We start from the raw sequence: 72,089 nt of genomic DNA, 5'->3' as shown, positions 1-72,089 counted from the left end.
TGTCATTATCCTGTACCCCGAGTGTCAGTGTCATTATCCTGTACCCCCAGTGTCATTATCCTGTACCCCAAGTGTCATTATCCTGTACCCCCAGTGTCATTATCCTGTACCCCGAGTGTCATTATCCTGTACCCCCAGTGTCATATCCTGTACCCCAAGTGTCATTATCCTGTACCCCGAGTGTCATTATCCTGTACCCCGAGTGTCAGTGTCATTATCCTGTACCCCAGTGTCATTATCCTGTACCCCGAGTGTCAGTGTCATTATCCTGTACCCCAGTGTCATTATCCTGTACCCCGAGTGTCATTATCCTGTACCCCCAGTGTCATTATCCTGTACCCCCAGTGTCAGTGTCATTATCCTGTACCCCAAGTGTCATTATCCTGTACCCCCAGTGTCAGGGTCATAATACTGTACCCCCAGTGTCATTATCCTGTACCCCCAGTGTCATTGTCCTGTACCCCCAGTGTCATTATCCTGTACCCCCAGTGTCATTATCATGTACCCCGAGTGTCATTATCCTGTACCCCGAGTGTCATTATCCTGTACCCCCAGTGTCATTGTCCTGTACCCCCAGTGTCATTATCCTGTACCTCCAGTGTCAGTGTCCTTATCCTGTATCCCCAGTGTCAGTGTCCTTATCCTGTACCCCCAGTGTCATTATCCTGTACCCCCAGTGTCCTTATCCTGTACCCCAAGTGTCAGTGTCATTATCCTGTACCCCAAGTGTCATTATCCTGTTCCCCCAGTGTCATTATCCTGTACCCCAAGTGTCATTATCCTGTACCCCTAGTGTCAGTGTCATTATCCTGTACCCCCAGTGTCATTATCCTGTACCTCAAGTGTCATTATCCTGTACCCCCAGTATCAGTGTCATTATCCTGTACCCCCAGTGTCATTATCCTGTACCTCAAGTGTCATTATCCTGTACCCCCAGTGTCATTATCCTGTACCCCTAGTGTCATTATCCTGTACCCCCAGTGTCATTATCCTGTACCCCTAGTGTCAGTGTCATTATACTGTACCCCGAGTGTCATTATCCTGTACCCCCAGTGTCATTATCCTGTACCCCTAGTGTCAGTGTCATTATCCTGTACCCCAAGTGTCATTATCCTGTACTCCCAGTGTAAGTGTCATCATCCTGTACCCCAAGTGTCAGTGTCATTATCCTGTACCCCGAGTGTCAGTGTCATTATCCTGTACCCCGAGTGTCAGTGTCATCATCCTGTACCCCAAGTGTCAGTGTCATTATCCTGTACCCCAAGTGTCATTATCCTGTACCCCCAGTGTCATTATCCTGTACCCCTAGTGTCAGTGTCATTATCCTGTACCCCTAGTGTCAGTGTCATTATCCTGTACCCCCAGTGTCATTATCCTGTACCCCCAGTGTCAATGTCATTATCCTGTACCCCCAGTGTCAGTGTCATTACCCTGTACCCCGAGTGTCAGTGTCATTATCCTGTACCCCCAGTGTCATTATCCTGTACCCCAAGTGTCATTATCCTGTACCCCGAGTGTCATTATCCTGTACCCCAAGTGTCATTATCCTGTACCCCCAGTGTCATTATCCTGTACCCCCAGTGTCATTATCCTGTACCCCCAGCGTCAGTGTCATTATCCTGTACCCCCAGTGTCAATGTCATTATCCTGTACCCCCAGTGTCATTATCCTGTACCCCCAGTGTCATTATTCTGTACCCCAAGTGTCAGTGTCATTATCCTGTACCCCCAGTGTCATTATCCTGTACCCCCAGTGTAAGTGTCATCATCCTGTACCCCAAGTGTCAGTGTCATTATCCTGTACCCCCAGTGTCAATGTCATTATCCTGTACCCCCAGTGTCAGTGTCATTACCCTGTACCCCGAGTGTCAGTGTCATTATCCTGTACCCCCAGTGTCATTATCCTGTACCCCAAGTGTCATTATCCTGTACCCCGAGTGTCATTATCCTGTACCCCAAGTGTCATTATCCTGTACCCCCAGTGTCATTATCCTGTACCCCCAGTGTCATTATCCTGTACCCCCAGCGTCAGTGTCATTATCCTGTACCCCCAGTGTCAATGTCATTATCCTGTACCCCCAGTGTCATTATCCTGTACCCCGAGTGTCATTATCCTGTACCCCAAGTGTCAGTGTCATTATCCTGTACCCCCAGTGTCATTATCCTGTACCCCCAGTGTCAGTGTCATTATCCTGTACCCCCAGTGTCAGTGTCATTATCCTGTACCCCCAGTGTCAGTGTCATTATCCTGTACCCCCAGTATCAGTGTCATTATCCTGTACCCCTAGTGTCAGTGTCATTATCATGTACCCCCAGTGTCATTATCCTGTACCCCCAGTGTCATTATCCTGTACCCCCAGTGTCATTATCCTGTACCCCAAGTGTCATTATCCTGTACCCCCAGTGTCATTATCCTGTACCCCCAGTATCAGTGTCATTATCCTGTACCCCCAGTGTCAGTGTCATTATCCTGTACCCCAAGTGTCAGTGTCATTATCCTGTACCCCAAGTGTCATTATCCTGTACCCCCAGTGTCATCCTGTACCCCCAGTATCAGTGTCATTATCCTGTACCCCCAGTGTCATTATCCTGTACCCCCAGTGTCAGTGTCATCATCCTGTACCCCAAGTGTCAGTGTCATTATCCTGTACCCCGAGTGTCAGTGTCATTATCCTGTACCCGCAGTGTCAGTGTCATTATCCTGTACCCCGAGTGTCAGTGTCATTATCCTGTACCCCGAGTGTCATTATCCTGTACCCCGAGTGTCATTATCCTGTACCCCGAGTGTCAGTGTCATTATCCTGTACCCCGAGTGTCATTATCCTGTACCCCCAGTGTCATTATCCTGTACCCCGAGTGTCAGTGTCATTATCCTGTACCCCGAGTGTCAGTGTCATTATCCTGTACCCCCTTTTTCATGGTTCTGTACCTCCCTTTTTTTTTTATCTTGCAGGTTATGCTTTTTGTGGGGGTCTCCTGTGATGGTCGGGGCGCCCTCTGGAGGTGAGATGTGGCGGTTGCTGTAACCTGGAGGTGGGCCGCTGACTGTCTGCACTGATGGGACATGTTCACACCCGTATGTTGTGCGTCCGGCTAAGCTCAGATTTCTGCTCTGGAGGCTGTGTGTGGGGCTCACCCTCAGGTATGAGCACATACTACTGATATCTGCTGCAGATTTTCATTAATGGGGGGGGGGGGCACCAAAATACTGCGCCGCAAATTCCGACTATATGTGAATGGGTTTCAAAAACCTGTATCCCACCCGACAGGTGTGAGCCCACCCTGAGACCGGACAGCGCGGCCGCCTCCGTATGGCGGGGAAGGCTGACATCTTACATTATTGCCAGTGAGTATTCTCGTACCAGCCGCGATGGATTAGACGCCTGAGATTCGCCGGGTATTTACAGCTTTATCAGTCACTTCCACGGCGACATAATGGACAAGACAAGGAGCACAAACCCTGCGCTCACAGCCTCCGAGGCAGCGCCAATCGCCGGCCGCCTCCATTATCTTTAATTAAACCGCAGGAAAACAGGGTATAGAAAAGAGCAAGTGGGGGAGGGGAGCGCGGCACGAGCGGAACGACAGAGGAGAGCAGGTACCTCCTGAATGCCATGGAAGATGAACGCCCCTCCCCCAGTCATTTAAAGGGGAGCTCCATCCGTCAGGTGTGAGGGTGGGGGGCCATGAGCCAGGTTGCTGCCCGGCTTTCACCACATTCCTGGCAGGGGAGGATGATGGGAGTCTTGGGTTCATGGGCTCTAGGTCAGGGGGCGTAGGGGTCGCATCCTTAAAGGAGTCCTCCTTACAAACCTGCGCCGCCATCATGTCCTGAAGATGAGAGGAAACCATCACCGCCGGGCCCCTGCAGCCTGAGGGCCCACAGTCCAGCCTGGGACATAAAAAAGTAACAGGGATACACGAAGGTGGAGCAGTAATGTTGTCATAGTGGGCGGAGCAAGGACCACGGAGAGCGATGATGTCATCAGAGGTCGGCTGTAGGCTGAAGCTGTATCACACAGGGTGGGCTTAGATACACAGGGTCAGGATGAGGAATGTAGGGATCTTTGGCTCTGTTTGACAGTATCACACATGACTGGCTTAGATACGCATGATGGGAAATACAGTGCTCTTCAGTTCTTTGTGACTAGATCACACATGACTGGCTTAGATACACTGGCTCTACACTACATAATGGGGAATGTAGCAGTACTCGGTTCTTTCAGGCTGTATCACACATGACTGGCTTAGATACACTGGCTCTACACTACATAATGGGGAATATAGCAGTACTCGGGTCTTTCAGGCTGTATCACACATGACTGGCTTAGATACACTGGCTCTACACTACATAATGGGGAATGTAGCAGTACTCGGTTCTTTCAGGCTGTATCACACATGACTGGCTTAGATACACTGGCTCTACACTACATAATGGGGAATGTAGCAGTACTCGGTTCTTTCAGGCTGTATCACACATGACTGGCTTAGATACACTGGCTCTACACTACATAATGGGGAATATAGCAGTACTCGGGTCTTTCAGGCTGTATCACACATGACTTGCTTAGATACACTGGCTCTACACTACATAATGGGGAATATAGCAGTACTCGGTTCTTTCAGGCTGTATCACACATGACTGGCTTAGATACACTGGCTCTACACTACATAATGGGGAATGTAGCAGTACTCGGTTCTTTCAGGCTGTATCACACATGACTGGCTTAGATACACTGGCTCTACACTACATAATGGGGAATATAGCAGTACTCGGGTCTTTCAGGCTGTATCACACATGACTGGCTTAGATACACTGGCTCTACACTACATAATGGGGAATGTAGCAGTACTCGGTTCTTTCAGGCTGTATCACACATGACTGGCTTAGATACACTGGCTCTACACTACATAATGGGGAATGTAGCAGTACTCGGTTCTTTCAGGCTGTATCACACATGACTGGCTTAGATACACTGGCTCTACACTACATAATGGGGAATGTAGCAGTACTCGGTTCTTTCAGGCTGTATCACACATGACTGGCTTAGATACACTGGCTCTACACTACATAATGGGGAATGTAGCAGTACTCGGTTCTTTCAGGCTGTATCACACATGACTGGCTTAGATACACTGGCTCTACACTACATAATGGGGAATGTAGCAGTACTCGGTTCTTTCAGGCTGTATCACACATGACTGGCTTAGATACACTGGCTCTACACTACATAATGGGGAATGTAGCAGTACTCGGTTCTTTCAGGCTGTATCACACATGACTGGCTTAGATACACTGGCTCTACACTACATAATGGGGAATGTAGCAGTACTCGGTTCTTTCAGGCTGTATCACACGCAGTTGGCTTAGATACACTGGCTCTACAGTATGCAATGGGGCAATATAGTGTTCTTTAGTTCTTTGAGACTGTATCACACATGATTGGCTTAGATACACTGGCTCTGGAGTTAATTATGAGGAGTGCCGTGCTGTTCACTTTAAGACTGTATCACACATGACTAGTTTAGATACACTGGACTATAGTACATGCTGTTTCGTACTCTGGCCCTGTATCACACATGTTTAGCTTAGATACCCCAGCTCTCCAATATATTTTGGGACTTGAGGTGAAGTTCACTCTAAGACTGTGCCTCACATGCTTGGCTTAGATACACTGGCTCCACATTACATGATGGCTTATGTAGTACTGTGCACTCTAAGACTGTATCACATGGCTTAGATACACCATACGTAGCACTAGAACTATTCCTGCTGGCCGCTGCCTCTCCTTAGAAGACATTATATCTCCAGCACGGGGACACGACCCCATATAATATGCACCCCCCAGAGAATGAACTGCCAAGCCCCATCCCCTGATATCTTGAATTCCATAACTTTATCCGCACTGTTGACCAGGTTACATTGCTTGGCCCAGTGATACGTTGTGATGGATCCTAGAGGTCTCCCATGCTGTAGCTGCCATCCTTTCTTTCCATGGCGGTGCCCACAGCTGTAGAGCCTTCACCCTGGGCAGGCAGCCGTGGCTGTATCTCCGGTGAACGCCTGTTATCAATCAGCAGGTCAGAGGGCAGCATCCATGGAGCTCTGCCTGACAGATGAGAGGAGACAGCTTCTCTGTTCTATTGCACAACACCGGGGAGGGGATCTCTCTCGCCAAAAACCATCTGCCTGGATCACTGGAGCTCAGTAACACTTCATCTGCCGGAACGTGGACACATGGATCAGCATAGCGGGGTGACGACTGTGCCTACAGTGTGGCGGGGTGTGGGCTGTAACTACAGTGTGGCGGGGTGTGGGCTGTAACTACAGTGTGGCAAGGTGGGGACTGTAACTACAGTGTGGCAAGGTGTGGACTGTAACTACAGTGTGGCAAGGTGTGGACTGTAACTACAGTGTGGCAAGGTGTGGACTGTGTCTACAGTGTGGCAAGGGGTGGACTGTAACTACAGTGTGGCAAGGGATGGACTGTAACTACAGTGTGGCAAGGGGTGGACTGTAACTACAGTGTGGCGGGGTGTGGACTGTAACTACAGTGTGGCGGGGTGGGGACTGTAACTACAGTGTGGCAAGGTGTGGACTGTAACTACAGTGTGGCAAGGTGTGGACTGTAACTACAGTGTGGCAAGGGGTGGACTGTAACTACAGTGTGGCAAGGGGTGGACTGTAACTACAGTGTGGCAAGGTGTGGACTGTGTCTACAGTGTGGCAAGGGGTGGACTGTAACTACCGTGTGGCGGGGTGTGGACTGTAACTACAGTGTGGCGGGGTGTGGACTGTAACTACAGTGTGGCAAGGTGTGGACTGTAACTACAGTGTGGCAAGGTGTGGACTGTAACTACAGTGTGGCAAGGTGTGGACTGTGTCTACAGTGTGGCAAGGTGTGGACTGTAACTACAGTGTGGCAAGGGGTGGACTGTAACTACAGTGTGGCAAGGGGTGGACTGTAACTACAGTGTGGCGGGGTGTGGGCTGTAACTACAGTGTGGCAAGGTGTGGACTGTAACTACAGTGTGGCAAGGTGTGGACTGTAACTCTAGTGTGGCAAGGTGTGGACTGTGTCTACAGTGTGGCAAGGTGTGGACTGTAACTACAGTGTGGCAAGGGGTGGACTGTAACTACAGTGTGGCAAGGGGTGGACTGTAACTACAGTGTGGCAAGGGGTGGACTGTAACTACAGTGTGGCAAGGGGTGGACTGTAACTACAGTGTGGCAAGGGGTGGACTGTAACTACAGTGTGGCAAGGGGTGGACTGTAACTACAGTGTGGCAAGGTGGGGACTGTAACTACAGTGTGGCAAGGTGTGGACTGTAACTACAGTGTGGCAAGGTGTGGACTGTAACTACAGTGTGGCAAGGTGTGGACTGTGTCTACAGTGTGGCAAGGGGTGGACTGTAACTACAGTGTGGCAAGGGATGGACTGTAACTACAGTGTGGCAAGGGGTGGACTGTAACTACAGTGTGGCGGGGTGTGGACTGTAACTACAGTGTGGCGGGGTGGGGACTGTAACTACAGTGTGGCAAGGTGTGGACTGTAACTACAGTGTGGCAAGGTGTGGACTGTAACTACAGTGTGGCAAGGGGTGGACTGTAACTACAGTGTGGCAAGGGGTGGACTGTAACTACAGTGTGGCAAGGTGTGGACTGTGTCTACAGTGTGGCAAGGGGTGGACTGTAACTACCGTGTGGCGGGGTGTGGACTGTAACTACAGTGTGGCGGGGTGTGGACTGTAACTACAGTGTGGCAAGGTGTGGACTGTAACTACAGTGTGGCAAGGTGTGGACTGTAACTACAGTGTGGCAAGGTGTGGACTGTGTCTACAGTGTGGCAAGGTGTGGACTGTAACTACAGTGTGGCAAGGGGTGGACTGTAACTACAGTGTGGCAAGGGGTGGACTGTAACTACAGTGTGGCGGGGTGTGGGCTGTAACTACAGTGTGGCAAGGTGTGGACTGTAACTACAGTGTGGCAAGGTGTGGACTGTAACTCTAGTGTGGCAAGGTGTGGACTGTGTCTACAGTGTGGCAAGGTGTGGACTGTAACTACAGTGTGGCAAGGGGTGGACTGTAACTACAGTGTGGCAAGGGGTGGACTGTAACTACAGTGTGGCAAGGGGTGGACTGTAACTACAGTGTGGCAAGGGGTGGACTGTAACTACAGTGTGGCAAGGGGTGGACTGTAACTACAGTGTGGCAAGGGGTGGACTGTAACTACAGTGTGGCAAGGGGTGGACTGTAACTACAGTGTGGCAAGGGGTGGACTGTGTCTAAAGTGTGGCAAGGTGTGGACTGTGTCTACAGTGTGGCGGGGTGTGGGCTGTTACTACAGTGTGGTGGGGGTGTGGGCTGTTACTACAGTGTGGTGGGGGTGTGGACTGTGCCTACAGTGTGGCGGGGTGTGGGCTGTAACTACAGCGGCTTGTAGGCTGTAACTACAGTGTGGCGAGGTGTGGGCTGTAACTACAGTGTGGTGCGGCGTGTGCTGTAACTACAGTGTGGTGCAGCGTGTGCTGTAACTACAGCGTGGCACGGTGTGGGCTGTAACTACAGTGTGGCGGGTGTGGGCTGTAAGTACAGTGTGGCAAGGTGTGGACTGTAACTACAGTGTGGCGGGGTGTGGACTGTAACTACAGTGTGGTGAGGGTGTGGACTGTGTCTACAGTGTGGTGGGGGTGTGGACTGTGCCTACAGTGTGGTGGGGTTGTGGACTGTGCCTACAGTGTGGCGGGGTGTGAGCTGTAACTATAGTGTGGCAGGGTGTGGGCTGTAACTACAGTGTGGCGGAGTGTGGGCTGTAACTACAGTGTGGCAAGGTGTGGACTGTGTCTACAGTGTGGCAAGGTGTGGACTGTGTCTACAGTGTGGCAAGGTGTGGACTGTGCCTACAGTATGTCGGGGTGCGGACTGTGCCTACAGTATGTCGGGGTGCGGACTGTGCCTACAGTGTGGTGGGGGTGTGGACTGTGCCTACAGTGTGGCAGGGTGTGGGCTGTAACTACAGTGTGGCGGGGTGTGGTCTGTAACTACAGTGTGGCGGAGTGTGGGCTGTAACTACAGTGTGGCAAGGTGTGGACTGTAACTACAGTGTGGACTGTGTCTCCAGTGTGGCAGGGTGTGGTCTGTAACTACAGCGTGGCAGGGTGTGGTCTGTAAAAACAGCGTGGCGGGGTGTGGGCTGTAACTATAGTGTGGCGGGGTGTAGGCTGTAACTACAGTGTGGCAGTGTGTGGGCTGTAACTACAGTGTGGCAGGGTGTGGTCTGTAACTACAGTGTGGCGGGGTGTGTGCTGTAACTACAGTATGGTGGGGTGTGGGCTGTAACTACAGTGTGGCGGGGTGTGGGCTGTAACTACATTGTGGAGGGGTGTGGTCTGTAACTACAGTGTGGCGGGGTGTGGTCTGTAACTACAGTGTGGCGGGGTGTGGGCTGTAACTACAGTGTGGCGGGGTGTGGGCTATAACTACAGTGTGGCGGGGTGTGGGCTGTAACTACAGTGTGGCGGTGTGTGGGCTGTAACTACTGTGTGGCAAGGTGTGGACTGTAACTACAGTGTGGTGAGGGTGTGGACTGTGTCTACAGTGTGGTGGGGGTGTGGACTGTGCCTACAGTGTGGCGGGGTGTAGACTGTGCCTACAGTGTGGTGGGGGTGTGGACTGTGCCTACAGTGTGGTGGGGGTGTGGACTGTGCCTACAGTGTGGTGGGGTGTGGACTGTGGCCTACAGTGTGGTGGGGGTGTGGACTGTGCCTACAGTGTGGTGGGGGTGTGGACTGTGCCTACAGTGTGGCGGGGTGTGGACTGTGTCTACAGTGTGGTGAGGGTGTGGACTGTGTCTACAGTGTGGTGGGGGTGTGGACTGTGCCTACAGTGTGGCGGGGTGTAGACTGTGCCTACAGTGTGGTGGGGGTGTGGACTGTGCCTACAGTGTGATGGGGGTGTAGACTTTGTCTACAGTGTGGTGGGGGTGTGGACTGTGCCTACAGTGTGGCGGGGTGTGGACTGTGCCTACAGTGTGGTGGGGGTGTGGACTGTGCCTACAGTGTGGTGGGGGTGTGGACTGTGCCTACAGTGTGGTGGGGGTGTGGACTGTGCCTACAGTGTGGTGGGGGTGTGGACTGTGCCTACAGTGTGGCGGGGTGTGGGCTGTAACTACAGTGTGGCGGGGTGTGGTCTGTAACTACAGTGTGGCAGAGTGTGGGCTGTAACTACAGTGTGGCAAGGTGTGGACTGTGTCTACAGTGTGGCGGGGTGTGGGCTGTAACTACAGTGTGGCGGAGTGTGGGCTGTAACTGCAGTGTGGCTAGGTGTGGACTGTGTCTACAGTGTGGCAAGGTGTGGGCTGTAACTACAGTGTGGCAAGGTGTGGACTGTAACTACAGTGTGGCAAGGTGTGGACTGTGCCTACAGTGTGGGCTGTAACTACAGTGTGGCGGGGCGTGGGCTGTAACTACAGTGTGGAAGGGTGTGGGCTGTAACTACAGCGTGGCGGGGTGTGGGCTGTAACTACAGCGTGGCGGTGTGTGGGCTGTAACAACAGCGTGGCTGGGTGTGGGTTGTAACTACAGTGTGGCGTGGTGTGGGCTGTAACTACAGTGTGGCAGGGTGTGGACTGTAACTACAGTGTGGCGGAATGTGGACTGTGTCTACAGTGTGGTGGGGGTGTGGACTGTGTCTACAGTGTGGTGGGGGTGTGGACTGTGCCTACAGTGTGGCGGGGGTGTGGACTGTAACTACAGTGTGGCGAAGTGTGGGCTGTAACTACAGTGTGGCAGGGTGTGGACTGTGCCTACAGTGTGGCGGCATGTTGGCTGTAACTACTGTGTGGCAAGGTGTGGACTGTGTCTACAGTGTGGCGGGGTGTGGGCTGTAACTACAGTGTGGCGGAATGTGGGCTGTGCCTACAGTGTGGCGCAGCGTGGGCTGTAACTAGAGTGTGACACGGAGTGGGCTGTGACTACAGTGTGGCAGGGTGTGGGTTGTAACTACAGCGTGGCAGGGTGTGGGCTGTAACTACAGTGTGGCGGAGTGTGGGCTGTAACTACAGTGTGGCGGAGTGTGGGCTGTGCCTACAGTGTGACGCGGCGTGGGCTGTAACTAGAGTGTGGCGCAGTGTGGGCTGTAACTACAGTGTGGCAGGGTGTGGGCTGTAACTACAGCGTGGCAGGGTGTGGGCTGTAACTACAGCGGCTTATGGGCTGTAACTACCGTGTGGCAGGGTGTGAGCTGTAACTACAGTGTGGCGGGGTGTGGGCTGTAACTACAGTGTGGCGCGGCATGGGCTGTAACTACAGCGTGGCAGGGTGTGGTCTGTAACTACAGTGTGGCAGGGTGTGGTCTGTAACTACAGTGTGGCAGGGTGTGGTCTGTAAAAACAGTGTGGCAGGGTGGAGGCTGTAACTACAGTGTGGCAGGGTGGAGGCTGTAACTAAAGTGTGGCACGGTGTGGGCTGTAACTACAGCGTGGCAGGGTGTGGTCTGTAACTACAGTGTGGCAGGGTGTGGTCTGTAAAAACAGTGTGGCAGGGTGGAGGCTGTAACTACAGTGTGGCGAGGTGTGGGCTGTAACTAAAGTGTGCCACGGTGTGGTCTGTAACTACAGTGTGGCAGGGTGGAGGCTGTAACTACAGTGTGGCGAGGTGTGGGCTGTAACTAAAGTGTGCCACGGTGTGGGCTGTAACTACAGCGTGGCAGGGTGTGGTCTGTAACTACAGTGTGGCGGGGTGTGGTCTGTAACTACAGTGTGGCGGGGTGTGGGCAGTAACTACAGTGTGGCGGGGTGTGGGCTGTAACTACAGTGTGGCGGGTGTGGGCTGTAACTACAGTGTGGCGGAGTGTGGTCTGTCACAACTTCCATTATTTTTGGGTCCTCGTGTTATTGAACTGTGTGTCCTGAGCTCGGGGGGGAGTTCTCTTTAAAAAAAATGGCGCACATTGAGAAAATTACAGGAATGACCCCCTCCCCCGCATCGTTAAAACCTATGACACTATTACAATGTTGGAAGAGTTCACCAAGGCCCCTGGAAGAGTTCACAGAGGTTCCCGCCTCCGGGATCAGGAGCCCCCTTCTCCCTGGGGGTGTGGGGCTTTTTTTGGGAAATCTTTCTTCCAATAGATTAGAAATTGCGTAAGAGGTGTAATATCGACTGCCCCCTGGAAGACGTCACCTTGTGTCACATCAATAACGGATATCACTGCGAGACAATCAGCTTTTCATGAACGGGATATAATACTCCCTCTTCTCCCTCTCTAATGCAGCAGTGGGTCCCTCTTTAACCAAGGAGTGCAGGAGGAGGACGTGGGCCTAGTGAAGATACATGGTGGGACGATTCCATGAACTGAAGTAACGCACCCACACCGAAATCCTCAGTGGGAAAGATTGTGCTCTTTTCAAAGCGACACCAGCCAGCTGCCGATATGCCTGACCTTACTAGTCCAAGCAAAGGGCGGCTGCAATCAACCCCGGGGGGCTTTTCCTTCCTCATGATCTCCTACGTGGCCCCCAGGATTGAAGGACCCATGAGAAAGTTAAGGTTAAAAGCCACCATCACACTGGTACTAAGAGGAGTATTTCTTACAGAGGATGAATGCTAGAGGTTTACTCAGGGGACACCACCACCTCACAGTCAACACAACCTCATAGGCACCGCCACCTCACAGTTACCACCACCTCATAGGCACCGCCACCTCACAGTCAACACAACCTCACAGTTACCACCACCTCATAGGCACCGCCACCTCACAGTCAACACAACCTCATAGGCACCACTACCTCACAGTTACCAACACCTCATAGGCATCACCACCTCACCAGTATCACCACCTGTCCCACACTGTCACCAGAGCCTCACAGGCACCACCATCTCACAAGCACCACCACCTCACAGATGGCAACACATCACAGGCACCACCACCTCATGAAACCACCACTTCACAGGCACCACCACTTCATGATACCACCACTTCACAGGCACTACCACCTCATGAAACCACCACTTCACAGGCACCACCACCTCATGAAACCACCACTTCACAGCCACCACCACCTCATGATACCACCACTTCACAGGCACTACCACCTCATGAAACCACCACTTCACAGGCACTACCACCTCATGATACCACCACTTCACAGGCACCACCACCTCATGATACCACCACTTCACAGGCATCACCACCTCATGATACCACCACTTCACAGGCACTACCACCTCATGACACCACCATATTACAAGGCACCACCACATCAAAGGCTCTACCACCCAATGGTATCACTACATTACAAGGCACCACCACTTCACAGGCACCACCACCTCATGGCACCATCACTTCACAGTTACCACCTCATGGTACCACCATCATGTGGCACCACCACATCACAGGCTCTACCACCTACTGGTATCACTACATTACAAGGCACCACCACTTCACAGGCACCACCACCTCATGGTACCATGACTTAACAGGTACCACCACCTCATGGCACCATCACTTCACAGTTACCACCTCATGGTACCACCATCATGTGGCACCACCACATCACAGGCTCTACCACCTACTGGTATCACTACATTACAAGGCACCACCACTTCACAGGCACCACCACCTCATGGTACCATGACTTAACAGGTACCACCACCTCATGGCACCATCACTTCACAGTTACCACCTCATGGTACCACCATCATGTGGCACCACCACATCACAGGCTCTACCACCTACTGGTATCACTACATTACAAGGCACCACCATCTCACTGACACTTCTTCATGAAAATCAAGTCTATGCTGTGTGAGACACATGAGAAGAGCGCCAGTAACGTGACATTCATTACAGCGGGGGCGTTCCGATGCCCAGATGTTTTGGATCTCGCTGCCCCTCCCATTTCATCATGGATTACTGGTCTGTGCCTAATGAGTTTTGAAACTTTGAGCATATATCTATGTTCTTTGGAAGCGGAGCATTGTGTTTATGTAAATAGGTAAGACGCACACAAGGCGGAGAGCCCTGTCACATGACCCAGAATTACCTGGATCTTACTTGGGTAGCCTGCATTTGGTGGACGTAGTCACGTCTGCACAGACAGAGGCGACCACTAGACTGGAGGACGACTCAAGGACTTATACCTTATGTGAAAATTCACATTTCCATCACATTCATACATGGATGGTCCAAGACGGTTCTGGAGAGACAGCCAAGCAGAGCAGACATCACATAGAGACGAGACTGTAATGAGCAGGGGGCTGTCACAGACGGGATGTGCCTGCTCTGTTCCCTCACATTGCTCTTATTTCCGCAGTAGAAAACATCAGAACAAATTGTCCAATTTCCCTGTTTCTCATTCACTTAATCATCCAAAACAGCTCGCTAATAACATGGAGGGGACCTGCCGGCAGCCTTAAAGAGACACAGCACATTCACGCCGGTCTGCAGGCACACGACTTCTGACTGACATGATCCTCATGTTCCATGCAGGTGCGGGTTATGGTCATATATGCGTAGTGGTCCCTTTTCACGTAAGACAGCAGTCACACAATATGGCCAACAGCATACTCCTGTCTGTCGAAAATGTGATTGTCCAGGCTGTGAAATTTCAGACTAATTTGGCTCATCATTTGCTGCTTTCCCAAGACGCAAGGGCTCAGAATTACGGTCGATCATTATCTTACGTGTATGGCAAGATGTACAAGCTACATCTTTGGTGGGACAGAGTGGAGGTCTACCTGTAGGAACAATCGTTCTCTCACCATACTTTCACACTTTTCCTTTAATATTCACCGAAAAAACTAAAGAATTTAGAAATATTTATAGCAGAAAAACAAGAGCGTCCATTTCACATTTGTAGCCCATTCACAGGGAGTCCTATGAGGGCATCGTAGGTGGCAAGTCACACTTTCCTTTCAGTCCAGTGACCTTCTGTCATGAAGCTCCTGCGGGCAGGCTTCTGGAGTCTCTTTGTATCGTGATTTTGGTCCATTTTATACATTTACAAAGCTCAAGATTTTCCAAGAACATCTAAGGCTTAAATATCTTAAAGCCATTTCATAACCTTCAAGTGCTTAGACAAGCCAGCAGCTTAGCAGAGAAACTCGTCTTCTCAATGTCAATGTCAAGTCTGCTAAAGGGAATTAGGGTAGACTTTGGTGTTTATTGGGAACTGTACAATCTGACAGAATATCTGACGGTGATTTAAGCCTTAATCTTGTAATGTCAGAGATGGCTTCGTAAAGCTGCCCATAGTCATCTGCCACACTAAAAGCTGACTGTTGGGTAAAACTGTAAAACAAATGATCATTCCGAAGTCTGACACCCGCCAGGTTTGATTTTTTTGGTCTTGCATCTTTCAGTATCTACTGACTTTGCAGCCAAACGACTGGTCATAAAACAATCATCAGCACATGGCGTGGGTGAATGTTAACCGCAGTGAGAACTTTTCGTAAGGACTGATAAATTTATGGAATGGTATTTGAGCCAAACATGGTGGATTACGATAGCAGATACCTAACTGATCTGGTCCGCTAAGAACTAGGACATCTATTGACGATGTTCAGCAGAAGCTACAGAGAGTAAGATCATATGACCGGGTTGGGACAGATGATAATAGGATGTTTGCTGTCGATCTCCACAGTCTCCGCTGATTTTTGGTCAACACTTGGCCTGAGGTGGTTGCTCAGATGAATACATTGAGTTGATAGTCTCATGGACAATGTACAGTACATTCTGTTTGGTCCACATTTTGGAAGTTATGCCACGTCCCTGGTTAATTTAAGGGTCCTTGATTCGTGAGGTGGAAACATCAGTTCACTGTATCCAAAAGGTACAAACATGAAGGCTGAGAGTACCCTGAGTCTTATCCACTATCGATGAGGTACGAGGTGTCAACCATGGGTGCTGCTGCTTCTTTCTCCTAATAACCAGTATGTCCGCACTTTTCCTTTACCCTGAGGGAAGGATTTAATAGGATTTCAGGAACAAGGAAAGGAATGAAATCAACACTCTTTAAATGATTAATGGTGAAAATATGAAACGTGCGTTACCTTCATCTCTATATCTCCTCGCAAGCCCAGATGGAAGCAGTTAAATTCCTCCAAAACAATCCGTGTGTCTGTGGAGACGTGAATCTTTAGTGCTGCAAGACACAAGGAGATTGCCGTGATTAGGGAGAGGAAGACTGTGACAAGAAACCACTATGACTTCAAATCAAGAGAAATCCAAATGATCATTACCAACAATATAGCACAATGCAGGAAGACAATCCTCACAGACCTACTGAAGGGCAGATCCATGAAGTGCAAGGTTTGGCACCGAAACATGACAATTGACACTTTTCTCTAATTAATCTCATCCATGAAATTGCATTAAGCCTTGTCTAATTGAAACCTCACCTTCCCCATTAGACTCCATTCTTGAAGCTGTGTTCACAGTGTCCCCAAACAGACAATACCGTGGCATCTTCAGGCCAACAACTCCAGCGCAGACAGGACCTTGGGGAGGTACAAGGTTATTTGTGTGATTCTCAACTAAAGATGGGATGGGAGAGAGAACATCACTTAGATCCTTTCTTTCGACTCACCTGTATGGATTCCAATGCGAAGCCTCAGCTGCTGTTCTGGGCGATGGCGAATTTTAAAAGTCTTGACAGCATCCAATAAAGCGAGAGACATCCGGGCAATCTCACGGGCATGGAGTTTCCCGTTACGAACTGGCAGCCCAGATACCACCATGTAAGCGTCTCCTATCGTCTCCACCTGAAAGGTAGGAAGACAGTGCAATGATGATGGTCTATTGACTGCCCGTCATTCCTTAAGAAAACACAGGCTGCCTATCCCACCTTGTAGACATCAAAGTTGTCTATTATGGCATCGAAGCAGGTGTAAAGATCATTTAGGAGAGTGACAACCTGCGAGAAGAGTAGACGACATTGTCAGAAAGTCATTGCATTTGGTAGACGGCAGTAAACTTGGGTTGGGTTATAATCTCTGAGGTGGGCTGATCAGCGTGTGGTAGAGAAGTGAAGGCTGTAGCCCTGACACAAAGTAACAAAGAACCAGCTATGGTGAAGATTTGTCCAACTAAATGTTGGGTACCTGCATTGGAGTGCTCTCTGCAGACAGAGCCGTGAATCCCACTATGTCACTGAAGTAAATGGTGACGCTATCAAAGGCTTCTGCCTGAACGGTTTCCCCTCTTTTCAGCTGTTCGGCAACAGAGCTGAATAATGGAGAGAAGAACTTGTGAGTAAGGTACGCAGGGAAGACATTAAAATCCATTCCAGCAGATCTTATGTGTACGCCACCATTACTGAGGCAACGAGAGAAGTAAATCTGGTGGATACCTCTGATACTTACTGAGGCAACGAGAGAAGTAAATCTGGTGGATACCTCTGATACTTACTGAGGCAACGAGAGAAGTAAATCTGGTGGATACCTCTGATACTTACTGAGGCAACGAGAGAAGTAAATCTGGTGGATACCACTAATACTTACTGAGGCAACGAGAGAAGTAAATCTGGTGGATACCTCTGATACTTACTGAGGCAACGAGAGAAGTAAATATGGTGGATACCTCTGATACTTACTGAGGCAACGAGAGAAGTAAATATGGTGGATACCTCTGATACTTACTGAGGCAACGAGAGAAGTAAATCTGGTGGATACCTCTGATACTTACTGAGGCAACGAGAGAAGTAAATCTGGTGGATACCTCTGATACTTACTGAGGCAACGAGAGAAGTAAATCTGGTGGATACCTCTGATACTTACTGAGGCAACAAGAGAAGTAAATCTGGTGGATACCTCTAATACTTACTGAGGCAACGAGAGAAGTAAATCTGGTCGATACCTCTGATACTTACTGAGGTAATAAATGATATAAATCTAGTGGTTACCTCTGATACTTACTGAAGTAATAAAAGATGTAAATCTGGTGGATACCTCTGATACTTACTGAGGTAATAAAAGATGTAAATCTGGTGGATATCTCTAATACTTACTGAGGTAATAAATTATGTAAATTTAGTGGATACCTCTGATACTTACTGAGGTAATAAATGATGTAAATCTGGTGGATACCTCTAATACTTACTGAGGTAATAAATTATGTAAATCTGGTGGATACCTCTGATACTTTCTGAGGTAATAAATGATGTAAATCTGGTGGATACCTCTGATACTTACTGAGGTAATAAATGATGTAAATCTGGTGGATACCTCTGATACTTACTGAGGTAATAAATGATGTAAATCTAGTGGATACCTCAGATACTTTCTGAGGTAATAAATTATGTAAATCTGGTGGATACCTCTAATAATTACTGAGGTAATAAATGATGTAAATCTTGTGGATACCTCTGATACTTTCTGAGGTAATAAATTATGTAAATCTGGTGGATACCTCTGATACTTACTGAGGTAATAAATTATGTAAATCTGGTGGATACCTCTGATACTTTCTGAGGTAATAAATGATGTAAATCTGGTGGATACCTCTAATACTTACTGAGGTAATAAATGATGTAAATCTGGTGGATATCTCTGATACTTACTGAGGTAATATCTGGTACAGGAGGGCCTCTGCCTTACGTTTCTCCTCCAAGTATGCCTGTGTCCTGTCTTCTACAAGCTCTTCCAAGTTATTAGCGTACTGCTCCATACGAGAGAGCAGATTGTCCAGGATGTTACTGCTGTTTTCTCTACAGGACACAAACAAGAAGAACAACGTTGTAATGAAAGTTTATATCTGAGCAACTAAAATGTAGGAAAAAATGGAATTGTCTGACCATGTCAACCCATGGCTCCCTTCCTGACTACGCTACTACTGCATCAACGCTACCCTCTCCAGTCGATAACTATTCTGGGGACTGCGACCAAGGGATCCTCCTTCAACAAAATCCATATCTCCTTGTGGAGATTAATGGGAAAAACCAGGGAAACCCTTAGACTTCAAACCTCGTCTAGCCTGTGCCAAGCAGATTACGGCCTAGAGAATCCACATCTCCATTATGTGACAGTAGCAGTTCAGAATACAAAATCAGAGATCCAAGAATATGCTTGGGGATTCTTTAGGACAAGGATGATGTTTCACCTGTTGAACTTGCGTAGTAGAACTTTGATCTGGTTGAAGTCTGGTCTGTCCAATGGGTCCTCTGCCCAGCATCGTTGCATAAGGATCCCTAGCTCCTGGATATGGCAGTAAAGGTTGGTAGATGGCCTGAAATATGGCTTCTCTCTGCTTTTTACTCTTTCTATGATTTCTGGTGGAAAAGGAAAAAGAGATGAAGATGGTGAGGAAGAAAGAGCAACATGACCATGGCTTCAATGTTGGATGTACCTTTAGGACTATAGTCGCTGCTATCCATGTAGAATACCCCATTCCTCAGTGCAATCTCTTGCAGTATGATGCCGAAGCTGTAAACATCTCCTTTCTGACTGCCCTGTGGATCGGGAGACTCAAGGCGCAGAAGCTCTGGTGATGTCCATAGTTTCTCTATAGCAAACATGAATTGTGATGAGTATTTCATATCCGAAAATGTACAATAAAGGTGATGAACAGTCTTTTAGGTCTTTTTAAGCCTTATGTTTACTGACCACAGTCCTCACGACCACTGTCTCCCCTAACTGCATGCTCACTAATCACCAACCTATATTGACATTGACCACTTGGTTTGCTCAGGCTATGCCATCTGTGTGTGCCATCGTCGCCTTATGCTGCTGCCTGCCTCCCTCCTCTTCTGGAGAACATCTGTCTGACGTTAGTGGCCTTGTTTTACCCTCCTTTCCCCAGGACGAGTGACTTGTTCAATAGCGAGCAATACATGCAGCCGAAGATACAACAAAAATGCAATTTTAGCGACCAAGGATGACATTCCCATTGGTGCCAATGCACAAGCTTACTCACTAAAAGTAGAAGAGAGCTGTGGAACTGATTCTCGGAAATCCAACAACTTGACTTACTAGCAAAATAAGCATGAGAGTCCTCTGAGTCGACCACACTGCGGAAACTGGCCAGTCCATAGTCAGTGATCTTCAGCACGAACCGACTGTCCACCACACAGTTGGACGACTTCAGGTTACCATGGGACACAATGACGCTGTTGTGGAGGAAGAGCATCCCCTGGAGGGAAGAGAATAAATATAACAGTCCCCCGGCATTGCAGTGGAGGCAAAATTCTTCTTTATATTGGTTTTTGCTGAACCCGCCAAGACAGAAAGCTTATGGAAAATCCTTATTGGAGGTCCTATGATGAGACATTCACCTCATAGAATAGTGGCATCTAGGGCTTTACATGGATTGCCTCCTCCATAGTTATGACCCACCTTGACAATATCGTTGATTAGTGAATATCTGAACATCCAGTCCAGGGTGATGCTCTCATTTTCCAGAATATCCTGGCAAAACAAATGAGAAACGGTCAGGACATCTTCCCACATCTTCTGCAGTTCTCTAGGGAGGTGAAGAGGACGCATAAGTCCTACAAGGCATGGATTCCTTTCCTACCTGCAGGCTGCCTCTAGGACAGTACTCCGTCAGGATACATATATTTGGAGGGTCGGTACAGGCCCCCACAAAGCGGGTGAGGTGTTCATTCTGCACATCCCTCATCTGGAAGACACACAGCAGAAACACTAAAAAAAATCCCATGTGATGGACTGTATGATCACGTCACAGAATGCGCCTATATTGTCCCATGATCGTGGTGCATTTTGGAGTAATGGTGAGACAGCCATGAAACACTTTTGGGGTTGTTCAGATTCCTTCAAGAGATACAATATAGACCTGAAGTGCTGGTACATTCGCCTTAGGGTGAGAATTCTTGAATACAGGATAGCCTTGTCTGGGTTTAGGCTGAACCTCTACTGTGTAATACCTAAGCTTGAGGGTTAACGCTACACTTCTCTGATATGCAGCACATGGCGGTACTACTGCCTCACATACATATGGATTGCCGGTGGGGTCTCATCTGCTCAAGTGATGGATGCTAGGCATTAAATGCTGAGATAATTCCTGATTTAAGCATCCACAGATCGAGGGAGGGAGGCAGGCGGAGGAGAGCTGCTCAGACTAAAGATTGCAAATATTACTGAAATGTCAGCGCTGGGTCTGATTAATATTGGGACAGAGAGAATAACGTTATCTGGAGGTTTTAAGAAGCCGAGGGAGAGAGGACACAGTAAACTCTAAGGACAAGGGCAGAAAAAAGGAGACCGACAATAGAGTGCAAACAATTCATTTCATGGCAGAGCAATGGGAGAGGGCTTGTGCGGAGTCCGTGGCTTCCGCTTATCTGGATATCGTGTTCCAATTCAGCCCTCTCCAGACAAGAGCCGCTATTGTCACCACTTTACCGCCTAACAAGTGACAAGCGTACAGATTAGCAGGCTGCAGCAGTCTCTTTTTTGAGGACTAGTTGGATGCGAGAGAAAAGCCGTGACCGCCTAACTCAGGTTAAGTGGAGGAGAGCAGAAGGCTACGGCCAGAGCTCACAATAAAAATGACAACAAATGAGCTGTTTATGTTCTACAAGAACCATTTCTGCGTTGTCAGCAGCAGTTCCCGAGACCGGGAGCCAAGGATGTGTCGGAACATAGATGGCTCGCAGATGCCAGAGCTGAGAGGACCTTGGGATGACAGGAGAGGAGGCATTGCACCAAATAACTGGACATTAAATGGTGGTCAGCAGAGGGACGACATAGATGCAGAACTTACATGCTTCAGTTCAAACAGCACTTTGCGGGTCAGTTCGATGCGTTTCCGGTTGATGTACTTAACTGCGACAATATTACCCTGCAAAGGAGGAGAGGTTAAAGCCAACGAAAATGCAGTAAGATCCAGTCAAGGCGTAGGTAATAACTCATTCAAGATTGCTCCCTGGGGACCCATCTAGGGAAGGCTCTCGAGAGCCAAGATATCAGGTTGTTTAAAGAGGTATTCCGGTCACATTAAATAAGCTTCAGTCATCTCATTCTAAAAGTTAAAGTTATCAGTTTGACGTTATGAAAGGTCTTCAAAAATCTATATCATGTGTGGACACAACGCTGGTGGTTTTCTTCTCGTTTCCAAGGGCATCGTACTGTATGCTGTTCACAAAGCCTGGTCGAGCTTGCGCAGTAGATCACAAAGCCTGGTCGAGCTTGCGCAGTAGATCACAAAGCCTGGTCGAGCTTGCGCAGTAGATCACAAAGCCTGGTCGAGCTTGCGCAGTAGATCACAAAGCCGCCTCGAAGACTGTATAGTATGAGTCGTGAACATATAATGGCCTGCGCTTATGCATTTCCAATCTCTACCTTTATTCACAAAGCCTGGTCGAGTATCTGCAGGAGATCACAAAGCCACCTCAAAGATTGTATAGTATGAGTTGTGAAATGGCCTGCGCATGTGCGTTCTCCTTATACTACAGCTTCAGGAACCCAGATGCATGTGTGCATCAAGCTGCTGAGAAATGAGCCAGAGATTGGGGGCACTCATAAAAAAGACCGCCGCAGCGAAATCTTTGACTTCCGGTGGACGGCTTAGGACTTAAACTTGCCTCACTCTTTGCTACTGTAATGATCAGAGGAGGATAAAAATTGATAATGAACAGGTAAAGAAAAAAAACCATGTAGAGAGGTTTATTTAAAATCGACTAAAAGACTTCATTACGAAACTGGAATACCCCTTTAAGAGGTGCATTATAGTACCTTGTAATATGCCGTCTTGGCAAAGATCTGGAACTGGCCTTCGGTGGTGAGCAGGGATCCGTAATTTGAGCCTCTCTAGAGTGAAAACAAAATTAACAGCAACCATAAGTATACAAAGCATGTCCACACGACAGCAATAATATAAGTAATATGTGCAAGGGTTAATGGAAAGGAATCATCAGATGGAAGTGAGATGATACATAGAAGTTCAAGGAGATGTGCAGATGCCGAGGAGGTGGGTGATGAGTGATATTCTGGGTGACTGTCAGTGGGTTGGCCTCGGACATGGATTGATATGTGTGGTCTCTTACACATTTTAATTAGACCATCCAACACCAGGCAAAAAGAATGAAATACATCCTCCGAGTCTCTAGATAATGGACTCCTTAGTGAATATTTTTGGAAACTGCAGCCAACTTAGATGGGGTTGCGATATTATCTGCGCATGTTGACGTACATCGTAGATTACGGCATAAAAATAGTATGAGAACAGCTGAGTAAAAGGCTGTTTTAGTTTACGACAAGTTGTGATGGAAAAGTGTAACTTGGAATGGTACGAGACAGGAATGTGACAACGATGGCCGGTAGATATGTAGATGACAAGATAAAGACTTGGCGGTGACTGGATTTGGAAGATCAAGGCAAAGACAAAGAATTTAGAGATAGCGAATGAGTAAAAAGTGGCTGAAGCAGGAGGGACGTGTACATTTGAGTACATTCCTTGCAATGGATAAACGTGAATAAAGGAAATAACGGAGGACAAACATGGGTCACTTGTCTTGTTGACATGAAGATGAAGGCCGGAGGCTCAAACCATTATGATAGAAGATTAGATCCAACAAAAGCACCGTAAAATAATCTCAGCTTTTGCCGCTAGTGGTTCTTGATAGTGTATTTGCTTAATAACTTTGTTTTGCACTTCCCAGTTACATAAAAATGATTTATTAGAACCAAGTCAATCACAAGGTGAAACCACCGCGACGTCTGATCTCTGCCTATGCTAGATAGAAGTCCATTTTCATAAATGGCACACTTATGTTTTTGTATTTGAGGGTTGTCAACACCTCAGTAAGTAACCAATTGCTCCCAAAGTTGTTTTTCTCCCAAATAAAACAACTAAGCATACAATGTCGACAAAGTCTGTAATATCTCCCATAAGTTGTAGGAGGCGAAAACTTTATATAATGACAGTAAAACCTAATAATGGAAAATCCAGGCAAAGGCATAAAGGTGGCCATACCCCACCCATAGCTGTTAGGTCCTCTAGACCTCCCCATACACATGTACACCAGGTTCACTTGAGAGAGCATGTGTTCTCAGTGGCCAGAGGGGAATAAGCCACCACTGAACATTGGTGGCATCTTGTTTTTCTTCAGAACAAAGGATTAGATTCTGAAATTCAATATACTAGATCAATTTTGTGCCCCAGTATCTGCCAAACAAACCATCTTTGATGGTCAACCAATTGGACGATCGTAATCTAATACATATGGCCACCTAATGATGTCATGCAAGCAGATGAACAGATTTCAAGGACTGCAGCCTCCCTTGGGTGCTACGCTATGTTTTATTTGGGGGACACCTCCTAATTCGAAGGTAGGTGAGACCAAATCGTTGACGTGGAAAATGAACCATACAAACTCTAGAACGTAAAAAGTTAAAGAACAGATTTCAGCCACAGAGATTCCATTGCGGAGTGGTTGGTGAATTCTCTTCAATATTCACTGACTTGGGTCTAATCTCAACACCATCCATAATCATCTCATCATTTTTGAGCAATCAACACAAATTTGCATCTGATTTAGTGACTTGAGCAGTAGAAAAGGCAAGCCCAGTCGTTCTGAGTGTCACAATGGTAATGTTTATTTGAGGGCTCACAGAATGGAGACAGGTAATACAAACAGGACTCAACCAAGCCTTGTCAATTCACAGTGCAAACCTGTCCCGAGGAGATCGCTGGATCAACAGCTGGTCATACGTGTAAGCTAACGGTCAGCCTGAAACTCCTCATACATATTAAGCTGGGCATACACATTCAATAGTTGTCGGTTGAACAATCTGTTCAGGCTCCCTAACATCTTCCCAATGCACATACATGTTCAGCTCAGCCAAACATGTCTGTGTATTTTATAGGGAGAGCATCGAAAGCCACTACCAGACATTTCTGGTGACGGCATATCTGCTTGGAGAACAAAAGGATTGGGAGAAAATATTTATTTCACCCAATCACTCTCTCGGGAGTTGGGAGCTCTTCATAGACATTAGGGTGTCGGCTGAACTCGCCATCCTCGGCTGGTTCAGGTGACAATGTCCAAATGTATATGAAGGCCATTAGACTATTGTTGGTCAGACCTGCTGTTTTCGGGGGGATGAAAAAGATTAGGTGCTTTGAATTTCAATGTCCAAACCTTTTGTTCTCCTGGGAATTGTCACCTACCAGAGCAGCGGCTTTCTCCTCCCCCCTGCCCCATTGAAAAACATGCATGCTTTCAGCCAAACTGAATGTGTATGGGGGAGTCACGATAGATAGCTATTGACCTATCGAGCATTTGGCTAACAGCTATTGAAGTTCTATAGGCCTCGATTGTGTGCCACCCATCTCTCCTGATCCCGCTATACACACACATGCTTGACTAAAATGGAGAGAGGAGAGAAAGCAACGGCTAGACACCTCCGGTAGGTGGCTTACTTCCCTGAGAGCAAAAGGATCAGAAACGTAGAAATCCAACGTGCCCATCTGTTCTCTCCTCCAACATCTGCCATTGGTGGAGTCAGGAGGCCCACAGCCGTTTCATGTGTATGGGGGCCTTGTGACTCTCCACCGTCTCCCATGCATGTTTCCTGGTTTTGATTAATTTTGTGTTGGCTTACAGCATGGGCAGATGTCTTATCGCCCGTCAAGTTAGGTACAACCTCATGCATAACTCCTTCACGTTTATGGTCTCTATCTCTAACGTCTGACTCTACACTACTTTCCTGTGGATTTGCTGTATATGACTTCAACGTAAAGAAAGTTTGTCCATCAAAACCTACACAAACCCTGCCCTGTCTATTCGTAGCATGATGAATTTTACTTCATGCCACACCAGATGCCAACCTACCTACAGGCAACTACAACCCCTCAGTATCTTCTTGGACACTGAGCTGAGTCTGTGTATGCTCAACATGACTATGAGATATCACACACTACTGATTAATGAGCAGAATGATTTCAATACTACATATATGACAGAAGGAGGGTAACACAGTCTTCCCATGACCCCCACCCCCCATGAAAAAAACGGAAAGACTCGTTGGTTCTAGGTGCTGATCCCCATACTGTGACCAGGTTGGCAGGCAGTCATGCAGGATGCTTCCGCTTCAGTTACCAGTGATAGCGTGAGCTTGCTGCCTGCCCTACGGAGGTTTTTCTCCATGTTGCTTGTCTGAATGTCCTCCCATCGTACTTTCCACAGCTCTGCGGCCAACTCTTTCTCCAAACGCAGCTTCCTAGGGAGAGAGAGGTAGACGTTCATGGAAATCACACAATCGTATGTTTTTTTGTAATGAACCGCATACTGGTCACCGAGCTCTGGCATCTGATATCCTTGGGTGATATCGCTCTCATCTTCATCAAAGTAAATGTGAGGAGCATGTTTAATGTAATTTATCATCTAAGGCCAAGGCTTAATGACATCAAAGACAAGAGCTTGTGCAACTATGGTGTGACTGAACGCAGCTGCCCATTAGTGTATTTCTGATAGTCTACGCTTATATTCGGATCTGGTTGACCATTGTTCCACTTACACTGAGATATCAAGATGCATGAGAAGATGGCGCTAGATTCGATCTAAAAGCTTGGGCGCGTTGAGTGGTGGTCAGGGTCGGTGGCTGTGTAGCCCCATACACAGCAAGCTTTCCTGACATCTTTCTATCGTAGGGCGTTGTCGGCAGTTGCTCTTCTGTGGGATCGAACCAGAGGGGCTAGCCTTCACCCCTATAAACATCAGTGATCCTTGAGTGCCCCTGACCCTGTCATTGGTTCACTGGTTGTCTTTTCTTAAAGAATGTTGGTTGTTACTGGCCCTTACATATTGAGAACACCCACAAGACTGTCTGTTTTGGAGAAGATCCAGTCACCCAGACATGAAAATTCGACCCTAAGTGCTCAGATCCTTACAGGTGCCCATGTTCCTGCTTCCAAAATATCAGCTTTAAAACCTGACCATTCATATGCTATCTTATGTTTGCCCCTTGACGGGTGCTGTTGTCACCATTGGTGTTGGCTGATAGGTCTACATATTGGTGTACTGAGGGAAACTTCCAGTTGTGGCAGATGATGAGAGCTAGCTGCCTGTGTGCAATGGTACTGAGGAGACACAACACATCTGTATATTTATCCTGTCCACCTGGTGAGTATTACCCAGTTTGTCCTAATTATTCCTTCAAAAATCTAAAGCTATGACCAGCAACCACTCTAGCGGATCATTTCTTAATCATTGTAATCCCCCCTCCACCCTTTTCCATTCTGAAAGCTGAAGTCAAGCAGCGGTCCCTTCCAATTACGGCTCTCATGGAAACAAAACACAGGTCTGGAGGCTCCCAGTGACACATGCCCTCCCTCCCGTCTACCAGTATCCTGAGAATCTCAGTTTTCAATTAGCAGCTGCAAGGCCGAGGCAGCGGGAACTGGAGGCGAATGAAGTAGAAGGAGGTGAAGTTTGTCTATTAGGAGGCAGTGGAAGAAGAGGAGGAAGGATACCTGTATATGAAGATGGATGAGATTGCAATCACCAGGAGGATGAAGCAGATCACAATCGACGTGACTTCCAGGATGGAGAAACTGGCTAAAAAAAAAACATACAGAAACCATTAGGGATGAATCAAGAGAAAACACATGCTTACTCTGGTCAAGAGCTACTGAAGTACTTGTCATTAGTGCACATTAAACATAGCCAAGTCTACAAGAACACACGGTACATCTCAGCATCCTGAGAGAAGCTCCACGTGTATCCACCGAATGCTTGGCCAACTCGGAGAACGTACAACCACCAAGAAATGTGCCAATGCCTACACACATGGCCAACAAATGGAACATAGGACTACTGAACAACATGACAGAGTCTACACACATGATAAAACCAAACCACAGAACATAGCAATATGATATACATGATGAAGTGAACCCGTGTCCAACAAAGAGAACATGCAGTGATCATCATGACAGGAACCGTGTCCAATAGGGAGCACATACAACTGCCAAACAATATGATGAACCCTACGTGTCCAACGGAGAGAACATACAACTTCTGAACAGCATGACAAAACCTGCGTGTATTGTACTAAAAGAACATAGAACCTCTGAACTAAATGACAATATCTCAATGTTTCCAGGAGAAAGAACATACAACTGCTGAACAGTATATTTACATGTGTCCAGCAGAGAGAACATACAACTGCTGAACAGTATGATATCTACATGTGTCCAGCAGAGAGAACATACAACTGCTGAACAGTATGATATCTACATGTGTCCAGCAGAGAGAACATACAACCGCTGAACAGTATGATATCTACATGTGTCCAGCAGAGAGAACATACAACCGCTGAACAGTATGATATCTACATGTGTCCAGCAGAGAGAACATACAACTGCTGAACAGTATGATATCTACATGTGTCCAGCAGAGAGAACATACAACTGCTGAACAGTATGATATCTACATGTGTCCAGCAGAGAGAACATACAACTGCTGAACAGTATGATATCTACATGTGTCCAGCAGAGAGAACATACAACTGCTGAACAGTATGATATCTACATGTGTCCAGCAGAGAGAACATACAACTGCTGAACAGTATGATATCTACATGTGTCCAGCAGAGAGAACATACAACCGCTGAACAGTATGATATCTACATGTGTCCAGCAGAGAGAACATACAACTGCTGAACAGTATGATATCTACATGTGTCCAGCAGAGAGAACATACAACTGCTGAACAGTATGATATCTACATGTGTCCAGCAGAGAGAACATGCAACTGCTGAACAGTGTGATATCTACATGTGTCCAGCAGAGAGAACATACAACTGCTGAACAGTATGATATCTACATGTGTCCAGCAGAGAGAACATACAACTTCTGAACAGTATGATATCTACATGTGTCCAGCAGAGAGAACATACAACCGCTGAACAGTATGATATCTACATGTGTCCAGCAGAGAGAACATACAACCGCTGAACAGTATGATATCTACATGTGTCCAGCAGAGAGAACATACAACCGCTGAACAGTATGATATCTACATGTGTCCAGCAGAGAGAACATACAACTGCTGAACAGTATGATATCTACATGTGTCCAGCAGAGAGAACATACAACTGCTGAACAGTATGATATCTACATGTGTCCAGCAGAGAGAACATACAACTGCTGAACAGTATGATATCTACACGTGTCCAGCAGAGAGAACATACAACTGCTGAACAGTATGATATGTACATGTATCCAGCAGAGAGAACATACAACTGCTCAGCAATATGGCGCACACTACCTAACAATACAGTGAAGTGAACACATGTCCAACACGATGAAGCCTACATACAGTATGTCCAACACAGAGAACATGTAAGTGTAATACTACAAAGACTGCACTCTACACCTAGAACATGCAATTAATGAGGAACATTATGTAATCTTAGCATGCACAAGATGAATAACGTGCAGCTCCTCATTTCCACATACAAGACACTTTACATACATATCCGAGGCAAATACCTAACAGCAGTGATTATAGGAGTTACTGACAGTCCTGACTAGCCGGACGTAACGTGGTCACACTGTAATTCCCATGTTCACCAGTGCAAGGCCAGCTATCCATGACCATGACCTGGTAGATATAACGTACAATCTGACACCCTTGTGCTACTCACTTTTCTTGCACGCCGGATTGCTGTTGTCAAACCCGCAGGGTGGGAAGTCAAGTGGTGGAACGCCATTCCCTGGCCAATGGATCTTCTGTCCTGGCACCTTGACCATCCTCCTGAGGGTCCCATTGTAAGTGGCCACAATCTGAGAGAAATCTGATTAATCAGTTATACATTTGAAGAAATTATGGCCTCGTCCTCTTTGTGTTAGTCTCATACCTGGAAGTCTCCAGAGGTTGGTGACATGTCCCAGAGGGAGTAGTCCGTTTCCCGGTCACCATTGTCATCTATCCTCATGAATCCGGACACGCCTGTAACATAGCAGAGCGTTAATGAAATGATAATGAGATGTCCAATGCATAGCAATAGAACTGACCAGCCGTATTGCTCATTCTGTACCTCGGGTCCAAGGGCCACCATATTTAGGGCCAATGAGACCAATCAACCAAGTGCTCTGGGCAAATGGTTTACAGCATTGATACTAAGCATAGAATATTGAGAATGAAGTTATTACTCCATGGCTGAAGAGGGAGCTGAGGGGACGGTAAAAATTGTGAAACAGGGGGATGATGGGCACTAATGACCATGAAACACAGACAGTTGAAGAGATGAAGGGACACTAATGACTAACCCACAGGAGATGAGGGGACAGTAATGACTAACCCACAGGAGATGAGGGGACAGTAATGACTAACACACAGGAGATGAGGGTACACTAATGACTAACCCACAGGAGATGAGGGGACAGTAATGACTAACCCACAGGAGATGTGGGTACACTAATGACTAACCCACAGGAGATGAGGGGACAGTAATGACTAACCCACAGGAGATGAGGGTACACTAATGACTAACCCACAGGAGATGAGGGGACAGTAATGACTAACCCACAGGAGATGAGGGTACACTAATGACTAACCCACAGTAGATGTGGGTACACTAAAGACTAATCTACAGGAGATGTAGGTACACTAAAGACTAACCCACAGTAGATGTGGGTACACTAATGACTAACCCACAGGAGATGAGGGGACAGTAATGACTGTGGCACAGGAGATGTGGGTACACTAATGACTAACCCACAGGAGATGAGGGTACACTAAAGACTAACCCACAGGAGATGAGGGGACAGTAATGACTAACCCACAGGAGATGAGGGGACAGTAATGACTAACCCACAGGAGATGAGGGGACAGTAATGACTAACCCACAGTAGATGTGGGTACACTAAAGACTAACCCACAGGAGATGAGGGGACACTAATGACTAACCCACAGTAGATGTGGGTACACTAAAGACTAACCCACAGGAGATGAGGGGACAGTAATGACTAACCCACAGGAGATGAGGGGACAGTAATGACTAACCCACAGGAGATGAGGGAACACTAATGAGTGTGACACATGAGGAGATGAGGGGACACTAATGACTGTGGCACACAAGGAGATGAAGGAACCCAAATTTCTGTGACACACAGGGGACTCTTGAGGCCTAGCCTGTTTTTTATCTAGAACGTCAGATTTAGGGTTAAACAGACAAGTTCTGTGCGTCGCACCACGAGGCAGCCGGTTTGGCAGGCAGGCATCCTGCATGTTTGAAGTAGCTGGTAATGAAGGGATAATTATCTAGAATAGGACAATTATGCCGTGAACCAGAGTATTGAAGACGAGCGTCAATGTAATTCAGAAATCCCAGATGCAGAAGATTATAACGGCATTCAGTCAGACCAGCAGTGACAGAGACTGCATCCACCAGTCTCACCACTAACATCACCCAACCATCCAACTGGAGCATAGCCGTGGAACCATAAAGTGGTCTTTCTAGTGCCATACTGACAGGAGATGTATCACCTCACATAGGCGGTGGGAGTCTAGAAACCCTGAGGGATCTGTCATGTCAGCTGTAGAGCATGTCATCCATCTCCTCTAGAAACAGATATAATTGGAATGCTGAACAGAGTTTGTAATAACCCGATCCACAAAGGGATCCAATAAGAGAAATGAGAGACAGGCTGGTGACTATGACAGACGTGGTTGATCTTCCGGTGTAATGTAGAACAGTACAGGTGGAGGCCCCTTATAGATCTGAACTCTGTACAGTGAGGAAGTGGGACAGGAAAAATACTGGGCTGTAATCACGTTGAAGATGTTTAAGAGTGCAATGAAGGACCAGACAGAAGTTTTATCTTAACTTACACATCTTATGAACTTATTGGGAAAGTCAATTATTGTGGTGAAAGATGAAGAGACAAGAGGAAGAAGACAACCAAATTTAGGCCGCCATACACATTTGATATCAACTGAACCTGGCCTTGCTGACCATCTGTTTAAATTGGTGGTGTCCCAACTCTCCCCTGGTGTCTGGAGAGAACACAGTTATCTGGCTGCAGCTTACTCTCCAGTGAGAACACATGTTCAGCTGATCTGGATGTGCATGAAAGGGTCGGGAGGAATAGTGGTCAGTCAAGAAGGGTCCAGCTATCTAACATGTATGTCCAGCTTACATGAGGACCTAAACAGAGGACATTCGCTATTCTTACACCTACATAATTGCAGACCTTTGAAGCATCTTGAGATCCTACAGAGGTTTAGAAATTATATTTCATGATTTAGGTAGGAAATGGAGAGATGGAAATTTTACCAATAGATATCAGTGAGCAGAAGAAAACAAGGTTGATAAGGAAGAAGAACAAGAAGAAGAAAGAGGTTGATAAGGAAGAAGAACAAGAAGAAGAAAGAGGTTGATAAGGAAGAAGAACAAGAAGAAGAAAGAGGTTGATGAAGAAGAACAAGAAGAGGAAAGAAGACGATAAAAAGAACGGGAAGTGGTCGTCAATAAGGAAGAGGAACAAAAAGAGGAAAGAGGTTGACAAAGGAGAAGACGAAGACAAGGAAAGAGTTCGATAAGGAAGAAGAGGAACGAGGTTGATAAATAATAAGAGCAAGAAGAGGAAAGCGGTTAGTAAAGATGAACACGAAGACAAAAAAAGAGTTCAATAACGAAGAAGAACAAGAAAGAGGTTGATAAAGAAGAGGAAAGAGGGCAATAAGGAAGAAGAACAAGAAAAGGCTAAAAAGGAAAAAGAACATGAAGACGAGGAAAGAGTTCGATAAGGAAGAAGAACAAGATGAGCAAAAAGGATGATAAGGAAGAAAAATGATAAGATGAGAGACAAGGCAGCCGTGAGATGGTTCCAATGTCATTCAAACTTTTAACATTAATGTTCTTTGATCATTTTTGTGACTCTCCATCACACCATTCGTTATCAGAAGATGTCATGTAAACGTCACGGCAAGGAGCTTCCATGATGGAATTATCAATAGGACACAATAGTGACCCAGTTGTGGACAGGCTATGTCAATCATATGCAACCAGCTGGACTTGGGTTTTCTTTTGTGAGATTAAAGGATTGACTATGTTGAAATCCACTGAAAGGGGAATTTTTCTAAGTGGATAGCAGCTGGTCACAGGGGCCTGTCAAGTGAGGAGGGGTTATCCAAAGTAGACTGATTTGTAAAATGGCATTGCATGACATCCCACTGCCTGCTGTCCATCTAGTCATATAAGACCGTCTACTTCCTACGAGTACAGCTTTCAACAGCTGGGGTTGTCAGATAGTACATCTCTACCAATCAGCCGTGGTTTTTCTTTGCCTCATAATGTCTATATTAATCAGATTTTCATAAAAAAACATCTAGTACATGAGATATGAGGATGAGACTGTCCTAAAACAGGGAAGAAAATGATAGGTAGTTGGCCCTGAGGTGGATATATTAGAAGAGGGACACAGTCCATAATAATAGAAACAATAGGACAGCTGAATCTATAGAGAAGGAAGATAAGACTCCAAACCTTGGTGATGTAGAGATGTAGAGGAGGAAGGAAAAGTCAGGAGTTCATGTTTTGGAGGAACATTCGCTGTACCCCATGTAGGCAGATCAGATACAGTAATGAGGAGGTGTCAAGTTCTCGAAGCCCATGTTACCTGACATAACACTGGAATAGTGTAGAGGGTGTGAAGGCCGAGCCACAGCTGCTTCCTGTACGTCCAGGAACCCTCTGCTGCGTCATACTGTATAATGGGGGTGCCTATATTTAAAGAGATCCTAACTTATCTGCAGATCTTAAACTCAGCCTATTGTTACTTTGAAAAGTGTGTGAACGTACAAGCAGTTTACTGCATGCACCTTGTATGATCTCAGCAGTGCAGGACATGGAGCAGCTCGCATGTTATTTCATCTCATCGGGGTGATGTATATCACAAATGGACATCATAGTCTTCATCATGAAAGCTTGGCATATCATCTTATGTGATACCTTGAGACCTTCCAGTTGCTGGCCTCAGCAAGTTGTGGTGAACACAAAAGGGGAGAGGCGCTCATAGGGTGGTAGGTCTAATGTTTGTAGAGAGGTATTAGATGATTGTGCTCACCTTTATGTGTTGTGCATGTAGACACAATGGGTCTTCAAATCCTCAAACCATGGGGTAGCCAACCCTCCGGTAACAGTAAACAGAATGGATACTGACAGTAGGGAGGGCCTACACCACGTGGACACCTCCTGGCGCAAACACGACGAACACGATGAGATAATTTGAATTGCTTTATTGGTAACGTCGTTGAAGCGTCACATGCCCGGTGAGGAGGATTTATTTTTCCTTTCACCCGAGTACCTCACTCATGACCCAAAAACTTGAAAAAGAAGTATCAATACTCTGAAACCGAGGTTACCAATAAAGCAATTCAAATTATCTCTCCGTTCTGGTCGTGTTTGCGCCAGGAGGTGTCCAAGTGGTGGAGGACATCCCTATTGTCTGCATCCTTCCATCCAAGTCGGTGGCCTCGGTATCTCGACCCCTCATGGTCCAATTCTCATCCTACCTTCTGAATAAGGAGTAGACAATGACCCAACCTAAAAACGGGTTTTCTAATGCTGGCCCCACAGGGTAGGGACACCTCTGGGACATGAACTCACCATAGTAGGTTCTGTTCCACATGTGATCGGTGATGGCACTGGCATTCTTCATACTGTATCCCTTTGCCCGGGTGTCATTAACAGCCTGGGCGTAGAGCATGACTGAATCGTAGAACGCAGCTGCTACCGTGTTCATCTGTAAACAATACACAACACGGCATGAACATGTATCCCGGAATGCACATTGTCCTCACACGCTCAGACCTCCGAGTAACTCCAAACCACCTGCAAACGTCCAGTGTCACACGCACCCCCTCATCACTGCATGCTCATTATAGTCTAAGCACTCGGCGCTGACGTTGGACCGTGTCCTAGATCTAATCTCTTTGTCTTTTGCCCACGGGCCGGTAATGAAACATTTCCTGCTGACGTACACAATTAATCGCCCATCAGAACCAAGTGGTAAATTACTAGGAGCTAATTTCCAAGCAGGAGCATGAAGACGACTCCCGCAGGGAGCCTGTATAATAAAAGCACAGGTTCTGGAGCAGTCAGGAACTTGTGGTCACTGTGCCCACCCCACCCCAGGTCTCACTCACCAGAGTGTTCTCCATGGTGTGATTGAATCTGTGAGCGTAGTTCCTCAGGTCGTTCAGGAATTCCTCATACTCAGGGTTGTTGGGCTCTTTGATGGTGATAATCATCACTGCCTGACCGGGAGACACAACGTATCAGTCACCATAATACGACATACTCATATCCGACACGGCCGCTACTTTCTGTAGCTAATGTCGGGCCTGGCGACCAATGCCTGATATATGGAAAATTCCCTCATGGGTCGGTAACTCCATTGAACCTGCTTCCTCGCTTTCCCCGGGTGCCCTTCACAAATATTATTTATTGGGTGCCTTTATATATACAGTGGCGTGTCAATATGTACCTTGTGTTAAACCCTTCCCGGCCCTTTAATTATGGAGACAGGTCGGTGTGTTTACCCCGTTCTAGACTTTTTAATAAGATCGCTTAAAAGGACTGTCTCTGCTCAGCCGTGCAAAGGCAGTAGCCGTGGCTTAACCCCTTTCATGCGGACTGACAGGCAGATCTTTCGTTGACAGCGCCACCGTCCCTCGCCGACAATCGGGTGACAGGACACAGCAGGAGGATCTGTCATTTCTCTGCAGGAGGGACACAAATGTGCTAGGGATGGGGAGGTAGTCTGATTGTTTTATACAATGTCCCCAGCCATATTGTTCTCGACTAAAGACAATCTGTAAAAATAAGCGTTGACATCCAAAGTTAATCTGTTTTCCCTTAGTCCTAACAGCAGTACAGAGATAAGGTATTTCTGCCCGTGTGAAATGGTAGGACAGATGGAATTTTTAATTAATCGCTAATTAGGTAGAGACCCCTGAGCCTATACAAGGACATCTATCACCTCCCACCTTGTGTTTGTTATAAAGAAGTAACCTACTTAAGGTAGGAAACTGTTAGGACTAAGGGAAAACAGATTAATGTTAAAAATCAATGCTCCCGTTATGTTCTGGGGATTCAGCAAGAAGTAACCCCATAGGGACCGCCTGAGAGAGGTTAGGATGTAATGGAAATAATAAATATGGAGGTAAGTTTATCCCTCATGTAAATGAATCCAAGAGGATTCCAGATATTGTAAGAGGGGGAAACATCTTTACCTGAAATGCTTCCTTGGCTTTAGTGTCATCTGCGTCTCCTCTGTACCATGGCCGCCTGAAGTCTGGGTATCTGGAGCCTTGGAGGCTGGCACCAAAGATATCAACATAGAAGAACACGTAGTCTCCGAAGCACAAACCTTGTTGATAGACTTGTAGCATGAACCGTCGGAAAATGTTCGGAGAGCAGCAAATATAAACAACTGACAACGAAAAGAAGCAAAATATCAACTAATACCAGCAACACAGTATACTCAATCTACTCCAATAACATATCAATAATGAGAGACATTCAGCTTCACAATTCTGCTCATAGGGGGGAGTATTATAGTAGTTATATTACTGTACATAGGAGGCAGTATTATAGTAGTTATATTACTGTACATAGGAGGCAGTATTATAGTAGTTATATTCCTGTACATAGGAGGCGGTATTATAGTAGTTATATTACTGTACATAGGAGCAGTATTATAGTAGTTATATTCTTGTACATAGGAGCAGTATTATAGTAGTTATATTCTTGTACATAGGAGCAGTATTATAGTAGTTATATTCTTGTACATAGGAGCAGTATTATAGTAGTTATATTCTTGTACATAGGAGCAGTATTATAGTAGTTATATTCTTGTACATAGGAGCAGTATTATAGTAGTTATATTCTTGTACATAGGAGCAGTATTATAGTAGTTATATTCTTGTACATAGGAGCAGTATTATAGTAGTTATATTCCTATACATAGGAGGCAGTATTATAGTAGTTATATTATTGTACATAGGAGCAGTATTATAGTAGTTATAATCTTGTACATAGGAGGCAGTATTATAGTAGTTATATTCTTGTACATAGGAGCAGTATTATAGTAGTTATATTCTTGTACATAGGAGGCAGTATTATAGTAGTTATATTCTTGTACATAGGAGCAGTATTATAGTAGTTATATTCTTGTACATAGGAGCAGTATTATAGTAGTTATATTCTTGTATATAGGAGCAGTATTATAGTAGTTATATTCCTGTACATAGGAGGCAGTATTATAGTAGTTATATTCTTGTACATAGGAGGCAGTATTATAGTAGTTATATTCTTGTACATAGGAGGCAGTATTATAGTAGTTATATTCTTGTACATAGGAGCAGTATTATAGTAGTTATATTCTTGTACATAGGAGGCAGTATTATAGTAGTTATATTCTTGTACATAGGAGCAGTATTATAGTAGTTATATTCTTGTACATAGGAGCAGTGTTATAGTAGTTATATTCTTGTACATAGGAGCAGTATTATAGTAGTTATATTCTTGTACATAGGAGGCAGTATTATAGTAGTTATATTCCTGTATATAGGAGCAGTATTATAGTAGTTATATTCTTGTACATAGGGGGCAGTATTATAGTAGTTATATTCTTGTACATAGGAGCAGTATTATAGTAGTTATATTCTTGTACATAGGAGCAGTATTATAGTAGTTATATTCTTGTACATAGGAGCAGTATTATAGTAGTTATATTCTTGTACATAGGAGGCAGTATTATAGTAGTTATATTACTGTACATAGGAGGCAGTATTATAGTAGTTATATTCTTGTACATAGGAGCAGTATTATAGTAGTTATATTCTTGTACATAGGAGGCAGTATTATAGTAGTTATATTCTTGTACATAGGAGGTAGTATTATAGTAGTTATATTCTTGTACATAGGAGCAGTATTATAGTAGTTATATTCTTGTACATAGGAGCAGTATTATAGTAGTTATATTCTTGTACATAGGAGCAGTATTATAGTAGTTATATTCTTGTACATAGGAGGCAGTATTATAGCAGTTATATTCTTGTACATAGGAGCAGTATTATAGTAGTTATATTCTTGTACATAGGAGCAGTATTATAGTAGTTATATTCTTGTACATAGGAGCAGTATTATAGTAGTTATATTCTTGTACATAGGAGCAGTATTATAGTAGTTATATTCTTGTACATAGGAGGCAGTATTATAGCAGTTATATTCTTGTACATAGGAGGAGTTAAAGATATAGAAAAATGCAATGGGAAGTTCAGGAAAAGAAGTTGTAGGCGTTTAAATGCTGGATTCACAGAACTTGGCACGGCCATAGTGACATTGTTGTGCACTTTACATTTTGGCTGTGTCTATATTTCTTTAAATAATTGAATGCGGCTCACTTGGGTGATTTTCCATGAAGATTTTTTTCTTGTTCTTGTACATCCCCAAGTGAGATGTTTTCAACCCAAACTAAAGGCGATAACACAGATGATGCTACCTTCCAAATACATGACATAGAAAACTTTGGTAACCACAGATCCAAACAATTCTTCCAAATTTGGAGCTGTTATTACCAAACAAATCTCTGCCAACCCAAAAGCCCAACACAACCTTTTCCGCCAAGGACATGCAATTCTGCCAACCAATGAGAGCACAAGTTCCTCTAATGGACAAATGTTTATGACTCCACTACTGGACATGAACCCAAGCAATGAAGCCAAACAACAACGTAGCACAACACGAACACTGCCGAGAAGCCGTCCGTCCCTGTGCACCAAGCTAAACACTGACGCAGCATGTCATGAAGACTGCTTGCTAAAGATCTATCTCCTACCTGTGAACCCTAAGACCTAATTGTGGACAATCTGGCCATAGACAGTTGGGGACGAATAGAGAACAGCCAGACAAGGGTCCTACCCATCCGTGAAATCGTCGACAACCCTGCCACATAGCAACCCAACACAACTACGCCAGAGATTAAAAACAACAGAAACCCAAAAACAACCAACCATTCAAATATTACATATAAATTAGGCCAAGTTCACACTTCAGTTAGTCAAAACTATGTGCGGGTCAAAAACACTGAACAGGTGCAGATCTTTCCATTACACCGAATATCTCTGAAGGCTTTACTATGGGTTTTGGCTCAAAATAACTGAAGCCTTACGGAAGCAAGGTCAACACTGCAGACTAACCAAAGTGGGACCCAACATCACCAAGTGAAGAAGAAACCCAAGGCCATAGCCACCAAGGAGTCAACCAGAGACAAGTCAAAGACAACCCAGCTAGGCAAATACAATCCTTCTACACATGGATCCTTAGGCCAAGAAGACCACCAGAGATCCAGCTCTGTCTTCTCTACCATGGACCTAGAACAAAGCTAGAATCAGTATTCTAAAACTGATCAGCAGCATAGTAAACCAGGTCATGAAAAGCTTCACGGCAGAACTAAACTACTCACTCATTCCAACAATCCCAAAAAACACGTCAAAAACAAGGAGCGACCAAAGCTCTAGGTCCTGCGTTGAGAAGAAGACTTTCCGTTCTATTACAGAGCACATAACAAGAGGTAGAAAAGAAGTTTGAGCGAGAGATAATTAGAAGAGGAGATTGGGGGATTATCCACGAGAAAAGAGCTACATGGATGGTAGACACAACCGCCAAGGGCTGGACCCCATGCAGAACAGCGGTGTCGCTCCTTTCCAATCTCCGCACAGTTGATGTGTGCTTAAAATGCTAATCGCAGTCGTTAAATGTTTATTTCATGCATTATGGAGACGTGAACATCCCACGCCTCATTATTTACACTTATCCAGTGACTCCTGCAGGGAAACGAGCACTGGGAGCCTTGGAGGAGGAGGCCGGGATCTCTAAGACCCGCAGATCAGGTGGGACGTCAAGGAGCAGAGTCCACCGCTTTAATGTAGGCTTTTATCGTTGGGAAATTTACTGGTGGAAGTGATGTGGAAACAAGAACTGGTTCTGAGTTTTATGTGAAGTATGACGGGTGCGCAGGCGCTGCCGACCTCGTAGCCGCTTTATACCAGAAGCCGTTTATGTGGGTCCTGGTTTTACACCTCACTGAACAGCGGAGGAGAGGCACCAACAGGACACGAGGCACCACGGTGACATCACTGAGAATGCAGCCTGTCCATCACTAGAGATCAGCGGTGACATCACTGAGAATGCCGCCTATCCATCACTAGAGATCAGCGGTGACATCACTGAGAATGCCGCCTATCCATCACTAGAGATCAGCGGTGACATCACTGAGAATGCAGCCTGTCCATCACTAGAGATCAGTGGTGACATCACTGAGAATGCCGCCTATCCATCACTAGAGATCAGCGGTGACATCACTGAGAATGCAGCCTATCCATTCACTAGAGATCAGCGGTGACATCACTGAGAATGCAGCCTATCCATCACTAGAGATCAGCGGTGACATCACTGAGAATGCAGCCTATCCATCACTAGAGATCAGCGATGACATCACTGAGAATGCAGCCTATCCATCACTAGACATCAGCGGTGACATCACTGAGAATGCAGCCTATTCATCACTAGAGATCAGCGGTGACATCTCTGAGAATGCCGCCTATCCACTCATGCAGCCCCCCATGAATCATTGCACTCATTCTCCTAGATCTACACTAGCTCGTGACCCCATGGAGCTGAGGTGCTGGACCTTTGTGTCATGGTGACAGTTGAAGCCTTCAGACTGGAGTTTACCGGAGAACTGATGCTGTATAGTTATCAGTGAGGCGGAGGGGTTAAAGTGGAGATCAGGGGAATCCTGGTGCCTCTGGCTGTGTCCCGCCGGGGACCCCCGTGGGGCGCTGCTCCTCCATCTCCTGACTGCCAGGACTGACATTTGCCATCAGTAATCAGCAGCGTGCAGTCAGCAGGGGCAGTTAGAGGGGGGCAGGATAATTAGCGCTCGTGCACAGGGCACCCCTCAGCCACTATAATTAGCACTGGCTGACCGGCGCTCGTCTCCTCGGGTCTGTCCGGAGGGATCACAGAAGCAGCATCATTATAATGTTATAATCATCTCTGATGGCGGAACTCATGTTCCTTTACTGTAATCCATCCGGGATCATGAAGAACGCACCGCTCTACCCCGCCATCCGAAGACTCACCGCGGCCCTGGGGCAAAAGTGGTCAGTGACTGAGGGGCAGTTAGTACTAAGAGGTCGGTGAGTAACGGGCGGTTAGTACTAAGAGGTCGTGAGTAAAAGGGCGGTTAGTACTAAGAGGTCGGTGAGTAAAGGGGCGGTTAGTACTAAGAGGTCGGTGAGTAAAAGGGCGGTTAGTACTTAGATGTCGGTGAGTAAAGGGGCAGTTAGTACTAAGAGTTCGGTGAGTAAAGGGGCGGTTAGTACTAAGAGGTCGGTGAGTAAAGGGGCGGTTAGTACTAAGAGGTCGGTGAGTAAAAGGGCGGTTAGTACTAAGAGGTTGGTGAGTAACGGGCGGTTAGTCATTAGATGTCGGTGAGTAAAGGGGCAGTTAGTACTAAAAGGTCGGTGAGTAAAGGGTCAGTTAGTACTAAGAGGTCGGTGAGTAAAGGGGCAGTTAGTACTAAGAGGTCGGTGAGAAAAGGGGCGGTTAGTACTTAGATGTCGGTGAGTAAAGGGGCAGTTAGTACTAAGAGGTTGGTGAGTAACGGGCGGTTAGTACTAAGAGGTTGGTGAGTAACGGGCAGTTAGTACTAAGAGGTTGGTGAGTAATGGGGTAGTTAGTACTAAGATGTTGGTGAGTAACGGGCGGTTAGTACGAAGAGGTTGGTGAGTAACGGGCGGTTAGTACTAAGAGGTTGCTGAGTAAAGGGCCGGTGAGTACAAAGAGGTCGGTGAGTAAAGGGTTGATTAGTACTTAGATGTTAGTGAGTAAAGGGGCAGTTAGTACTAAGAGGTTGGTGAGTGAAGGGGCGGTTAGTACTAAGAGGTTGGTGAGTAACGAGCGGTTAGTACTAAGAGGTCGGTGAGTAAAGGGGCGGTTAGTACTTAGATGTCGGTGAGTAACGGGCGGTTAGTACTAAGAGGTCGGTGAGTAAAGGGGCGGTTAGTACTAAGAGGTCGGTGAGTAAAGGGGCAGTTAGTACTAAGAGGTCGGTGAGTAAAGGGGCAGTTAGTACTAAGAGGTCGGTGAGTAAAAGGGCGGTTAGTACTAAGAGGTTGGTGAGTAACGGGCGGTTAGTCATTAGATGTCGGTGAGTAAAGGGGCAGTTAGTACTAAAAGGTCGGTGAGTAAAGGGTCAGTTAGTACTAAGAGGTCGGTGAGTAAAGGGGCAGTTAGTACTAAGAGGTCGGTGAGAAAAGGGGCGGTTAGTACTTAGATGTCGGTGAGTAAAGGGGCAGTTAGTACTAAGAGGTTGGTGAGTAACGGGCGGTTAGTACTAAGAGGTTGGTGAGTAACGGGCAGTTAGTACTAAGAGGTTGGTGAGTAATGGGGTAGTTAGTACTAAGATGTTGGTGAGTAACGGGCGGTTAGTACGAAGAGGTTGGTGAGTAAAGGGGCAGTTAGTACTAAGAGGTCAGTGAGTAAAGGGGCAGTTAGTACTAAGAGGTTGGTGAGTAACGGGCAGTTAGTACTAAGAGGTCGGTGAGTAAAGGGGCGGTTAGTACTTAGATGTCGGTGAGTAAAGGGGCAGTTAGTACTAAGAGGTTGGTGAGTAACGGGCGGTTAGTACTAAGAGGTTGGTGAGTAACGGGCAGTTAGTACTAAGAGGTTGGTGAGTAAAGGGGCAGTTAGCACTAAGAGGTTGGTGAGTAACGGGCAGTTAGTACTAAGAGGTTGGTGAGTAACGAGCGGTTAGTACTAAGAGGTCGGTGAGTAAAGGGGCGGTTAGTACTTAGATGTCGGTGAGTAACGGGCGGTTAGTACTAAGAGGTCGGTGAGTAAAGGGGCAGTTAGTACTAAGAGGTTGGTGAGTAACAGGCGGTTAGTACTAAGAGGTTGGTGAGTAACGGGCGGTTAATACTAAGAGGTTGGTGAGTAAAGGGGCAGTTAGTACTAAGAGGTCAGTGAGTAAAGGGGCAGTTAGTACTAAGAGGTTGGTGAGTAACGGGCGGTTAGTACTAAGAGGCTTGTGAGTAACGGGCGGTTAGTACTAAGAGGTTGGTGAGTAAGGGGCAGTTAGTACTAAGAGGTCAGTGAGTAAAGGGGCAGTTAGTACTAAGAGGTTGGTGAGTAACGGGCGGTTAGTACTAAGAGGCTGGTGAGTAACGGGCGGTTAGTACTAAGAGGTTGGTGAGTAAGGGGCAGTTAGTACTAAGAGGTCAGTGAATAAAGGGGCAGTTAGTACTAAGAGGTTGGTGAGTAACGGGCGGTTAGTACTAAGAGGCTGGTGAGTAACGGGCGGTTAGTACTAAGAGGTTGGTGAGTAAAGGGCCGGTGAGTACAAAGAGGTCGGTGAGTAAAGGATTGATTAGTACTTAGATGTTAGTGAGTAAAGGGGCAGTTAGTACTAAGAGGTTGGTGAGTAAAGGGCCGTTTAGTACTTAGATGTCAGTGAGTAAAGGGGCAGTTAGTACTAAGAGGTCGGTGAGTAAAGGGGCGGTTAGTACTAAGAGGTCGGTAAGTAAAGGGGTGGTTAGTACTAAGAGGTTTGTGAGTAAAGGGGCGGTTAGTACTAAGAGGTCGGTGAGTAAATGGGCAGTTAGTACTAAGAGGTCGGTGAGTAAGGGGCGGTTAGTACTAAGAGGTCGGTGAGTAAAGGGGCGGTTAGTACTAAGAGGTTGGTGAGTAACAGGCGGTTAGTACTAAGAGGTTGGTAAGTAAAGGGCCGGATAGTACTAAGAGGTGGGTGAGTAAAGGGGTGGTTAGTACTAAGAGGTCGGTGAGTAAAGGCCCGGTTAGTACTAAGAGGTCGGTGAGTAAAGGGGCGGTTAGTACTAAGAGGTCAGTGAGTAACGGGCGGTTAGTACTAAGAGGTCGGTGAGTAAAGGGGCGGTTAGTACTTAGATGTCAGTGAGTAAGGGGCGGTTATTACTTAGATGTCAGTAAGTAAAGGGGCGGTTAGTACTAAGAGGTCGGTGAGTAAATGGGCAGTTAGTACTAAGAGGTTGGTGAGTAACAGGCGGTTAGTACTAAGAGGTTGGTAAGTAAAGGGCCGGATAGTACTAAGAGGTGGGTGAGTAAGTGGCGGTTAGTACTAAGATGTCGATGAGTAAAGGGGCGGTTAGTACTAAGAGGTCGGTGAGTAAGGGGCGGTTAGTACTTAGATGTCAGTGAGTAAGGGGCGGTTAGTACTAAGAGGTCGGTGAGTAAAGGGGCGGTTAGTACTAAGATGTCGGTGTGTAAAGGGGCGGTTAGTACTAAGAGGTTGGTGAGTAAGGGGCGGTTAGTACTAAGAGGGCGGTGAGTAAGGGGCGGTTAGTACTAAGAGGTCGGTGAGTAAGGGGCGGTTAGTACTTAGATGTCAGTTAGTAAAGGGGCAGTTAGTACTAAGAGGTCGGTGAGTAAGGGGCGGTTAGTACTTAGATGTCAGTTAGTAAGGGGCGGTTAGTACTAAGAGGTCGGTGAGGAAGGGGTGGTTAGTACTAAGAGGTTGGTGAGTAAGGGGCGGTTAGTACTAAGAGGGCGGTGAGTAAGGGGCGGTTAGTACTTAGATGTCAGTTAGTAAGGGGCGGTTAGTACTAAGAGGTCGGTGAGGAAGGGGTGGTTAGTACTAAGAGGTCGGTGAGTAAGGGGCGGTTAGTACTTAGATGTCAGTTAGTAAGGGGCGGTTAGTACTAAGAGGTCGGTGAGTAAGGGGCGGTTAGTACTTAGATGTCAGTTAGTAAGGGGCGGTTAGTACTAAGAGGTCGGTGAGGAAGGGGTGGTTAGTACTAAGAGGTCGGTGAGTAAAGGGGGCGGTTAGTACTAAGAGGTCGGTGAGTAAAGGGGCGGTTAGCACCGAGATGTAGGTAAGTAAGGGGCGGCCATTACAGACGGAGCAGCAGGGCAGGGGTTAATCCCTGGGGAACAGTCAGGGAGCGGTGGCGGTACAGAATGTCACACATGGCTTCCTTCTGCCGCTTGAATCCTTCCGCAGGATGAGGGGTGGAAGCCACTGACAGGGAGTGCGAGGCTTCCTTCCCGAGTGTGAGTATTTACATCAAAGTGTCTATATGGCGCTGCTTATGTCAGCATCTGACCGCTACGTGTGGATGAGACATGTGGAGACATGTTACTGGTGACATCCCCAGTGCTGGACACCGGTGTGGAGGGCAGACTCACCTCTAACCTACATCTCACCACCGGGGGCGCTCTTCATTGCCACTGGCCATGGACATGAGGGGCAGAAATGGCAAAGTTTTACAAGAAAAATAATTTCTGTATGTAGTATTGGAAAGTTTCAAAACAGCAGTGAACATGGAGGAAAGACAACATCCCACATAAGCATCATATGTAACTATGGCCGTTCTTACGGGAACACAAACAGAGATTTCTCATTCAAAAAACATTCTCTGGAGTTACATAAAATCAGGCGGTGTATAGAGCTGAGGTCATATGAAGAGACGTGTGAGGATTATATAGAGCTGTGGTCACATGAAGAAGAGACGTGTGAGGATTATATAGAGCTGTGGTCACATGAAGAAGAAGAGACATGTGAGGATTATATAGAGCTGTGGTCACATGAAGAAGTAGAGACGTGTGAGGATTATATAGAGCTGTGGTCACATGAAGAAGAAGAGACGTGTGAGGATTATATAGAGCTGTGGTCACATGAAGAAGAGGAGACGTGTGAGGATTATATAGAGCTGTGGTCACATGAAGAAGAAGAGACGTGTGAGGATTATATAGAGCTGTGGTCACATGAAGAAGAAGAGACATGTGAGGATTATATAGAGCTGTGGTCACATGAAGAAGTAGAGACGTGTGAGGATTATATAGAGCTGTGGTCACATGAAGAAGAAGAGACGTGTGAGGATTATATAGAGCTGTGGTCACATGAAGAAGAGGAGACGTGTGAGGATTATATAGAGCTGTGGTCACATGAAGGAGAAGAGACGTGTGAGGATTATATAGAGCTGTGGTCACATGAAGAAGAGACGTGTGAGGATTATATAGAGCTGTGGTCACATGAAGAAGAGACGTGTGAGGATTATATAGAGCTGTGGTCACATGAAGAGACGTGTGAGGATTATATAGAGCTGTGGTCACATGAAGAAGAAGAGACGTGTGAGGATTATATAGAGCTGAGGTCACATGAAGAAGAGAGGTGTGAGGATTATATAGAGCTGTGGTCACATGAAGAGACGTGTGAGGATTATATAGAGCTGTGGTCACATGAAGAAGAGACGTGTGAGGATTATATAGAGCTGTGGTCACATGAAGAAGAAGAGACATGTGAGGATTATATAGAGCTGTGGTCACATGAAGAAGTAGAGACGTGTGAGGATTATATAGAGCTGTGGTCACATGAAGAAGAAGAGACGTGTGAGGATTATATAGAGCTGTGGTCACATGAAGAAGAAGAGACATGTAAGGATTATCTAGAGCTGTGGTCACATGAAGAAGAGACGTGTGAGGATTATATAGAGCTGTGGTCACATGAAGAAGAAGAGACGTGTGAGGATTATATAGAGCTGTGGTCACATGAAGAAGAAGAGACATGTAAGGATTATATAGAGCTGTGGTCACATGAAGAAGAAGAGACGTGTGAGGATTATATAGAGCTGTGGTCACATTAAGAAGAAGAGACGTGTGAGGATTATATAGAGCTGTGGTCACATGAAGAAGCAGAGACGTGTGAGGATTATATAGAGCTGTGGTCACATGAAGAAGAGACGTGTGAGGATTATATAGAGCTGTGGTCACATGAAGAAGAGACGTGTGAGGATTATATAGAGCTGTGGTCACATGAAGAAGAAGAGACGTGTGAGGATTATATAGAGCTGTGGTCACATGAAGAAGAAGAGACGTGTGAGGATTATATAGAGCTGTGGTCACATGAAGAAGAAGAGACGTGTGAGGATTATATAGAGCTGTGGTCACATGAAGAAGAGACATGTGAGGATTATATAGAGCTGTGGTCAGACGTGTGTGGATTATATAGAGCTGTGGTCACATGAAGAAGAAGAGACGTGTGAGGATTATATAGAGCTGTGGTCACATGAAGAAGAGACATGTGAGGATTATATAGAGCTGTGGTCAGACGTGTGAGGATTATATAGAGCTGTGGTCACATGAAGAAGAGACGTGTGAGGATTATATAGAGCTGTGGTCACATGAAGAAGAAGAGACGTGTGAGGATTATATAGAGCTGTGGTCACATGAAGAAGAAGAGACGTGTGAGGATTATATAGAGCTGTGGTCACATGAAGAAGAAGAGACGTGTGAGGATTATATAGAGCTGTGGTCACATGAAGAAGAGACATGTGAGGATTATATAGAGCTGTGGTCAGACGTGTGAGGATTATATAGAGCTGTGGTCACATGAAGAAGAGACGTGTGAGGATTATATAGAGCTGTGGTCACATGAAGAAGAGACGTGTGAGGATTATATAGAGCTGTGGTAACATGAAGAAGAAGAGACGTGTGAGGATTATATAGAGCTGTGGTCACATGAAGAAGAAGAGACGTGTGAGGATTATATAGAGCTGTGGTCACATGAAGAAGAGAGGTGTGAGGATTATATAGAGCTGTGGTCACATGAAGAAGAAGAGACGTGTGAGGATTATATAGAGCTGTGGTCACATGAAGAAGAGACATGTGAGGATTATATAGAGCTGTGGTCACATGAAGAAGAGAGGTGTGAGGATTATATAGAGCTGTGGTCACATGAAGAAGAGACGTGTGAGGATTATATAGAGCTGTGGTCACATGAAGAAGAAGAGACGTGTGAGGATTATATAGAGCTGTGGTCACATGAAGAAGAGACTTGTGAGGATTATATAGAGCTGTGGTCACATGAAGAAGAAGAGACGCGTGAGGATTATATAGAGCTGTGGTCACATGAAGAAGAGACGTGTGAGGATTATATAGAGCTGTGGTCACATGAAGAAGAGAGGTGTGAGGATTATATAGAGCTGTGGTCACATGAAGAAGAAGAGACGTGTGAGGATTATATAGAGCTGTGGTCACATGAAGAAGAGACGTGTGAGGATTATATAGAGCTGTGGTCACATGAAGAAGAAGAGACGTGTGAGGATTATATAGAGCTGTGGTCACATGAAGAAGAAGAGACGTGTGAGGATTATATAGAGCTGTGGTCACATGAATAAGAGACGTGTGAGGATTATATAGAGCTGTGGTCACATGAAGAAGAGACGTGTGAGGATTATATAGAGCTGTGGTCACATGAAGAAGAGACGTGTGAGGATTATATAGAGCTGTGGTCACATGAAGAAGAGACGTGTGAGGATTATGTAGAGCTGTGGTCACATGAAGAAGAGACGTGTGAGGGTTATATAGAGCTGTGGTCACATGAAGAAGAGACGTGTGAGGATTATATAGAGCTGTGGTCACATGAAGTAGAGAGGTGTGAGGATTATATAGAGCTGTGGTCACATGAAGAAGAGACGTGTGAGGGTTATATAGAGCTGTGGTCACATGAAGAAGAGACGTGTGAGGATTATATAGAGCTGTGGTCACATGAAGAAGAAGAGACGTGTGAGGATTATATAGAGCTGTGGTCACATGAAGAAGAAGAGACGTGTGAGGATTATATAGAGCTGTGGTCACATGAAGAAGAAGAGATGTGTGAGGATTATATAGAGCTGTGGTCACATGAAGAAGAGACGTGTGAGGATTATATAGAGCTGTGGTCACATGAAGAAGAGACGTGTGAGGGTTATATAGAGCTGTGGTCACATGAAGAAGAGACATGTGAGGATTATATAGAGCTGTGGTCACATGAAGAAGAAGAGACGTGTGAGGATTATATAGAGCTGTGGTCACATGAAGAAGAAGAGACGTGTGAAGATTATGTAGAGCTGTGGACACATGAAGAAGAGACGTGTGAGGATTATATAGAGCTGTGGTCACATGAAGAATAGACGTGTGAGGATTATATAGAGCTGTGGTCACATGAAGAAGAGACGTGTGAGGATTATATAGAGCTGTGGTCACATGGAGAAGAAGAGACGTGTGAGGATTATATAGAGCTGTGGTCACACGAAGAAGAGACGTGTGAGGATTATATAGAGCTGTGGAAACATGAAGAAGAGACGTGTGAGGATTATACAGAGCTGTGGTCACATGAGGAAGAGACGTGTGAGGATTATATAGAGCTGTGGTCACATGAAGAAGAGACGTGTGAGGATTATATAGAGCTGTGGAAACATGAAGAAGAGACGTGTGAGGATTATACAGAGCTGTGGTCACATGTGGAAGAGAAGTGTGAGGATTATATAGAGCTGTGGTCACATGAAGAAGAAGAGACGTGTGAGGATTATATAGAGCTGTGGTCACATGAAGAAGAGACGTGTGAGGATTATATAGAACTGTTGTCACACGAAGAAGAGACGTGTGAGGATTATATAGAGCTGTGGTCACATGAAGAAGAAGAGACGTGTGAGGATTATATAGAGCTGTGGTCACATGAAGAAGAAGAGACGTGTGAGGATTATATAGAGCTGTGGTCACATGAAGAAGAGACGTGTGAGGATTATATAGAGCTGTGGTAACATGAAGAAGAAGAGACGTGTGAGGATTATATAGAGCTGTGGTCACATGAAGAAGAGACTTCGAGGATTATATAGAGCTGTGGTCACATGAAGAAGAGACATGTGAGGATTATATAGAGCTGTGGTCACATGAAGAAGAGACGTGAGGATTATATAGAGCTGTGGTCACATGAAGAAGAGACGTGTGAGGATTATATAGAGCTGTGGTCACATGAAGAAGAAGAGACGTGTGAGGATTATATAGAGCTGTGGTCACATGAAGAAGAAGAGACGTGTGAGGATTACATAGAGCTGTGGTCACATGAAGAAGAAGAGACGTGTGAGGATTATATAGAGCTGTGGTCACATGAAGAAGAAGAGACGTGTGAGGATTATATGGAGCTGTGGTCACATGAAGAAGAAGAGACGTGTGAGGATTATATAGAGCTGTGGTCACATGGAGAAGAGACGTGTGAGGATTATATAGAGCTGTGGTCACATGAAGAAGAGACGTGTGAGGATTATATAGAGCTGTGGTCACATGAAGAAGAAGAGACGTGTGAGGATTATATAGATCTTTGGTCACATGAAGAAGAAGAGACGTGTGAGGATTATATAGAGCTGTGGTCACATGAAGAAGAAGAGACGTGTGAGGATTATATAGAGCTGTGGTCACATGAAGAAGAGACGTGTGAGGATTATATAGAGCTGTGGTCACATGAAGAAGAAGAGACGTGTGAGGATTATATAGAGCTGTGGTCACATGAAGAAGAGACGTGTGAGGATTATATAGAGCTGTGGTCACATGAAGAAGAAGAGACGTGTGAGGATTATATAGAGCTGTGGTCACATGAAGAAGAGACATGTGAGGATTATATAGAGCTGTGGTCACATGAAGAAGAGACATGTGAGGATTATATAGAGCTGTAGTCACATGAAGAAGAGACGTGTGAGGATTATATAGAGCTGTGGTCACATGAAGAAGAGACGTGTGAGGATTATATAGAGCTGTGGTCACATGAAGAAGAGACGTGTGAGGATTATATAGAGCTGTGGTCACATGAAGAAGAAGAGACGTGTGAGGATTATATAGAGCTGAGGTCACATGAAGAAGAAGAGACGTGTGAGGATTATATAGAGCTGTGGTCACATGAAGAAGAAGAGACGTGTGAGGATTATATAGAGCTGTGGTCACATGAAGAAGAAGAGATGTGTGAGGATTATATAGAGCTGTGGTCACATGAAGAAGAGACGTGTGAGGATTATATAGAGCTGTGGTCACATGAAGAAGAAGAGACGTGTGAGGATTATATAGAGCTGTGGTCACATGAAGAAGAGACGTGTGAGGATTATATAGAGCTGTGGTCACATGAAGAAGAGACATGTGAGGATTATATAGAGCTGTTGTCACATGAAGAAGAGACGTGTGAGGATTATGTATATCTGTGGTCACATGGAGAAGAAGAGACGTGTGAGGATTATATAGATCTGTGGTCACATTAAGAAGAGACGTGTGAGGATTATATAGAGCTGTGGTCACATGAAGAAGAAGAGACGTGTGAGGATTATATAGAGCTGTGGGCACATGAAGAAGAGACGAGTGAGGATTATATAGAGCTGTGGTCACATGAAGAAGAGACGTGTGAGGATTATATAGAGCTGTGATCACATGAAGAAGAAGAGACGTGTGAGGATTATATAGAGCTGTGGTCACATGAAGAAGAAGAGACATGTGAGGATTATATAGAGCTGTGGTCACATGAAGAAGAGACGTGTGAGGATTATATAGAGCTGTGGTCACATGAAGAAGAAGAGACGTGTGAGGATTATATAGAGCTGTGGGCACATGAAGAAGAGACGAGTGAGGATTATATATATCTGTGGTCACATTAAGAAGAGACGTGTGAGGATTATATAGAGCTGTGGTCACATGAAGAAGAAGAGACGTGTGAGGATTATATAGAGCTGTGGGCACATGAAGAAGAGACGAGTGAGGATTATATAGAGCTGTGGTCACATGAAGAAGAGACGTGTGAGGATTATATATATCTGTGGTCACATGGAGAAGAAGAGACGTGTGAGGATTATATAGAGCTGTGGTCACATGAAGAAGAGACGTGTGAGGATTATATATATCTGTGGTCACATGAAGAAGAGACGTGTGAGGGTTATATAGATCTGTGGTCACATTAAGAAGAGACGTGTGAGGATTATATAGAGCTGTGGTCACATGAAGAAGAAGAGACGTGTGAGGATTATATAGAGCTGTGGTCACATGAAGAAGAGACGTATGAGGAATATATAGAGCTGTGATCACATGAGGAAGAAGAGACGTGTGAGGATTATATAGAGCTGTGGGCACATGAAGAAGAGACGAGTGAGGATTATATAGAGCTGTGGTCACATGAAGAAGAGACGTGTGAGGATTATATAGAGCTGTGGTCACATGAAGAAGAAGAGACGTGTGAGGATTATATAGAGCTGTGGGCACATGAAGAAGAGACGAGTGAGGATTATATAGAGCTGTGGTCACATGAAGAAGAGACGTGTGAGGATTATATAGAGCTGTGATCACATGAAGAAGAAGAGACGTGTGAGGATTATATAGAGCTGTGGTCACATGAAGAAGAGACTTCGAGGATTATATAGAGCTGTGGTCACATGAAGAAGAGACATGTGAGGATTATATTGAGCTGTGGTCACATGAAGAAGAGACGTGAGGATTATATAGAGCTGTGGTCACATGAAGAAGAGACGTGTGAGGATTATATAGAGCTGTGGTCACATGAAGAAGAAGAGACATGTGAGGATTATATAGAGCTGTGGTCACATGAAGAAGAAGAGACGTGTGAGGATATATAGAACTGTGGTCACATGAAGAAGAGACGTGTGAGGATTATATAGAGCTGTGGTCATATGAAGAAGAGACGTGTGAGGATTATATAGAGCTGTGGTCATATGAAGAAGAGACGTGTGAGGGTTATATAGAGCTGTGGTCACATGAAGGAGAGACGTGTGAGGATTATATAGAGCTGTGTTCACATGAAGAAGAAGAGATGTGTGAGGATTATATAGAGCTGTGTTCACATGAAGAAGAAGAGATGTGTGAGGATTATATAGAGCTGTGGTCACATGAAGAAGAAGAGACGTGTGAGGATTATATAGAGCTGTGGTCACATGAAGAAGAGACGTGTGAGGATTATATAGAGCTGTGGTCACATGAAGAAGAGACGTGTGAGGATTATTTAGGGCTGTGGTCACATGAAGAAGAAGAGATGTGTGAGGATTATATAGAGCTGTGGTCACATGAAGAAGAAGAGACGTGTGAGGATTATATAGAGCTGTGATCACATGAAGAAGAAGAGACGTGTGAGGATTATATAGAGCTGTGGTCACATGAAGAAGAGACGTGTGAGGATTATATAGAGCTGTGGTCACATGAAGAAGAGACGTGTGAGGATTATATAGAGCTGTGGTCACATGAAGAAGAGACGTGTGAGGATTATATAGAGCTGTGGTCACATGAAGAAGAAGAGACGTGTGAGGATTATATAGAGCTGTGGTCACATGAAGAAGAGACGTGTGAGGATTATATAGAGCTGTGGTCACATGAAGAAGAAGAGACGTGTGAGGATTATATAGAGCTGTGGTCACATGAAGAAGAAGAGACATGTGAGGATTATATAGAGCTGTGGTCACATGAAGAAGAGACGTGTGAGGATTATATAGAGCTGTGGTCACATGAAGAAGAAGAGACGTGTGAGGATTATATAGAGCTGTGGTCACATGAAGAAGAGACGTGTGAGGATTATATAGAGCTGTGGTCACATGAAGAAGAAGAGACGTGTGAGGATTATATAGAGCTGTGATCACATGAAGAAGAAGAGACGTGTGAAGATTATATAGAGCTGTGGTCACATGAAGAAGAAGAGACGTGTGAGGATTATATAGACCTGTGGTCACATGAAGAAGAAGAGACGTGTGAGGATTATATAGAGCTGTGGTCACATGAAGAAGAAGAGACGTGTGAGGATTATATAGAGCTGTGGTCACATGAAGAAGAGACGTGTGAGGATTATGTAGAGCTGTGGTCACATGAAGAAGAGACTTGTGAGGATTATATAGAGCTGTGGTCACATGAAGAAGAGACGTGTGAGGATTATATAGAGCTGTGGTCACATGAAGAAGAGACATGTGAGGATTATATAGAGCTGTGGTCACATGAAGAAGAGACGTGTGAGGATTATATATATCTGTGGTCACATGGAGAAGAAGAGACGTGTGAGGATTATATAGATCTGTGGTCACATGAAGAAGAGACGTGTGAGGATTATATAGAGCTGTGGTCACATGAAGAAGAAGAGACGTGTGAGGATTATATAGAGCTGTGGGCACATGAAGAAGAGACGTGTGAGGATTATATAGAGCTGTGGTCACATGAAGAAGAGACGTGTGAGGATTATATAGAGCTGTGATCACATGAAGAAGAAGAGACGTGTGAGGATTATATAGAGCTGTGGTCACATGAAGAAGAGACGTATGAGGAATATATAGAGCTGTGGTCACATGAAGAAGAGACGTGTGAGGATTATATAGAGCTGTGGTCACATGAAGAAGAGACGTGTGAGGATTATATAGAGCTGTGGTCACATGAAGAAGAAGAGACATGTGAGCATTATATAGAGCTGTGGTAACATGAAGAAGAAGAGACGTGTGAGGATTATATAGAGCTGTGGTCACATGAAGAAGAAGAGACGTGTGAGGATTATATAGAGCTGTGGGCACATGAAGAAGAGACGTGTGAGGATTATATAGAGCTGTGGTCACATGAAGAAGAAGAGATGTGTGAGGATTATATAGAGCTGTGGTCACATGAAGAAGAAGAGACGTGTGAGGATTATATAGAGCCGTGGTCACATGAAGAAGAGACGTGTGAGGATTATATAGAGCTGTGGTCACATGAAGAAGAGACGTGTGAGGATTATATAGAGCTGTGGTCACATGAAGAAGAGACGTGTGAGGATTATATAGAGCTGTGGTCACATGAAGAAGAAGAGACGTGTGAGGATTATATAGAGCTGTGGTCACATGAAGAAGAAGAGACGTGTGAGGATTATATAGAGCTGTGGTCACATGAAGAAGAAGAGACATGTGAGCATTATATAGAGCTGTGGTCACATGAAGAAGAGACATGTGAGGATTATATAGAGCTGTGGTCACATGAAGAAGAAGAGACGTGTGAGGATTATATAGAGCTGTGGTCACATGAGGAAGAAGAGACGTGTGAGGATTATATAGAGCTGTGGTCACATGAAGAAGAGACGTGTGAGGATTATATAGAGCTGTGGTCACATGAAGAAGAGACGTGTGAGGATTATATAGAGCTGTGGTCACATGAAGAAGAGACGTGTGAGGATTATATAGAGCTGTGATCACATATAAAAGAGACGTGTGAGGATTATATAGATCTGTGGTCACATGAAGAAGAAGAGACATGTGAGGATTATATAGAGCTGTGGTCACATGAAGAAGAGACATGTGAGGATTATATAGAGCTGTGGTCACATGAAGAGGAGACGTGTGAGGATTATATAGAGCTGTGGTCACATGAAGAAGAAGAGACGTGTGAGGATTATATAGAGCTGTGGTCACATGAAGAAGAAGAGACATGTGAGGATTATATAGAGCTGTGGTCACATGAAGAAGAGACGTGTGAGGATTATATAGAGTTGTGGTCACATGAAGACGAGACGTGTGAGGATTATATAGAGCTGTGGTCACATGAAGAAGAAGAGACGTGTGAGGATTATATAGGGCTGTGGTCACATGAAGAAGAAGAGATGTGTGAGGATTATATAGAGCTGTGGTCACATGAAGAAGAAGAGACGTGTGAGGATTATATAGAGCTGTGGTCACATGAAGAAGAAGAGACGTGTGAGGATTATATAGATCTGTGATCACATGAAGAAGAAGAGACGTGTGAGGATTATATAGAGCTGTGGTCACATGAAGAAGAAGAGACTTGTGAGGATTATATAGAGCTGTGGTCACATGAAGAAGAAGAGACGTGTGAGGATTATATAGAGCTGTGATCACATGAAGAAGAAGAGACGTGTGAGGATTATATAGAGCTGTGGTCACATGAAGAAGAAGAGACGTGTGAGGATTATATAGACCTGTGGTCACATGAAGAAGAAGAGACGTGTGAGGATTATATAGAGCTGTGGTCACATGAAGAAGAGACGTGTGAGGATTATATAGAGCTGTGGTCACATGAAGAAGAGACGTGTGAGGATTATATAGAGCTGTGGTGACATGAAGAAGAGACGTGTGAGGATTATATAGAGCTGTGGTCACATGAAGAAGAGACGTGTGAGGATTATATAGAGCTGTGGTCACATGAAGGAGAAGAGACGTGTGAGGATTATATAGAGCTGTGGTCACATGAAGAAGAGACGTGTGAGGATTATATAGAGCTGTGGTCACATGAAGAAGAGACATGTGAGGATTATATAGAGCTGTGGTCACATGAAGAAGAGACGTGTGAGGATTATATATATCTGTGGTCACATGGAGAAGAAGAGACGTGTGAGGATTATATAGATCTGTGGTCACATGAAGAAGAGACGTGTGAGGATTATATAGAGCTGTGGTCACATGAAGAAGAAGAGACGTGTGAGGATTATATAGAGCTGTGGGCACATGAAGAAGAGACGTGTGAGGATTATATAGAGCTGTGGTCACATGAAGAAGAAGAGACGTGTGAGGATTATATAGAGCTGTGGTCACATGAAGAAGAGACGTGTGAGGATTATATAGAGCTGTGATCACATGAAGAAGAAGAGACGTGTGAGGAATATATAGAGCTGTGGTCACATAAAGAAGAAGAGACGTGTGAGGATTATATAGAGCTGTGGTAACATGAAGAAGAAGAGACGTGTGAGGATTATATAGAGCTGTGGTCACATGAAGAAGAGACGTGTCAGGATTATATAGAGCCGTGGTCACATGAAGAAGAGACGTGTGAGGATTATATAGAGCTGTGGTCACATGAAGAAGAAGAGACGTGTGAGGATTATATAGAGCTGTGGTCACATGAAGAAGAAGAGGCATGTGAGCATTATATAGAGCTGTGGTCACATGAAGAAGAAGAGACGTGTGAGGATTATATAGAGCTGTGGTCACATGAAGAAGAAGAGACGTGTGAGGATTATATAGAGCTGTGGTCACATGAAGAAGAAGAGACGTGTGAGGATTATATAGAGCTGTGGTCACATGAAGAAGAGACGTGTGAGGATTATATAGAGCTGTGGTCACATGAAGAAGAAGAGACGTGTGAGGATTATATAGAGCTGTGGTCACATGAAGAAGAAGAGACGTGTGAGGATTATATAGAGCTGTGGTCACATGAAGAGACGTGTGAGGATTATATAGAGCTGTGGTCACATGAAGAAGAAGAGACGTGTGAGGATTATATATATCTGTGGTCACATGAAGAAGAAGAGACGTGTGAGGATTATATAGAACTGTGGTCACATGAAGAAGAAGAGACGTGTGAGGATTATATAGAGCTGTGGTCACATGAAGAAGAGACGTGTGAGGATTATATAGAGCTGTGGTCACATGAAGAAGAGACGTGTGAGGATTATATAGAGCTGTGGTGACATGAAGAAGAGACGTGTGAGGATTATATAGAGCTGTGGTCACATGAAGAAGAGACGTGTGAGGATTATATAGAGCTGTGGTCACATGAAGGAGAAGAGACGTGTGAGGATTATATAGAGCTGTGGTCACATGAAGAAGAGACGTGTGAGGATTATATAGAGCTGTGGTCACATGAAGAAGAGACATGTGAGGATTATATAGAGCTGTGGTCACATGAAGAAGAGACGTGTGAGGATTATATATATCTGTGGTCACATGGAGAAGAAGAGACGTGTGAGGATTATATAGATCTGTGGTCACATGAAGAAGAGACGTGTGAGGATTATATAGAGCTGTGGTCACATGAAGAAGAAGAGACGTGTGAGGATTATATAGAGCTGTGGGCACATGAAGAAGAGACGTGTGAGGATTATATAGAGCTGTGGTCACATGAAGAAGAGACGTGTGAGGATTATATAGAGCTGTGATCACATGAAGAAGAAGAGACGTGTGAGGAATATATAGAGCTGTGGTCACATAAAGAAGAAGAGACGTGTGAGGATTATATAGAGCTGTGGTAACATGAAGAAGAAGAGACGTGTGAGGATTATATAGAGCTGTGGTCACATGAAGAAGAGACGTGTCAGGATTATATAGAGCCGTGGTCACATGAAGAAGAGACGTGTGAGGATTATATAGAGCTGTGGTCACATGAAGAAGAAGAGACGTGTGAGGATTATATAGAGCTGTGGTCACATGAAGAAGAAGAGGCATGTGAGCATTATATAGAGCTGTGGTCACATGAAGAAGAAGAGACGTGTGAGGATTATATAGAGCTGTGGTCACATGAAGAAGAAGAGACGTGTGAGGATTATATAGAGCTGTGGTCACATGAAGAAGAAGAGACGTGTGAGGATTATATAGAGCTGTGGTCACATGAAGAAGAGACGTGTGAGGATTATATAGAGCTGTGGTCACATGAAGAAGAAGAGACGTGTGAGGATTATATAGAGCTGTGGTCACATGAAGAAGAAGAGACGTGTGAGGATTATATAGAGCTGTGGTCACATGAAGAGACGTGTGAGGATTATATAGAGCTGTGGTCACATGAAGAAGAAGAGACGTGTGAGGATTATATATATCTGTGGTCACATGAAGAAGAAGAGACGTGTGAGGATTATATAGAGCTGTGGTCACATGAAGAAGAGACGTGTGAGGATTATATAGAGCTGTGGTCACATGAAGAAGAAGAGACGTGTGAGGATTATATAGAGCTGTGGTCACATGAAGAAGAGACGTGTGAGGATTATATAGAGCTGTGGTCACATGAAGAAGAAGAGACGTGTGAGGATTATATAGAGCTGTGGTCACATGAAGAAGAAGAGACGTGTGAGGATTATCTAGAGCTGTGGTCACATGAAGAAGAGACGTGTGAGGATTATATAGAGCTGTGGTCACATGAAGAAGAGACGTGTGAGGATTATATAGAGCTGTGATCACATATAGAAGAGAGGTGTGAGGATTATATAGATCTGTGGTCACATGAAGAAGAAGAGACGTGTGAGGATTATATAGAGCTGTGGTCACATGAAGAAGAGACGTGAGGATTATATAGAGCTGTGGTCACATGAAGAAGAGACGTGTGAGGATTATATAGAGCTGTGGTCACATGAAGAAGAAGAGACGTGTGAGGATTATATAGAGCTGTGGTCACATGAAGAAGAGACGTGTGAGGATTATATAGAGCTGTGGTCACATGAAGAAGAAGAGACATGTGAGGATTATATAGAGCTGTGATCACATATAGAAGAGATCTGTGAGGATTATATAGAGCTGTGGTCACATGAAGAAGAAGAGACATGTGAGGATTATATAGAGCTGTGATCACATGAAGAAGAAGAGACGTGTGAGGATTATATAGAGCTGTGGTCACATGAAGAAGAAGAGACGTGTGAGGATTATATAGAGCTGTAGTCACATGAAGAGGAGACGTGTGAGGATTATATAGAGCTGTGGTCACATGAAGAAGAAGAGACGTGTGAGGATTATATAGAGCTGTGGTCACATGAAGAAGAGACGTGTGAGGATTATATAGAGCTGTGGTCACATGAAGAAGAAGAGACTTTGAGGATTATATAGAGCTGTGGTCACATGAAGAAGAAGAGACGTGTGAGGATTATATAGAGCTGTGGTCACATGAAGAAGAGACGTGTGAGGATTATATAGAGCTGTGGTCACATGAAGAAGAAGAGACGTGTGAGGATTATATAGAGCTGTGGACACATGAAGAGACGTGTGAGGATTATATAGAGCTGTGGTCACATGAAGAAGAGACATGTGAGGATTATATAGAGCTGTGGTCAGACCTGTGTGGATTATATAGAGCTGTGGTCACATGAAGAAGAAGAGATGTGTGAGGATTATATAGAGCTGTGGTCACATGAAGAAGAAGAGATGTGTGAGGATTATATAGAGCTGTGGTCACATGAAGAATAGACGTGTGAGGATTATATAGAGCTGTGGTCACATGAAGAAGAAGAGACGTGTGAGGATTATATAGAGCTGTGGTCACATGAAGAAGAAGAGACGTGTGAGGATTATATAGAGCTGTGGTCACATGAAGAAGAGACATGTGAGGATTATATAGAGCTGTGGTCACATGAAGAAGAGACGTGTGAGGATTATATAGAGCTGTGGTCACATGAAGAAGAAGAGACATGTGAGGATTATATAGAGCTGTGGTCACATGAAGAAGAAGAGACGTGTGAGGATTATATAGAGCTGTGGTCACATGAAGAAGAAGAGACATGTGAGGATTATATAGAGCTGTGGTCACATGAAGAAGAAGAGACGTGTGAGGATTATATAGAGCTGTGGTCACATGAAGAAGAAGAGACGTGTGAGGATTATATAGAGCTGTGGTCACATGAAGAAGAAGAGACATGTGAGGATTATATAGAGCTGTGGTCACATGAAGAAGAAGAGACGTGTGAGGATTATATAGAGCTGTGGTCACATGAAGAAGAGACGTGTGAGGATTATATAGGGCTGTGGTCACATAAAGAAGAAGAGACGTGTGAGGATTATATAGAGCTGTGGTCACATGAAGAAGAAGAGACGTGTGAGGATTATATAGACCTGTGGTCACATGAAGAAGACACGTGTGAGGATTATATAGAGCTGTGGTCACATGAAGAAGAGACGTGTGAGGATTATATAGAGCTGTGGTCACATGAAGAAGAAGAGACGTGTGAGGATTATATAGAGCTGTGGTCACATGAAGAAGAGACGTGTGAGGATTATATAGAGCTGTGGTCACATGAAGAAGAGACGTGTGAGGATTATATAGAGCTGTGGTCACATGAAGAAGAAGAGACGTGTGAGGATTATATAGAGCTGTGGTCACATGAAGAAGAGACATGTGAGGATTATATAGAGCTGTGGTCACATGAAGAAGAGACGTGTGAGGATTATATAGAGCTGTGGTCACATGAAGAAGAGACATGTGAGGATTATATAGAGCTGTGGTCACATAAAGAAGAAGAGACGTGTGAGGATTATATAGAGCTGTGGTCACATAAGGAAGAGACGTGTGAGTATTATATAGAGCTGTGGTCACATGAAGAAGAGACGTGTGAGGATTATATAGAGCTGTGGTCACATGAAGAAGAAGAAGAGACGTGTGAGGATTATATAGAGCTGGGGTCACATGGAGAAGAGACGTGTGAGGATTATATAGAGCTGTGGTCACATGAAGAAGAGACGTGTGAGGATTATATAGAGCTGTGGTCACATAAAGAAGAAGAGACGTGTGAGGATTATATAGAGCTGTGGTCACATAAGGAAGAGACGTGTGAGGATTATATAGAGCTGTGGTCACATGAGGAAGAGACGTGTGAGGATTATATAGAGCTTTGGTCACATGAAGAAGAGACGTGTGAGGATTATATAGAGCTGTAGTCACATGAAGAAGAGACGTGTGAGGATTATATAGAGCTTTGGTCACATGAAGAAGAGACGTGTGAGGATTATATAGAGCTGTGGTCACATGAAGAAGAAGAGACGTGTGAGGATTATATAGAGCTGTGGTCACATGAAGAAGAAGAGACGTGTGAGGATTATATAGAGCTGTGGTCACATGAAGAAGAAGAGACGTGTGAGGATTATATAGAGCTGTGGTCACATGAAGAAGAAGAGACGTGTGAGGATTATATAGAGCTGTGGTCACATGAAGAAGAGACGTGTGAGGATTATATAGAGCTGTGATCACATGAAGAAGAGACGTGTGAGGATTATATAGAGCTGTGGTCACATGAAGAAGAGACGTGTGAGGATTATATAGAGCTGTGGTCACATGAAGAAGAGACGTGTGAGGATTATATAGAGCTGTGGTCACATGAAGAAGAGACGTGTGAGGATTATATAGAGCTGTGGTCACATGAAGAAGAAGAGACTTCGAGGATTATATAGAGCTGTGGTCACATGAAGAAGAAGAGACGTGTGAGGATTATATAGAGCTGTGGTCACATGAAGAAGAGACGTGTGAGGATTATATAGAGCTGTGGTCACATGAAGAAGAGACGTGTGAGGATTATATAGAGCTGTGGTCACATGAAGAAGAGACGTGTGAGGATTATATAGAGCTGTGATCACATGAAGAAGAGACATGTGAGGATTATATAGCGCTGTGGTCACATGAAGAAGAGACGTGTGAGGATTATATAGAGCTGTGGTCACATGAAGAAGAGACGTGTGAGGATTATATAGAGCTGTGGTCACATGAAGAAGAGACGTGTGAGGATTATATAGAGCTGTGGTCACATGAAGAAGAAGAGACTTCGAGGATTATATAGAGCTGTGGTCACATGAAGAAGAAGAGACGTGTGAGGATTATATAGACCTGTGGTCACATGAAGAGACGTGTGAGGATTATATAGAGCTGTGGTCACATGAAGAAGGAGACGTGTGAGAATTATATAGAGCTGTGGTCACATGAAGAAGAGACGTGTGAGGATTATATAGAGCTGTGGTCACATGAAGAAGAGACGTGTGAGGATTATATAGAGCTGTGATCACATGAAGAAGAAGAGACGTGTGAGGATTATATAGAGCTGTGGTCACATGAAGAAGAGACGTGTGAGGAATATATAGAGCTGTGGTCACATGAAGAAGAGACGTGTGAGGATTATATAGAGCTGTGGTCACATGAAGAAGAAGAGACTTCGAGGATTATATAGAGCTGTGGTCACATGAAGAAGAAGAGACGTGTGAGGATTATATAGAGCTGTGGTCACATGAAGAATAGACGTGTGAGGATTATACAGAGCTGTGATTACATGAAGAAGAGACGTGTGAGGATTATATAGAGCTGTGGTCACATGAAGAAGAGACGTGTGAGGATTATATAGAGCTGTGGTCACATGAAGAAGAAGAGACGTGTGAGGATTATATAGAGCTGTGGTCACATGAAGAAGAGACATGTGAGGATTATATAGAGCTGTGGTCACATGAAGAAGAGACGTGTGAGGATTATATAGAGCTGTGGTCACATGAAGAAGAGACATGTGAGGATTATATAGAGCTGTGGTCACATGAAGAAGAAGAGGCGTGTGAGAATTATATAGAGCTGTGATCACATGAAGAAGAAGAGACGTGTGAGGATTATATAGAGCTGTGGTCACGTGAAGAAGAGACGTGTGAGGATTATATAGAGCTGTGGTCACATGAAGAAGAGACGTGTGAGGATTATATAGAGCTGTGGTCACATGAAGAAGAGACGTGTGAGGATTATATAGAGCTGTGGTCACATGAAGAAGAAGAGACGTGTGAGGATTATATAGAGCTGTGGTCACATGAAGAAGAGACATGTGAGGATTATATAGAGCTGTGGTCACATGAAGAAGAGACGTGTGAGGATTATATAGAGCTGTGGTCACATGAAGAAGAAGAGACGTGTGAGGATTATATAGAGCTGTGGTCACATAAGGAAGAGACGTGTGAGGATTATATAGAGCTGTGATCACATGAAGAAGAGACGTGTGAGGATTATATAGAGCTGTGGTCACATAAGGAAGAGACGTGTGAGGATTATATAGAGCTGTGGTCACATGAAGAAGAAGAGACGTGTGAGGATTATATAGAGCTGTGGTCACATGAAGAAGAGACGTGTGAGGATTATATAGAGCTGTGGTCACATGAAGAAGAAGAGACGTGTGAGGATTATATAGAGCTGTGGTCACATGAAGAAGAAGAGACGTGTGAGGATTATATAGAGCTGTGGTCACATGAAGCAGAAGAGACGTGTGAGGATTATATAGAGCTGTGGTAACATGAAGAAGAGACGTGTGAGGATTATATAGAGCTGTGGTCACATGAAGAAGAGAGGTGTGAGGATTATATAGAGCTGTGGTCACATGAAGAAGAGACGTGTGAGGATTATATAGAGCTGTGGTCATATGAAGAGACGTGTGAGGATTATATAGAGCTGTGGTCACATGAAGAAGAAGAGACGTGTGAGGATTATATAGAGCTGTGGTCACATGAAGAAGAAGAGACGTGTGAGGATTATATAGAGCTGTGGTCACATGAAGAAGAAGAGACGTGTGAGGATTATATAGAGCTGTGGTCACATGAAGAAGAAGAGACGTGTGAGGATTATATAGAGCTGTGGTCACATGAAGAAGAGACGTGTGAGGATTATATAGGGCTGTGGTCACATGAAGAAGAAGAGACGTGTGAGGATCATATAGAGCTGTGGTCACATGAAGAAGAGACATGTGAGGATTATATAGAGCTGTGGTCACATGAAGAAGAGACATGTGAGGATTATATAGAGCTGTGGTCACATGAAGAAGAAGAGACGTGTGAGGATTATATAAAGCTGTGGTCACATGAAGGAGAATAGACGTGTGAGGATTATATAGAGCTGTGGTCACATGAAGAAGAGACGTGTGAGGATTATATAGAGCTTTGGTCACATGAAGAAGAGACGTGTGAGGATTATATAGAGCTGTGGTCACATGAAGAAGAGACGTGTGAGGATTATATAGAGCTGTGGTCACATGAAGAAGAAGAGACGTGTGAGGATTATATAGAGCTGTGGTCACATGAAGAAGAGACGTGTCAGGATTATATAGAGCCGTGGTCACATGAAGAAGAGACATGTGAGGATTATATAGAGCTGTGGTCACATGAAGAAGAAGAGACGTGTGAGGATTATATAGAGCTGTGGTCACATGAAGAAGAAGAGACGTGTGAGGATTATATAGAGCTGTGGTCACATGAAGAAGAGACGTGTGAGGATTATATAGAGCTGTGGTCACATGAAGAAGAGACGTGTGAGGATTATATAGAGCTTTGGTCACATGAAGAAGAGACGTGTGAGGATTATATAGAGCTGTGGTCACATGAAGAAGAGACGTGTGAGGATTATATAGAGCTGTGGTCACATGAAGAAGAAGAGACGTGTGAGGATTATATAGAGCTGTGGTCACATGAAGGAGAATAGACGTGTGAGGATTATATAGAGCTGTGGTCACATGAAAAAGAGACGTGTGAGGATTATATAGAGCTGTGGTCACATGAAGAAGAAGAGACATGTGAGGATTATATAGAGCTGTGGTCACATGAAGGAGAATAGACGTGTGAGGATTATATAGAGCTGTGGTCACATGAAAAAGAGACGTGTGAGGATTATATAGAGCTGTGGTCACATGAAGAAGCAGAGACGTGTGAGGATTATATAGAGCTGTGGTCACATGAAGAAGAGACGAGTGAGGATTATATAGAGCTGTGGTCACATGAAGAAGAGACGTGTGAGGATTATATAGAGCTGTGGTCACATGAAGAAGAAGAGACGTGTGAGGATTATATAGAGCTGTGGTCACATGAGGAAGAAGAGACGTGTGAGGATTATATAGAGCTGTGGTCACATGAAGGAGAATAGACGTGTGAGGATTATATAGAGCTGTGGTCACATGAAGAAGAAGAGACGTGTGAGGATTATATAGAGCTGTGGTCACATGAAGAAGAGACGTGTGAGGATTATATAGAGCTGTGGTCACATGAAGAAGAGACGTGTGAGGATTATATAGAGCTGTGGTCTCATGAAGAAGAGACGTGTGAGGATTATATAGAGCTGTGGTCACATGAAGAAGAAGAGACGTGTGAGGATTATATAGAGCTGTGGTCACATGAAGAAGAAGAGACGTGTGAGGATTATATAGAGCTGTGGTCACATGAAGAAGTAGAGACGTGTGAGGATTATATAGAGCTGTGGTCACATGAAGAAGAGACGTGTGAGGATTATATAGAGCTGTGGTCACATGAAGAAGAAGAGACGTGTGAGGATTATATAGCGCTGTGGTCACATGAAGAAGAGACGTGTGAGGATTATATAGAGCTGTGGTCACATGAAGAAGAAGAGACGTGAGGATTATATAGAGCTGTGGTCACATGAAGAAGAGACGTGTGAGGATTATATAGAGCTGTGGTCACATGAAGAAGAAGAGACGTGTGAGGATTATATAGAGCTGTGGTCACATGAAGAAGAGACGTGTGAGGATTATATAGTGCTGTGGTCACATGAAGAAGAGACGTGTGAGGATTATATAGAGCTGTGGTCACATGAAGAAGAGACGTGTGAGGATTATATAGAGCTGTGGTCACATGAAGAAGAAGAGACGTGTGAGGATTATATAGAGCTGTGGTCATATGAAGAGACGTGTGAGGATTATATAGAGCTGTGGTCACATGAAGAAGAGACGTGTGAGGATTATATAGAGCTGTGGTCACATGAAGAAGAGACGTGTGAGGATTATATAGAGCTGTGGTCACATGAAGAAGAGACGTGTGAGGATTATATAGAGCTGTGGTCACATGAAGAAGAAGAGACGTGTGAGGATTATATAGAGCTGTGGTCACATGAAGAAGAAGAGACGTGTGAGGATTATATAGAGCTGTGGTCATATGAAGAGACGTGTGAGGATTATATAGAGCTGTGGTCACATGAAGAAGAGACGTGTGAGGATTATATAGAGCTGTGGTCACATGAAGAAGAGACGTATGAGGAATATATAGAGCTGTGGTCACATATAGAAGAGACGTGTGAGGATTATATAGAGCTGTGATCACATATAGAAGAGACGTGTGAGGATTATATAGAGCTGTGATCACATATAGAAGAGACGTGTGAGGAATATATAGAGCTGTGATCACATATAGAAGAGACGTGTGAGGATTATATAGAGCTGTGGTCACATGAAGTAGAAGAGACGTGTGAGGATTATATAGAGCTGTGGTCACATGAAGAAGAAGAGACGTGTGTGGATTATATAGAGCTGTGGTCACATGAAGAAGAAGAGACTTCGAGGATTATATAAGGTTGGATAGATAAGGAGACCCTTTAGATATTTTTGTGGACCTGAGATCTTGCATTTTCCGAGTGTTGTGTTTTGGGTGGAGGTGATGGGATTGGCGCTATGTTGGTAACAATGAGTCTGTAGAGTTGGCACGCTTCCTACAGTGGCAGGAAGTTTCGGTGCCAGTCCGCCCTCCTCCTTCTACCTTAACAGTGTTTTGTTGTAAAATGGCATCTGGCCTGCAGCATCGTAACTGGTTACTGATTCACCGGATTTGTAACTATGTGACCCCCCCAAACTGATAATTAACCTGTGCAGCGCTGGAGGGAGATGTTTAGGGTGCAGGAGCGGAGGTCTACTCTTAGCCCCACGGCTCCCAGTTCAGCTCTCAGGACTGGTATCGGCTCCTGACTCCGGTATGTTCTGACCAGTGGAGAAGATGACAAACAGCTTCATCTATGGTTCTGAGGACCTGCGGTGGCTTTTATTTCTACCACTGTAGTTCTGCGGAAGGTTTGCTAAGCTGTGTAAGGTCTACCCCCCGGAGGAGCTGATTTCGGAATAGTTCTCGGCAGGCGTGAAGACTTGGCAGCGTCTTGTTGCATCGCCTCCTGTCAGTGAGGAATTTTGCTGATCCCAAACTCCTCCAGGAGATCTTAAAACTCATTAATGCCAGATTTGTCGTCGTTTTACTTGTGTCACCAGCGAATTAACCTCTCAGGGCACAGATTCACGTTTCATGGGGCAAGTCACGCAGCGTCGGGAGGCAGAGCAGAACTCGCAACTCTGCCCTTTACAAGTCATCAAGCGCGAGCGTCGAGGAGGGGACGCGGTGTGATTAAACTTTAATGTAATTTTAACTGCAAAAGTTAATTTGTTTTTGAAAGATTCCTTCAATATTAATTCAGAAAAGGAGAGACCGGCTCCGGGGACGCGCAGCTTACGGCGGTGTGACTAGTAGAAGGAAATCGGGATGTAGCAGAGCCTGCTGTGTGAGATGGACTCAGCTGAGGATGTAGCAGAGCCTGCTGTGTGACATGTACTGGGGGACAAACATAGCAGAGCTGACAGTGTAGTGAATAACATCTTATTGGCAGGGGAAGCGAAGTAATATCTGCCATAAGCAGCAGAGCGGACACAAAAGCAAAAGGGCTATCCTATGTAGTAGGACGAATTCATTCTCACTTTAGATATCTATAGCAGAGCTGACTTTGTAATCTGGCATTACTCATGATAGTATCATTGGTGTTACACTGGATGGCCTGTACCCCCTCCTGCGTTCCCCTTATTCAGAGGGTTATCTTAATACTGAGAAGTTGCAGAAGAATGAAGTAACAAATCCAGCTCTGCTATGATTCTTCTAAATGCCCCTTGCCCCACTATTTCCCAGAACTACTTACTGCGGCTTTTATGTACGATATCCTGGATAATGGGGGTGAAGTTGACCGGTTCCGTCTCGTTTATGTTCATGTCGGCCACCGTCATGTTTTTGAGTTTTCCTAGCTCCACATAGGGCCCCTCAATGGTGAAATAGCATGGCCGGTCGTCCTGTTTGTCCACGCTGTACAGCACCATGGCGTGTCTGCTCCAGTTGTACTGCTGGTGGAGGTGTACCACAAACTGGCCCAGTTTGAGATAGATGGGACCCATCCGGGTGGTAAACTTGTACTCCTCCTCTTTGTCACCAAACCCATAGGCGCTTGCTCCAGCCGTGATGAGCGGGACCTTCCAATGCCCCGTGAAGCGACCCACCGGAGCAGCCGAATACATACACCCAGGACCGATGAACACCGCCGGCTTGTAGGTGAACTGAAAGTCTACAGCCACCAGCGGGGCCGCCGCGTCCGAACATCTCCCGTATTTGTTCTCGCTGTTCCCAAACACGGGCCAGACGTTAAGGTCGGGCAGAAGGCTGGAGTCGTTGTTGATGCGTTCGATGGCCAGTTTGATGGCCGGTCCAACTCTGGGCAGAGCCCATGGATACTGGGTGTTGGTCTCAGGAAGCACCACCGCCAACGTCAAATTCTGAAGTTTGTCGTCTGTTTGAGAAGTGCGGCAGATGCACCAAACCAGCAGGAACGTCAGCGCCCAACCTGCAACCATGTTTATCAGGACCTCATGCTCCAGATGCCCCAGCAGAAAGGTAAGTCGGGAAGGCTCTGGAGCTCTTCCTTCTGGTGCTGAGCACTTGAGTCAGAGGCGCTTACAGCTGCTCCGCGTATTGAGATACATGTAGTCTCCTGTTAATCATCTCCTCGTCTGGGTGAGAGGGAGAGAGCGTTGCACTCGGCCATTAGATTCCCGCTGCTGGAAGTAAGTGGAGGACAGGATTCCTATTATCTGGAGGCTGGCTTCCTTTTTTCCTTCCCCTGACTCAATGACAAAAGGGTTGTTATTATAAGCCCTGCTGGTTAACCCTTTGCCAGCTGTATGCCACAGAGTGGGGGCAACCCGAGGCATCCACGGCTTTGTCCAACTGTATCTCACAGCATAGGCGAATCCACGGGGGGCTTTCGGTGGAGGCGCGGGGGAGGCGATACTTCCAACCCTGAAACTTGGAGGGCGCCCAGAATTTTACTGGAGAGCAGAAGCGAAAGATTTGTCTCCCCCCCCACCACCACTAATTTGAAACAAATATTTATCTGGAGATCGAAAAGATTTTTAAAAATTAAAATAAATCGGATTGAAAAAAAATGAGATTCCCAGAAAGTTCTTCCGGCAGAGGCAGGTAATGACCACAGGACAGGGATGAAGGAAGAAGGAAGGGAGTTGGCGAGAAGGGGGGACCGATCAGGAGGGAGTCCGGGGGGCAGAGGTTGGGGTCACAGAGAGGGAGACGAGGATGAGCAAGGGAAGGAGGAGGAGGGCAAAGTAAGAATAGGTGGGAGACGGGAAGAGAGGGATTGTGTAGGAGAGAGGCAGGTAGCTGGCAGGAGCAGAATGCGAGAGAGAGAGGGGAGTATGAAGAAGACGGGGAGGGGGGACCAGAGGGTGTGGTAATACTCAGACACACAAAGTCAGGAAGGTGACAGCAGAGACGGAGAAATGAAGGAAGTATCAATAGGGAACACTAATGAGAGGAGGAAGGAAAGTATCCCTGTCAGAGGGAGTTATCAAAGGGGGCAGCAAACGAGACACAATGGTGGAAACGATAACATGAGCCAGTATGAGAGATGGAGAGAAGTATAAGGAGAGAGCATGAGAGATGGAGGGTATTATAAAGAGTATGAGAGATGGAGTGAATTATAAAGAGAGAGTACGAGAGATGGAGAGAATTATAAGGAGAGAGTATGAGAGATGGAGAGAATTATAAGGAGTATGAGAGATGGAGAGAATTATAAGGAGTATGAGAGATAGAGAGAATTATAAGGAGAGAGTATGAGAGATGGAGAGAGTTATAAGGAGTATGAGAGATGGAGTGAATTATAAAGAGAGAGTACGAGAGATGGAGAGAATTATAAGGAGAGAGTATGAGAGATGGAGAGAGTTATAAGGAGAGAGTATGAGAGATGGAGAGAATTATAAGGAGTATGAGAGATGAAGAGAATTATAAGGAGAGAGTATGAGAGATGGAGGGTATTATAAGGAGAGAGCATGAGAGAATTATAAGGAGAGAGCATGAGAGATGGAGAGAATTATAAGGAGAGAGTATACGAGATGGAGAGAATTATACTTAGAGAGCATGAGAGATGGAGAGTATTATAAGGAGAGAGTATGAGAGATGGAGAGTATTATAAGGAGAGAGCATGAGAGATGGAGAGAATTAAAGAGACAGTATAAGAGATGGAGAGAATTATAAGGAGAGTGTATGAGAGATGGAGAGAATTATAAGGAGAGAGTATGAGAGATTGAAGAATTATAAGGAGAGAGTATACGAGATGGAGAGAATTATACGGAGAGAGCATGAGAGATGGAGAGTATTATAAGGAGAGAGTATGAGAGATGGAGAGAATTATAAGGAGAGAGTATGAGAGATGGAAGGTATTATAAGGAGTATAAGAGATGGAGAGAATTATAAGGAGAGAGTATGAGAGATGGAGAGAGTTATAAGGAGAGAGTATGAGAGATGGAGAGAATTATAAGGAGTATAAGAGATGGAGAGAATTATAAGGAGAGAGTATGAGAGATGGAGGGTATTATAAGGAGAGAGCATGAGAGAATTATAAGGAGAGAGCATGAGAGATGGAGAGAATTATAAGGAGAGAGTATACGAGATGGAGAGAATTATACGGAGAGAGCATGAGAGATGGAGAGTATTATAAGGAGAGAGCATGAGAGATGGAGAGAATTATAAGGAGAGAGTATACGAGATGGAGAGAATTATACGGAGAGAGTATACGAGATGGAGAGAATTATACGGAGAGAGTATGAGAGATGGAGAATATTATAAGGGGAGAGTATGAGAGATGGAGATAATTATAGGGAGAGAGTATGAGAGATGGAGAGTATTATAAGGAGAGAGTATGAGAGATTGAAAAATTATAAGGAGAGAGTATACGAGATGGAGAGAATTATACGGAGAGAGTATGAGAGATGGAGAGTATTATAAGGAGAGAGTATGAGAGATGGAGAGAGTTATAAGGAGAGAGTATGAGAGATGGAGAGAATTATAAGGAGAGAGTATGAGAGATAGAGAGAGTTATAAGGAGAGAGTATGAGAGATGGAGAGAATTATAAGGAGAGAGTATGAGAGATGGAGAGAATTATAAGGAGAGAGTATGAGAGATGGAGAGAATTATAAGGAGAGAGTATGAGAGATGGAAGGTATTATAAGGAGTATAAGAGATGGAGAGAATTATAAGGAGAGAGTATGAGAGATGGAGAGAGTTATAAGGAGAGAGTATGAGAGATGGAGAGAATTATAAGGAGTATAAGAGATGGAGAGAATTATAAGGAGTATGAGAGATTAAGAGAATTATAAGGATAGAGTATGAGAGATGGAGGGTATTATAAGGAGAGAGCATGAGAGAATTATAAGGAGAGAGCATGAGAGATAGAGAGAATTATAAGGAGAGAGTATACGAGATGGAGAGAATTATACGGAGAGAGTATGAGAGATGGAGAGAATTATAAGGAGAGAGTATGAGAGATGGAGAGAATTATAAGGATAGAGTATGAGAGATGGAGAGTATTATAAGGATAGAGTATGAGAGATGGAGAGAATTATAAGGAGAGAGTATACGAGATGGAGAGAATTATACGGAGAGAGTATGCGAGATGGAGAGAATTATACGGAGAGAGCATGAGAGATGGAGAGTATTATAAGGAGAGAGTATGAGAGATGGAGAGTATTATAAGGAGACAGTATAAGAGATGGAGAGAATTATAAGGAGAGAGTATACGAGATGGAGAGAATTATACGGAGAGAGTATAAGAAATGGAAGGTATAATAAAGAGAGTATGAGAGATGGAGGGTATAATAAAGAGAGTATACGAGATGGAGAGAATTATACGGAGAGAGCATGAGAGATGGAGAGTATTATAAGGAGAGAGTATGAGAGATGGAGAGAA

General features: G+C 45.2%; 1 protein-coding gene across 1 annotated transcript; it reads right to left on the bottom strand.

Moving 5' to 3' along the window:
- Positions 1–14,804: 14,804 nt before the first annotated feature.
- On the bottom strand, positions 14,805–69,491 carry NPR1 (natriuretic peptide receptor 1). Its single transcript, XM_040411215.1, has 22 exons — positions 67,979–69,491; positions 36,205–36,404; positions 35,116–35,226; positions 34,577–34,712; positions 29,822–29,913; positions 29,609–29,747; positions 27,432–27,516; positions 26,059–26,179; positions 22,691–22,765; positions 21,720–21,797; positions 20,511–20,615; positions 20,330–20,401; positions 19,967–20,126; positions 19,344–19,499; positions 19,098–19,266; positions 18,559–18,705; positions 17,102–17,225; positions 16,846–16,914; positions 16,588–16,762; positions 16,400–16,498; positions 16,052–16,143; positions 14,805–15,955 (listed from the first exon to the last, which is right to left on the bottom strand). Exons 1-22 carry the CDS (start codon positions 68,679–68,681, stop codon positions 15,893–15,895), a joined length of 3,171 nt encoding a protein of 1,056 aa, XP_040267149.1. The 5' UTR covers positions 68,682–69,491; the 3' UTR covers positions 14,805–15,892.
- Between the last annotated feature and the right edge of the window lie 2,598 nt (positions 69,492–72,089).

Source organism: Bufo bufo, chromosome 11 (genome assembly GCF_905171765.1).
Source record: "Bufo bufo chromosome 11, aBufBuf1.1, whole genome shotgun sequence".
In the NCBI taxonomy this organism is placed as follows: Eukaryota; Metazoa; Chordata; class Amphibia; order Anura; family Bufonidae; genus Bufo; species Bufo bufo.
Note: the sequence above shows the minus strand (reverse complement) of the source record. Positions and strands in the feature narration are given on the sequence as shown.

Coding starts and splice junctions, on each gene's coding strand:
- NPR1 (XM_040411215.1), bottom strand. CDS start 68,681: ATGGTTGCAGGTTGGGCGCTGACGTTCCTGCTGGTTTGGTGCATCTGC. Junction 18,706..19,097: donor CTACTACGCAAGTTCAACAG/GTGAAACATCAT, acceptor TGTGTCCTGTAG/AGAAAACAGCAGTAACATCC. Junction 16,763..16,845: donor ACAACTTTGATGTCTACAAG/GTGGGATAGGCA, acceptor CCTACCTTTCAG/GTGGAGACGATAGGAGACGC.